Source organism: Micromys minutus (assembly GCF_963924665.1).
Source record: "Micromys minutus genome assembly, chromosome: 28".
NCBI lineage: Eukaryota > Metazoa > Chordata > Mammalia > Rodentia > Muridae > Micromys > Micromys minutus.
Window position 1 is genome coordinate 36435412 of NC_137963.1, and position 61321 is coordinate 36496732.

General features: G+C 50.7%; 2 protein-coding genes across 3 annotated transcripts in view; both read left to right on the plus strand.

Moving 5' to 3' along the window:
* Window positions 1-4418, plus strand: part of GABBR2 (gamma-aminobutyric acid type B receptor subunit 2) — a gene marked incomplete at its 5' end in the record, with an annotated part of 325701 nt that extends 321283 nt beyond the window's left edge. Inside the window, one exon of the mRNA XM_080940105.1 lies at window positions 1932-4418. Within this exon, the coding sequence (XP_080796231.1) occupies window positions 1932-2097 (166 nt within the window). The 3' untranslated portion in view covers window positions 2098-4418. The remainder of the gene's footprint in view (window positions 1-1931) is intronic.
* Window positions 4419-17408: 12990 nt separating this feature from the next.
* Window positions 17409-60556, plus strand: TBC1D2 (TBC1 domain family member 2). Of its 2 annotated transcripts, XM_080939937.1 has the most exons (13): window positions 17409-17796; window positions 21209-21341; window positions 28797-28944; window positions 32459-32592; window positions 33851-34047; window positions 43571-43957; window positions 48168-48278; window positions 49232-49416; window positions 49995-50471; window positions 55913-56033; window positions 57838-58023; window positions 58475-58596; window positions 59137-60556. In XM_080939937.1, the coding sequence occupies exons 1-13, from the start codon at window positions 17434-17436 to the stop codon at window positions 59342-59344; spliced, it is 2772 nt and encodes a 923-aa protein (XP_080796063.1). In that variant the 5' UTR covers window positions 17409-17433; the 3' UTR covers window positions 59345-60556. The 2 variants fall into 2 exon arrangements, with proteins under 2 accessions (XP_080796063.1, XP_080796064.1); XM_080939938.1 differs by lacking the exons at window positions 17409-17796; window positions 21209-21341; window positions 28797-28944; ... (1 more) ...; window positions 33851-34047; window positions 43571-43957 and adding an exon at window positions 46637-46756.
* The last annotated feature ends 765 nt before the right edge of the window (window positions 60557-61321 follow it).

Here is a 61321-nt window from a genome sequence, read left to right on the forward strand (position 1 = left end):
GGTGCTTGGAGGTAAATGAAATGGAGAAGGGGCTGTTAATTTAAGTAAGATGAGTCAGAGAAGAAATCGAAGACCTGTGCGTCTCAGCTCTGCCCCTAACAGCGACTTCAGCTCCTTCCAGATCATTGCCAGCTTGGAGTAGATGCATAAACTCTGACCTGGCTTCCGGGAAGTGACAGGCAAACATAACCAGCAGAGTCATCCAGTCCACAGAATGCTATCAACCCAGCAAATGCCAACCCTGGCCAGAAATTAGGAAATATAAATTAGTAATAGAAAACGGACTTATTTATAATGTGGCCAAAATGAAGAGAGAGAAAAAGAGCTTGCTTCCTCTCCAGTGTGTTGCCTGGGGAGTTTTGGAAAACCCGAAGGCAAAAGCCAGAAGACATGCATGCAGCTTTAGCTGTGAGTTTGGCCATCAGGAAGGAAGGTGACTTGGTCCCAGGTTCCCTCCACGGTCTCTGTTCTTTGCAAGGAGAGCCAATGGTGGTTCTCTTCCTGTGGATTTCGAATGCCCCCTTTCCCTACCAGGCTGCGTCTCAGCACGGAATCACGACCACAAAATGCCCGGCACTCCCTTTTGTGAGCATTGCTGTATCTGGGAAGTCTTTCTGAGCCACGGGTCCTTTCAGGGCAGGAGTACTGCGTAAGCACCCACACACCTCAGAAACCATCAAGCTCTGAGTAAACTCTGGGGCGCATGCTGTTGGGATTGAGTGCATTCACCACAGAGCCTCGTGACTCCCCAGAAGCAAGGTCCCAGCCTCCCTGGCTCCCCTTAGCTGGTGTTTCCCTGAACAGGCGGCAGAGGGGCTGTGCCTTTCTCTTTCTTGGCTGGGGTAACAATGCTTTGCTCTGTTTCCTGTATTTCTTTTCTTTGTGAGAGTCTCCATTTAATTTGGTCTGGTTTGCCCCTGAGAACTGCAAGGCAAAATCTAGCAAAAATGTCACTGAGAGCAAGAAGCCACCCCCGACATTCCCTATAAACAGCCTTACTAAATATTCAATGACTTACTGTCATTACGGTTTACTGTCATGTGGCCTGGAGAAGAGAGCCAGGGGACAGCTACATTTCCTTTACTACCCCTCCGCCATGGGTACCTCCTCACAATGCCAGCTTAGGCCTGTCCCTGCTCAGCTTCCTCTGGCCTCTTTCCAAGAGCTCTGGGGACTCTGAGGAGGAAGGGGCTCACTCCCCGAGAAAGTACCACAAAGCGGATGATACTTACACTTGGTCATGAGCTCCAGAGGAAGAAGATTCCAGATGGGAAACACAATCACAAAGATATGGAAGAACACCCCAAGTGGGTTGTCAGGGAAATGAGCCACCAGAGGGCAGGATTTGGGGTGAAGAGACGTGATTCATCCAGAACGTTTGGAGAGATCTTAATAAGGGCTCTGAAGGGCACAGCCACATCAGGGCGTGTCCTTTTCCTTTTTCCCCCTCTGGTTAACTCGGTTGGGATGACAAGGTTAATCACCAAAGAACCTGAAAGGCGGAGGGGGGGGGGGTCGTGCTGGGAAGGATTGGCTGCTGGGTTCAGCAGTGGCAGAGGTCCGGGAGGAGGGAACAGGCGTAGTGGGGGGACTGAAAGCCACATCACATCGAAGCATTGGTTAGGTCCTCCTAATTTTGCCATGAAAGTTACAGTCGTCAGTGAGCCCCGGTGTGGGGGAATAGGGAGATAGCAAGACACAAATTTATTCCTGCTACTCTTCCTGGCTATATCCAATAGTAGGTGCCCGTGAGCCTCTTACAAATGCCTGCCTCATGTCTGAAGGCTTAAACAGTTCAACCAACAGATCTTGGATTTAAGAAGACACAGACTCCCACTGCCCTCAGAATTTTTTTTTTTTAGCCAAAATAGGAGCAAGAAGCTCTCAGGGGAGCAGTCAGCCCTCACTAACTCTTGCTGTCTTCCCTACAGCATCCAGCGCCGGCTGTCCCTCCAGCTCCCCATCCTCCACCACGCCTACCTCCCATCCATTGGAGGCGTGGATGCCAGCTGCGTCAGCCCCTGTGTGAGCCCCACAGCCAGCCCTCGCCACAGACATGTACCACCCTCCTTCCGAGTCATGGTCTCGGGCCTGTAGGGGTGGGAGGCCTGGGCCGGGGCCTCCCCGGGACAGCACCATGCTGGGCCAAGGCACCTGCCACCGGCACTGGCTGTGCCATGCTGCCTCTCCAGACTGCAGGAATGGCGCTCATGCAGAGAGGGACTCGGCACCGACCTCGAGCCTTATCCGTGAAGGTCTTACTCTCATTGAAGGAGAGGATTGACAATGACTTCTCCTTGGCGTCTGCAAACAAAGAGGAGTTGGGATGTCCGATAGTTGCAAAAAAACAAAAAAAAACAAAAAAAAAAAAAACAAATCAAACTTTAGACAAAGGAGAGAGGGCTCAGACTTCAGCTATCCTCGCCAAGGGGCCAGAGCAAGGGCTCTGCAGAAATGGTCCTCTGCACTCCGCACACACTCATCGGTGGTGCCCGCCCCCACACACCAGCCCTTCTCCACTCTGGGGGAGAAGGTGAGCAGGGCCACCAGGTCCCCAGCGGCTGGCCCAGCCCACTTCAGCCTCCCTGGAACAGGGAGTCAGCAGGAAGGGCAGACAGGCACAGCCCTGGGGCCGGGGACCAGAGCAGGCAGCTGTGCGTGCTCTCAGGGGACATCCATCCAAAGAGAGATGTTTGTCACTCTCTGATAAACGCCACACATTAACACAATAACACCCGTTCCGGGAACTGTGGGGATTTAGGGCACTGCACTGCGGACATGCTCTGCAGGATGCAACCGGCAGTCTGTCATGCACCCGCCGCGTCGGCCATGTCCTTGTGTTCAAATTTAGGGTTCCCGGTAATAAGGGAACCATCTGAGCTAATCTTGGAATGTCTGCTCCCAGAAACCACGATAATGAAAGATTGTGCACTTTAACCTCTCCCATGGGGGCCCAAGGGTTGCTGGGACCCCCCCCCAACACACTGACTTTGTTTTTTGACCAAAGTGAATCAGGGGTATTCTGCTAAAAGTCATCTCTGTGTTCCTGAGCCAGAGCTGCTGGCCCAGGGCTCCCTGGCTTCCAGAAGGTAGCCCTCCAGTTCCCCTCCAGCCCCAAACTGTGAGTACCCGCCTTAGGGTGTCATTGAGGTGGTCAGTCAGCAAGCTGGTTCTCATCCATCACGACATACTTCCCTTGTGATTGCACCCCAAAGAGCACCGGCCTGGGAGTCAGACCTGGATTTGAGTCCTCAGTCCCCCTCGGACTCTCCGTGACCACGGGCAAGTCACCAGTGTCTCTCTGAGCCACAGTTTCCCCTCTGTAACAGACTGGGGTTGAAACAACACCCATCCTGCCTACCTCGCAGGGTCACTCTGAAGGTGGACAGTTGATCTCATTCATCCAGGAAAGCTTTGCACTGTGAAGCAGCTGTGAGGTACTAGTATTGACCTTGACTCTCAGCGCTCCCACAAGCTGGGGGTTCGGTGCGGCCCAGAGAAACTTCCTCTACCTAGGAACCGAACAGCCCAGTCAGAGGCAGGCTCAGGACTCTTCTGACATTCCTTCATAGGTTCGTTCCTTGCTAAAGGCCTGAATGGCACTGTCCAGGGGCGTCTGCACAGAAGAGTGGTTTGCTCACTCCCCTAAGAAATCCTAAAGGCAGCTTCAACAGGCAGGCAATAATCTCCTCCCAGACCCCTGCAGTCAGGACACCCTGCTGTCAACCACCAGGCTGTGACAGAAAGGGCCCACGGGAATCACCACCGCCAACATTTCAAAACACCCTAGTTCACGTAGCATAGCTCTCCCTTCCCCTCCCCCAAAGAGAGGTTACGGAGGTTCTGTAGCTTTTAAGGGGGGAAAAATGTCAACACATCACAGGTCAAGTTGATGTCCTTCTCTGTTTAGGCACCGGAACTCCATGTTGTCACTCACCGTGTGTGAACCAGTATTTCCTTCCTTTTTCGACTTCACCAAAACCAAATTTCGTTTAAAAGACCGCATTAATTTTTTTTCAAAGGGAAAGAGATAATTAACTGTACATAATGTATACAGACAAAAAAAAAAAAAAAAAACCTGTAGAAATATTACTCCAGCATAGCAGGAAAAAAAAAAAAAAAAAACAAAAGTACTGGATTGTCGGAGGTGAGCGTGCGTCTGTAATCCCTTGTGACTCCAAACTGTGCTCCGTCTTCTAGGTTAACCCACAAGATACATCTCTGTCTACTGATCCTGTAGGTTCACCCTTTTTTTTTTAATTTCTCTGCAATTAACAAGCCCCACAAAGTGATTCTGGCTATCTACTGGTTCTGTTCTTTTATATGCAGCAAACACATGGTCCATTTCCTAGAGGCTTCCGCCCAAGGGCATCTTCCAGTGACGCTAGTGCACACACACACACACACACACACACACACACACACACACACACACGACTGCTTTTAATTAGACCGGAACTGGCAGGATCAGATGTAAATGAGGAGTTTCTCTCGTCCCACTGCATGGTATCGATTTTTAATAAATTGTTGAAAATTTGTTTTTATGAATAAAAGGGAAGAATATCCTGTTGTTGTTGTTGTTGTTGTTTTTATGCTTTTACAGGAGCTGCCTAGGAACAGGTGCGCTGAGTCCTGACCTGGGAGAGCCCAGCTCCAGGCCCTCAAAGAAGTACCCATAGGTCGCTTGCTCCTAGTCAGGGTCTACCCCAGGCAGCGGTGTGCCCTGGCAGAGCACTGGGTGGACCAATGCGACAGTGACAGCACAGAATAGGCACATGGGCCAGTCTTGTTTGGAGACGCACTCTCCAAACAAGACTGGCTTTCTGGACTTGCAGCCGCACAGTTCTTCATAAATGCCCGACACTTAGCCACACTTGTCTTGAATGTCTTACTAACTTAAGTCATAGGCTTCACGTTTTAATTTCCTACTGATGGGATTCTCAGCTAGTCCTGGGCTTAGCCATGAAGGTAACACATTAGCCAGAAAAAGAGACGAAGAATCAGGTGTGGGGAGGGAACTGGCCACCCGGCCATAGCATGCACCTGCTGGGGCAGCTAGGCTGCCTCTGGTTTGCTGGTTGTCAGGTGGCCTTAGATTCCTATCTGAGTGTGGGTTTCTATCTCAAGATCACTAGTAGGCCCAGATTTCTACTTCCTTACTCCCTTGGCTGTGTGACTTTGACGCACTTGTTCAACATCTCTGAGTTTCTGATCTCGGGTCTGTAACTCTGATGTTCAAAGAGATCTGCATGTGATACTATGTTAGAAACACTGTGTCGATTCTCAGGAATGAATGGTAGAAAAAGAGTCTTCCCTGGAAATGCAGCCACCACCAAATCTCCCAACCACAGAAGGCATTGCCAATGCCTATCCCTGGTTGCCGACTTAAGGTTCCTGGGAAGAAAGACCCTCAGTTAAAGGATTGGCTCCATCAGTCTGGCCGTGGTCTGCCTGTGGGGGGCATTTTCTTTATTGCCAACTAATGTAGAAAGACCTAGCCCACTGTGGGCGACACCACCCCTAGGCAGGGAGGATTGGACATCATAAAAGGGCAGCTGGATAAAAGCCTGAGAGAAAGCCAGCAAGTTGTCACTGCTAACATCTACTATGTTGTTGCTAATATAAGCATACTAGTCTGTTTTGAATTACTAAAGTAACATAGCTATGGACACTTTATCAAAGAAGTTTGGGTCTGAAGAGATGGCTCAGTAGGTAAGAACATTTGCTGCACAAGCATGAGGACCCAAGTTCAAATCTCTGGCACCCACAGGAAAACTGACTACCTCTTTGAACACCTATAACCTCAGGGCTGTGGACAGTGGAGACAGGAGGATTGCTGGGGCTTAGCCTAGCTCTATGTTGGTGAAAAGACCCTGTCTCAAGAGGGATAAGTTGGAGAGTGACAGAGAGGGTGTGCTCTATACTCCTCTGGCCTCCACAGGCACAAGCGTGTGCATGCACACACACTGTGCATGTGTATGTGGTTTGTTTACACCACATACACATGCACAGATACAATCAAGAAAGGGAAAGAAAAGAAAAAATTAAAAGTCTGTAGCATGGGGGCTGGAGAGATGGCTCAGTGTTAAGAGCACTGACTGCTCTACCAAAGGTTCTGAGTTCAAATCCAGCAACCACATGGTGGCTCACAACCATCTGTAATGAAGTCTGGTGCCCTCTTCTGGTGTGTCTAAAGACAGCTGCAGTGTCCTCTTATATAATTAATAAATAAATCTAAAAAGGGAAGTCCATAGCATGGGAGACCACGGATCCTGGGAGGAAGGGGGAATCTACTATTTTTATTCTGCTAGATGACACATCGTCAAACTGCCTTCTAAACGTCTGTGTTTACAGCCACGGATCAGTGCTGCCCCAGCCTTGGCCAGAGAAGCTTCTCTCTGCAATGCTCAGCAGTTAATGTGGAGACACATAACTGGCCCAAAGTGCTAAGTGTTCAGCACCAAATGCCCCTCTCACACGTGAAAGCACACGCACACACACATGCACACACACCATCACATCTTCCAGATATGTGTGGCTACCTGTTTGAGATCAAATCAACAAGGTCAACCTGTGTTCCAACAGCAGCGATGATTGAACTCAGGAAGTTATTAACCAAGAAGAGGAGGCCGTAGAACGGGGCAAGGGATGGGCTGGGAGTTCCTGGTTTGAGGGCAAAAGGGTGTGGGGTGTCTATGATCAAGGCTCAGTGCCCGGGCACGGTGATACACTTTTAATCACAACACACAGGAGGCTCAGACAGGTCCATCTCTGTGAGTTCCAAGTCATACATGTATATATTACGTGTATGAAATGGTCAAAGGCAGAATAAAAGATGTTCTATTTAAAAGAAGAAGGTGAGAAGAAAAGAGAGGCCTTTAGCTCACAGTTTCACAGAGGGCCAAGTCTAAGACCTGGTCTGCTTCTAAGAAGGGTTTTCTTGTCACACACAGTAGAGAAAGGGGAGAAGGGGATAAGCACACAGGTAACCTCCCTTTCCTACCAACTCATTGCCCTGAGAATTCACTCCTCCAGACCAGCAGAAATCCCTTCCAAGGGTGATGCCCCCATAGCTTGCCCACCTTCCACATCCCCATCTGTTAAAGGTCACACTCAGCCTGCTGCCCTGGGAAGTGACCTTCTAGAGCAAGAGCCCATGGATAGAAAGCTATTACAACGACCATCAGAAGACCTGTAGTGCCCCAGAGACACGATTCTCAAAGAGCCCAAGTGCAAGAATAAAAACGTCAGTGAGCCAGGCCAGGCTCACTGTGGTGACCTGGAATCGAACTCCACACTCAGAGCTTCAGGAGTCAGGTTCCGAGCTGCCAGCCAAAGGCTCAGCTGGGGCTTAGGAGCTGTTCAGCTGGCTACCTTTGCTCTCTCTCTGCCGTGGCTGCCCGAGTGCTCCCCATACCTGCATAACCAGATAGTTGTGGAAATTAGAGATTTTGTGCATGAAAGAGACATTCGATTCGCCTCTGCTAGAACTCAGACGGGAAAACCTGGAGCCGCGTCCTCAGACTTGAAAAACACGCAGACAGCTTTTCTTTTCCTATGCATGGTTGTTCTGTCTGCATGTATGTCTGCATCATGTGTGTGAGGTGCCTGTGGGCACCAAAAGAAGTCACTGGGTACCCTGGAACTAGAGCTTACACACGGACACCTTTTAAAACATGCCACTGGCTTGAATCTTTTTGTGTTTGTTTGAGACAGGTCTCATATAACCTTGAATTCAGGATGTAGCCAAGGGTGACCTTGAACTCATCTTTCTGAATTTACTTCTCAAGCAGTAAGTTAGAGGCATGTACTATCAGGCAAAGTTTATGGGGTGCTGGGACTCAGGCTTCATGTGTGCTAAATAAGCCCTCTGCTTGCTGACTTAGACCGCTTTTATAAAGTTACCTACGTGTGTTCAAGACAGATACAAACTCATGCTGGGAGCCTTCATGAGGAAGCCAGGCCAGTGTGTAGATGGAGCACAAACAAAATGACAAATTCAGTCTAAAACACACACACACACCACACACATACACACACACCACACACATCACACACACACACACACCACACACACACCACACACACCACACACACCACACACACACCACACACACACACACACACACCACACACACACACCACACACACACACCACACACACACACACACCACACACACACCACACACACACACCACACACACCACATACACACACACACACCACACACCACACACACACCACACACACACACACCACACACCACACACACACCACACACACACACACACACATACCACACACACACACACACACACACACACCACACACACCACACACACATACCACACACAGCACACACACATCACACACTATACACACACACACACACCACACACTACTACACACACACACCCCGGCGCATGCACGCACACACTAACAAAGCATTAACCGCCTTAATGTGGAGGGCTAGATGAGGTGTCGTGGGGAGTAATAGCAGCCCATGGATCCGGTGAGCCCAGCTGGGCTAAGGGATCATTCCAAGTTCTCCAGCCTGGAGTGACACCCCCATTATCACATTGCTTTTCTTTACTTGATCTGAAGTGAACCCCTCTGACACAGAACCCCACAGGAAGTCCACCTCGGCTGTCATTCCCACACACTCAGCAGTCTTGGCTGGGCAACGTACAATAGCAGCTGTGATTGTAGCTGCCAGTGAGCCCACAAGGCTAAGACTAACAACCCACCATTACCTGCTACAAGATGAAAGCTCTCAGCTCAAGTGAAGTCCCAGACTCACCCAGTGTCCTCTCTTTGCAACTTTAACTTGTGTCCAAAGACAAACAAAAAAAACCATCCAGCTCCCAATATCCCATTGTGTTCATTTATTTTAGGTTGTCCTGAAATAACAACTTACCTGTCTTAGTGTTACAATAGAGTTGACCTGGGGCATACCCTAAGGAAGGATCCAGGCCCCAGACTGAGAACTGCCCAGACCTCCGTAACAAACCCTTCCTATCTTCTGCACGCTGTGTCTCTGCCGAATTCTTCCCCTGGGTAGATTGGGAAGAGGCGACTTTTCTAGCACAGGTGAGCTGCCCGCTAATACCCACATCCAGGCGCTCACTTCCAGTGGGTGCTCTGTCTGCACTGTCTCCTCACACCGCCTGCTGAACGGAGAGACAGTCTTCTTGTGAGCAGAGACTTTGGCTGGTCTGTGGTTCTCAGTCTTCACCTGAAAGCAACCGTGTGGAGCTGTGTGCTAGCAAGCCTGCCCTCTCTCTCTGCACACTATCATCCAAGCTGCTGTATAGCTTTGTGGCATGTGTGAACCACACAGAAGGCTGTCAGCATGTGGCCCTGGAGACAGGCTCCCAGAAGACAGAACCCAAGAGGTGACTCTTGGGATGTGAGCTGAGGGTCAGGAAGCTACAATTTAGCTCTAGCTCCAGGTTGGGGACAGGGACTATTTCACATCATAGCACAGTGTTCTTTGTCTTATCTGTTGACTTCTAAGACAGTTCAAAGCTCTCTAGTCTGTTAGCCTGGGATACAAACAGGAGAGCTGGTCAAATGTAGATTTGAGGCTTCCTTCTACCTCAGAAGCAAGGGTTTCCCAGCTTCTCTCGACCTTTCTGAATTTCTTGCCAAGCAGATCAAGAACACAGAGCACACAAGTCTAGAGTTTTCACTGTTTTGTGAAATGAAATAAAGCCTGAAAATTAATGAAATTTTAAAAAAAATCCCACGTTTTCTCACTCTTTAAAATACAAAATAAGAGACTGGCTATGGAATGTAGCTCCGTGACACAACACTGCCCAGGCACGTGTAAGTGGGCCCAATCCCCACTACCAGAGAGACATCACACGTGTGTGCACATACACACAGCAAATAAATAGATAAATGACTGCTAAGAAAAGCCCTGTGTGTGTGTGTATATATATAACACAAAATAATATTGAGTTTTCTGCAGAATCTATTTCACATTCAGATTTCAACCCGGAATATAAAAATGGAAGTGTGCTCATGTGCAGTATCAGGTAGCCTCTTTCAAGATTCTGTGGCTAAATGCTGTGTTTGACACGTGGGACAGACTCTCCATTATGTTCAGTGAAGGTTGGGTCGATGCAGCTGCCATCTGTTCCACGGTCCTGCCAGGCAGCGCAGGGAGCCAGCCCATCCTGTCCTCTAGGGTCCCACCGTGTCACGAGCACACAAGCAGAGATAATGATGATTCTCTGTCCCCCATTTCTAATGGTTATTGATTACCTCCTTCAGTATTTACAGAACACCTGCCAGCAACATCTATTTGCAGAGACTTATGCTTATAAATAAAGTCAATTCTCTAAGAGAGAGACAGAGAGAAAATCAGAAAGAGTAGCCAGTGAGATGTTTAGTGGGTTAGAGCATTTGCTGGTAAACCTGGTGACCTAGCTCAATCCCTGTGACCCACGTGGTAGAAAGAGGGCTTGGTGCCCTCTCTGATCCCATGCTTCCCCTCCCCTTACACACACTACACACACACACACACACATACACACACACACACAAATACACACACACATACACACACACACACTACACACACACACACACACACAAATACACACACACAAATACACACACACACACTACACACACACACACATACACACACACACACACACACAGACAGACAAATACACCACACACCATACTTCCCCACACTACATGATAAAAAAATTGAAACAAAAAAATGGCATTACTGGGGCTGGAGAGATAGCTCAGCTCTAGTTGCTCTTCCAGAGGATCTGGGTTTAATTTCCAGCACCCACATGGCAGCTCACAACTGTTAACTCCAGCCCCATGGGGTCCAACACCCTTATACACTCATACATGCAGGTAAAACATCAAGGCACATAAAATAAAAAGAAATCATTTTAAAAGATATTACTAAAACTAGATGTATTAGAAAGCAGGTTTTTAACATTCCCAACGGTTTTTAACATTTCCAATACTGCTGTATAATCACATTCAAGTAAGTTACTCCTATTACATGATAGAAAAAAGAGAAAAGAAAGACATAAAAGATAACTTCAAATAATCTGATTTTTTCTCGGTTCTTTTCAGGCAGATCTCTCTATGTGGTGAAATGTACAGTAATCATTTCAGACAGAGCATTACATTGTGATTCACATCTTTTTTAGTTATTTTAGCTTAATTATTTTTGCTTAATAAACTTGAGCCGTGGTCAAGGCCATGAAAATTTCCAAAGTGTTGCCAAGGCAGCTGTGACTTCTGTAGGAGAGGAGTACAGAGCTGAGATCTGCCTAAATCAACCCAAAATGGAGTCAAAGTAAGATGGCATCACCTTAGTCATTTCAGTGGCCCTGGTTGTCCCGGAACTCTTTTAAGTAGACGAGCTAACCTTGAAGAAAGAGCTCTGCCTGCCTATGTTTCTTGAGCTCTGAGATTAAAGGCGTGTGCCTCTAAGCCAGACTTAAATTCTTTATTAAAATAGATGTAATCTAATTCTAAACAGGAGCATATGGTTTAGATAGAAAGTTTCTCTGGCTTTCACTAAATAAACGAGGTGGAAATATACTGCATGTTTTTCAGAAATCAAACCAATGGCATGTCTGTTTGGGATACTGGCATGGATAAAGGTTATACAGGGATGCTCTTAGGTACTTACAAAAGAGTTTCAGGAAAGCGTTGCAGAGGGCAGTACCCACAACAGCCACAAGGGGTCGCTTTCTGACAAGTTCCTATTTACAGTTACCGCAACAGTGGAAAGAAACTTGGAGGATTCAGGCTGATAACTTTTTTACATAATAAGCAGAGAAAAATGTATGCATTAGAATAAATGACAACCAATACCTCTAGATCAGGGGCTCTCACTTTTGCTCCTAAACAGCAGAAAGTTACTCCATTTTCTCCCTTCCCTGGAGCAGACAGATTAGTACTGTCCCATGGGCTGTCTGCAGCAGATGTCAGGATCCTTGTTTTTAGGATTGGAGAACATAGGCTGAGGAAAAACGCATCACTGCCAAACTAAATTCTGGAGTCCCAGCTTCCTAGTCCCCAACATGCCAGCCAGGCAGCTGGAGCTTCTTCAGCCAGCCCTTCTCCTCCTGGTGTCAAGTTTATAGGTACAGTTGTCTGGGAACAGGGCTTTACTATTTAAAGCTTGAGCACCTCTCTCTCCCTCCTTCTCTCTTCCTTCTTTCTTCCCTCTCTCCCTCCCTCCCTCCCCTCTGATATTTATTCCTCCTGTCCTGCTCTAGAAACCAAGGATTCCAAGAAAGGGCCCGGCAGAGAGTCCTGGCTTACAAACAGCTGTACCAGTGAGATGCAGTCTGGATATTCTGCTCCTCTTGATGTATCCACACAGACTGTGACAGGAAGAACTAAAGATGTACAACAGCCTGGTTCTGTAGGTCAGAGCCCTGGTGTGGGTCTTTGGAGGTTCCGGGTTCTAGGGCAGTCTCCCTTCTGGTTCAGGCGGTGATGGCAAAATTCCATTCCAGGCAGCTGTAGGACTAAGGATTCAATTTTCCAGCTGGACCAAATGCTCCTAGAAGCACCTTTCCTGTCCGCGCACATGAACAGCTCAGCTGCACAACACTGGGTGTGTCTCCTCCAGCCTTCTCCGCTTCTGCTGCTGACTCTATCCAGCCTCTCCAATTTGAAAATTAATTCGTAATACTGTAAACTAAGTTGTGTGATGTGACTCACATTTATGCTTATTCAAGAAAGTTCCTGGGTGGGCTAAGCCAGTTTGAGCAGCTTCTGAGGTGCAATCTTTGTTGGCTGAGGTGTGTGTGTCTGGGGAAAGGGGTTGTAGGTGCCACGGTCGAAACAGACTCCCTCCCTGTTCTGCAGTCTGGGGGTCCCAGACTGAAGTGTCATCAGGGTTGTTTTCGTCTCAGACCTTCTCTTTGCCTGGCTGATTTCTCTGGTGTCCTCAGATAGTCTGCCCTGTGTGTGTGCCTCCTAATCCCATTTCCTAAGGCCCTCCCTATTAGATTAGATTCTTTTATGTAGCTTAATTCTTAAAGCCCATCTTCAATTATAATCATAGTTCGAGGCACTATGGGGCAGGCCTTCTCATGAGTTTAAAGAGAGGAAATAATTCAACCTCAAGCAGGCCGGGAAGTGAGAAGCCCGAGTGACTCTTACCAGTATTCCTGTGTCCTTAAACCTGTACCACAGGCTGCTTGGTGACAGATATAAACTCAGATGTAGATTCTGATTTTTTTTTTTTTTTTTTTTGAGATAGACTCCACTCCAGTCTGGCTTCATAACTGAGGAAGCCTTGAACTTCCCTCTTCCGACATCTCTCAGTTGCTGGGATGAGATGAATTTACTCCTCCTGTGGCTGGTTTATGTAATTATGGGGGTGAGTGCAAGGGCCAGGACTTTGAACCCAGAGTCCTGCACATTCGAGGTAGCCACTCCACCAACTGCAGCATGTCCACACACCTAAATTTCTTTTCTTAAGAGTGGCTAAAGACCCAGTCACAAAGGAACAGACATAATATGCAGTCACTGATAGTGGGATGCTAACCCCAGAGGCTCGCACTGCCCCAGAAACAACTCACAGACTGTATGAAGTCCAAGAAATAAAACAAAACAAAACAAAACAAAAAAATCTTTATACAACAAGAAAACTTTGACTATTTCCATGTTACATTTTGTTTTACATGTACTTTATGTTCATTATAACTATTAAGTTTTCAATGCATACTATCAAACCTTTAAAAATATCAAGTACTGACTAAAAAATATATTCATACAGTTTTATGTAAAAATTATTTCAAAATCTGAAAAAAAGTACTGACAAAAATGTATTGTATAATTTTATGCAAAAAATGCTTAAAATCTGTACATTTATCTTTGTTTTGTAAAATAAAGTTGTTTAAAAAAAAGAGTGGCTAAAGAGACTGGCTCATCAGTTAAGTGAGGAGACCCCAAATTCAGTTCCCAGCACCCACATGGGTAGCTCCCAGCTGCTTGCAACCCCAGCTCCGAGGAATCCAGTGCCTCTGACCTCTGGGTGCCTCTACAGCTCAAGAGCACGTTTGCACAGACACATGCATATGAATAAAAAATAAACCTTTTTGGAAAAATTCATTTTCTAAGAAAACTTCTCAATTAATCAATTTTGATGTGACCTCTGCCCCCCGATTGTTTGTGGGTTTTATTTCATGGTGCTGGAGATTGGACCCAGGCCCTTGTGGGTTGGGGGTGTGCATGCACATTTACCCGACATACTCTACAACTGAGCTACCTCCTTAAACCCTTGACTGATTATATAGTCCAAAATCAATCACAGCCCAGGAAAAGTGTTACCCCTCTGGCTTATTGAAGCTGTCACTACAAAAGCCTGGTATGAAGTGTCTCCAACAGCCCTAAGTCTGTGCCTTCTAGAGCCAGGGTGATCTGTGACAATCTTTTCTTCAATCCTTCTGTTCTTCCTTTGTTTTCCCTTGTTTCCTCCTGCATGTTTGGGGGTGCACATACACCTGAAGGGCCTGGAGTTGATCCCCACTCCTTGTCTTCTACAGCCCTTCTCCACTTCATTACAGCAGGTCTTACTGGACTCAGAACACGCAGGTTCTGGATGTCTATCTGGACAGCTTTCACCAGGGTCCCCATCTCAAGTGCTGGAATGGTGGGCAGACACATCTACCCAGCCTTTACTGTTAAATGGGACCTAGGAATCCAAATTCCAGCCTCCGAATTTTCAGGACAAGTGCTTTATCCACTAAACTCTCTCTCTCCATGCTCCCTTCCCTTTTTCTTGACAGGAGAAAATAAGCAGAAATGTAACAACTCGCACATAGCACAGGCTACCCTTGAACTTGCTATGGAGTGTGGCTGGCCTTAAACTCCTCTTCCGCCTGCCCCTACCTCCCAAGTGCCATCAACTGCATAGCTGTCTCAAGGCGTCCAGGGAGTGTTCCAGATGGCTGGCTCAGGCATGAAGACAGTCTTTATGTCTACAGAGATGGGCAGCAAAGAGGCCGATAGCTTCTAACTAGGAAGCCAAGTCCCACGCCTTGGTGTGTTTATTTACAGGAATATGAACATCAGAAGAGTACTTACAAATATAAACTTAGCATATCATAAACATTAACAGGGTAGTGAACCTTGAAACCAGCTCAACACACCCCAAGACACAAATCTCAGCACAAGGAGATGTATTTATCCCAGAGAGACAAATGGCAGTGAATGAGAGGCAAAGACTGGAGACAGAGGATGAGGGAGAAGGGAAGGAAACAAAGGAGGGGGGATGGGCTAGGGAGAGGGGTTAGGGGATTTGTCCTGGAGGACAAAGGACTACCCCTGGATAGAGATGAGATGGATGTTACACATAGGAAAATGGCAGTTAATATAGGCATAAGGGGAAAACCCCGTGTTAGGATGAGGTTTCAACTTTAATTGGGCAATGCTAATTAGGTGAGCAAAAGGGGGTTTTTGATTTCTGGACTTCATTGGTCACTTAAGATCTATCCTTTGTAACCCTGGCAACCGCTGTTCTGAACTTGGTCTCTATGCGTTAACTATTTTAATTTATATGTGCCCTCTGAGCTTGACTTCTTTCACTTAGAATAATGTTCAAGTTCATCCAAGTTATTCCAAAACAAAAATAAAACAACAAAACAACAGGATTTTCTGACTTTTAAAGATGTAATATGCAAATCAGAAACTACAATCTAGAGAAATTAAACAGCTTCCCAAAGCTCACATTTGTCACTGTGCTAAAATTCTGGTGAGCAGAGTCTATGAGCTCTAGTGACTTGTCTGAAAGTGATGATTTTTGGTAAGAACAGTGTTTTGTTGACTCCTCTCCTTCATCCAACTATTTATAAGGGTCACGCCTACCTTTTAAAATAATTTGGTGAGGAGATGTGGATATGAGTGCATGGGTGGACGGCTCATGTGTGTCAGGCAGAGGACGTGTAGGAGTCAGTTCTTCCCATTTGCCTCGTGAGATTCAGGGACTGAACTCCAGTCAGACTTGTGCAGTGAGCGATTTATCCACTGAGCACCCTGCCAACACAGCACTATGTCCTCTTGTAGTTATACAGGGACTGATTTTATTTCAAAAGCTTGAAGGAAATTGTGATTAACTTTTTTAATTTAAAAATTACGTGTGGTGTGTGTGTGTGCTCGAACAAAGGTCAGATGACAACATTTGAGAGTCTGTTCTCTCCTTCTGCCATGTGGGACCCAGAGACAGAACTCAGGCTGGGCATCAAGCACCATCTTATCAGCCCAAGATTAACTTAGTTGTCCCATTTTCACACATTATGTTACTGTGGTCAAAGTGTTAGCACAGGCTCTATAAGAAAAACTACCCATCCTTACATAAGAAAACCCTAGCAGTGAAAGTCGCTCAACAATAGGGAATCTTTAAAATATACAGATACTCAAAGAGGTCGATACTTCCGTTGCATTAAAAACCCCTTGCCTGTGAACGGACCTCTAAAGGGAGTTGAGGTGACAGGCTAAAGCAACAGGCAAGAAAGATGAAACTCCAGAAGAGAGGTGAACCGGAATAAGGCGTACTGCTCTGGTGGCAAAATACGCCTTGGGGAGCATTAGTAAACTGGGGCAGAAAGCTGGGGAACTGTTTGGATCCTAAGCCCTTTCATCAGTATTGAGCCAGGAGTGGAGGATGAAGTCACCATTGCAAATGCCTAAGTCAGTGTTTAAATAAATTGACTTAACTGTTTAAAAAGACAAACCAAACTCTGCGACGTCCTAGCTGCGCTGTCCTGCAGCAGGACGTCCGAGGCAAGGCGACTGGAGCGGTAAGGTGACTGCGAGCAGAGGAAGGGGAGAAGGAGGGGGTGGCTGACCTAAGAGGGAGGTGACTGGGGAAACTTCCAGAGTTTTTTTAGGTTCAAAAGCGGCGCGCCGCAGCGCCGGAAACGGAGCTCCTGCCTCGTGTGCACTCAGCCAATGGCTGCGCGATGCGCCGTCCAGCGGTCACTCGCGCGGCATCCGTACGGTGGCGGCTGTAGTGATCGCCATCCTCCAACGCTTCCACGCCAAGCCCACGGCCACGTAGGGTCTTCCCGCATCCCTCCCCACGGTTAAAGCACCTCAGAAGAAAAAATCTTGTCTTTAAACTGAAGCGCCCGCGCGCACCACAGCCGAACGAAGCAACATGGCCGACAGCGCGGATGAAAAGCCGGAAGTGGGTTTGGTGGGCGGTGTCTGGGGGCGGTCCTCGCGTGATGGGGGCGGGGCCTGCCCCTCCAAGCTGGGTTTGCAGTCAAGTATCCCAGGCGCTCACTCCGCAGCCCGCTCCGGGCTCCCCGCCTTCTCCTGGGGGCTGGGCCGGACCGGCTCCGCCCAGTTAGGTGTCGTCGGTTCCCAGGTGCGGGCCGGACCTCCGGCATTCCGGTGCCCCAGGCCTGTGCAGCGGGCTGACGGCGATGGAGGACGCCCCCGAGCGCACTCCTTCCTCCGAGTCCACACAGCCTCCGGGCCTGGCCAGGGAGCCCGAGGTGGCCTCTCCGGGGGACTCGGAGGGCTGCGCCCGGCCTCTAGACACGGTCCCCAAGAAACTCTGTGGGTATTTAAGTAAGTTTGGCGGCAAAGGACCCATCAAGGGCTGGAAATGCCGCTGGTTCTTCTACGACGAGAGGAAGTGTCACCTGTATTATTCGCGCACGGCGCAGGATGCTAACCCCTTGGACAGCATCGATCTCTCCGGCGCGGTCTTTGACTGTAAGGCGGACGCTGAGGAGGAGGGCACTTTTGAAATCAAGACTCCCAGCCGAGTTATTACCCTCAAGGTAAGTGGAACTCCCCACCTCCCAATCCCCTTTATAGCTCGTGCTGCGTTTTCAGGGCTAATGCATGGTCGCTGTAAATTGACCCGGACAGTTATCACCATCGACTGCCCAGAGCCTGGAGCTGTCCCACATAGCTTTCACACCATTTCCTTATTACCGCCCCCCAAAGGCAAGGGTGAGGGAATTCCTTTTATGCATCAATAAACTGAATCATAAACAACAGGGAACAGCTCAGCCCGGTAGATGTGGTTCACTTTTTTGGAATCTTCCAGTGCTGTATCAAAACTTTGGTGGTGCCCAACTACCCAGTTTCCTCAACTTACTTCCTCGGTCCTGAAGGAGTCAAGATACTGGTGGTTGCATTCTTTGAGGCCAGGACCTGATTCATGTCTTGGTGTTTTGGCCAACGGGAGTGAATGCAGACATGGGCAGGGGTTAGGAAGGAAAATATGTGAGTAAGTCTGATCGGCCTGGATTGTTCATCCAGGCATGTCTGAACTGGTGGGGTCGTAGGAAATGCCGTTTGAATAAACACACATGCACACTCAGTGATAGGAGCCCAGGTCAGAACCTATTTACCATGTTAAGGGGAAGTGACCTGACACCTCGTTGGGAAGACAGATGTGGGCTCAGGTCTCTAGGCTCTGGAGTGCAGGGATGAAGGTCTTCCTTTCCACTGTCTGGCCTCTGTCTCCGAATGTCCTCAGCCTGCAGCTGTCCAGATACTAGAACACCGTGGGTATAGCTCTCCTTTCCTGGTAGAGTATGTCTGGTTGGCTAGGCTGGAAGGTGTTGGGAGTTCCATTAAAATAATGAAAATCCAATTTTTAGGCCAGAAAGAACACTTTGGAGGTCACATGAGCTTAGGTCCTATATTCCTTCCAAAAGTGCTGTTGGACGGGGTCCCTCACACACGATTTTTTTTTATTATTCCATACATACTCCTGGCTCTGTGCTAGGCTCTGGGTGTGGAACAAGTTGGACTTGCTTGGCTCTATACCTTATTCTCAAAACAGCTCCAGGTGTGATGGGAAAACTGGCAGGCGTGGTTAAGTGTGAAGAGTTGGGGAAACACAGTGTAACCCCATGTCACAGGCAAGCCACAGGAGTCTGGCACACATAGGGGCCCAAAGGATGGAGGTGAAGAGGGAAATATTGATGAGTGAGGCCGCAGAGCTTGGACTTTGTCTCTAGGCTGTAGAAGTTGTCTAAGAGCCTTAAGCTAAGAGAGTACAACCAGATTAGAATGTTCTGAGAGCTCAGCCTGCCTGTTGGGCAGAGAAAAAAATTGGGGTAAGAGGAGGCTGGTAACCAGAGAGCCCAGGGGGGAATGATGGCTGAGCAGGAGCTGTGGCCCTGGAGAAGAAGCAGATGACAGGGGTGTTAGGCCAGTAGGTGCAGGATACAGTCCTTGGCTGACAGAAGGGACTGCACAGTGAAGAAACACCCAGATTCGTGCTATCTGACGTAAACCCTGGCCCGGTGTGAACCGAGATCATGAGCCCTGACCTGTCACAGGGTCTCCAGCATTAGCAGCGCCGTAGTCAGCATGGTTACCTGGTGTGAACATGTCAAATGAGTTCAGGAATGAAATGAGGTGCTTGTGTTTGTCTGGGGACTATCGGGTTATGGCGAAGCCTGAGAGAGCTTTTGGAGGAACAGGGTGTGGAAAGGGAAGATGGAGAGATATCATTCTGTTACCTGAGTAACTGGCTTACGGACTCTCTTAGAAATGCCTGTGCTCTAGTTGAATTTCTGTTTCCTTGAGAAACATCATGACCAAAAGGAAATTGGGGAAGGCAAGGATTTATCTGGCTTCCTTACACAGCACAGGCCGTCCCCGAAGGACAGGAACTCAAGTAGGAAGCAGGAGGCAGAGACCAGAGTGGAACACTGCTTACTGGCCTGCTTCCTCTGGTTTGCTCAGCTTCCTTTCTACGTAGCCTAGAGTCCTGTGGTTCTCAGTCTGTTGGTTGCAACCTTTTTGGCGGTTGCATATCAGATATTTACATCATGATTCATATGAATAGCAAAATTACAGTTATAAAGTGGCAACAAAAATAATCTCATGGTTGGGGGTCACCACAACATGAGTCACAGCATTAGGAAGGTTGAAAAACCACAGACCTAGACATACCTGCCTAGGGATGGCACCGCCAACAGTGGGCTGGGCTCTCCTACATGAGTTTGTAACTAAGAAAATGCCTCGCAGACATGGCTACCGGGCAGTCTGCTCTAGACTGTGCCTTGATTGAGTCACCTTTCCCCAGGTGAGTCTTAGTTCATTTCTGTTGACAGCTGAAGCTCACTGTGACAACCTCTCTCTCTCAATCTAGGTCACACGTCATCCTTGGTCCTCTTGAAAGAATGAGCTTGTCCTGGTTGCTCTGTAGACTTTTTTCATACCCCAGCGAGCCACCCATCAGCTAAGCCCAGCAAGGCTTGTGCCTTTAAAATTATGTTTGAAATAAAGTTCTGGTCTACACTGAGAGACCTAGTTTCTGGGGCCTGGGTCACGCGTATCTATATGTGGAAACAGGCTGGTCACTCCTGCTTCTTCCTACAAGGTCCAGCAAGCTAATGGATGTAAAAACAGCTGCTCAGTCCATCAATCGGGAAACAATTGAGTGACGTCAACTGCTAGCTTGTTTGGAGTGGTCCAGGGTACTACCATGTTATCACAGTGTGTACGTTGCTTTCTTGCCTAATTCATAGTCGTGGGCTGGTGTATTTCTGCAACAGAAGAGATTACCTCCATCCCACAGAAAGGCATCGAAGACTTGAGGTGCCATTTAAGGAGAGCTGTGGTCACTGGGCCCTTCCAGGTCACAAGTCAAAGCTCTCTCCTCCCTTGTGGCACCACACTTTCTCTGTCCAGGGAATACATTTGTGTACCTGCCATGTGTCAGGCACTGGACTGAGCACTTTTTTTCCAGGCACTGTAGCTGTCTTCAGACACACCAGAAGAGGGCATCAGATCCCATTACAGATGGTTATAAACCACCATGTGGTTGCTGGGATTTGAACTCAGGACCTCTGGAAGAGCAGCCAATGCTCTTAACCACTGAGCCATCCACCCAGCCCAAGCACTTTATCTCTTTTGCTTTGTCTTCATAATCACTGTCTAAAAATGGTAGTATTCTCCCCACAAAGCAATTGAGGGAAGAGAGGCACAGAGACATTGAGAGCTCCTAAGCAGGAAACCAGAGCCTGATTCTTTTTAGTGCCGTTACAGAAGTGACTATAGACACACACACACACACACACACACACACACACACACACACACACACAGTGGCGATGCCTTTTTTCTGGCAGGACAGAGTTCCTAAACCTTTTGTGACCTCTGAAGGCCAGGCCTGGTGCCACACTAAGGCCTGGGACCTCACTAACTAATGCTTGTGTTTCTCAGGCTGCCACCAAGCAAGTGATGGTCTACTGGCTACAGCAGCTGCAGATGAGGCGCTGGGAGTTCCACAACAGCCGGCCTGCACTTCCTGCTGCCGCCCTGCCTGAGAATGCGCCCGCCCTGCACCTCAGCCTAGGTACCAATGGGCTGCTCTCCAGGCCTTTCCCCTGTTGCTGGGAACATGGGAGGGGCCCTCTGCCAAGAAGCAGAACCAAGAATGACCAGGATGTAGGATGGGTTAGGACAGGAACATGGGCTGGCTGTTCAAGTCTCACCCATGGATGATTTCAGGTAAGTTGCCAAGACTGTCTGAGATTCAGTTTCCTTCCCTTACAAATGAGCAAATGAGGTGTGTGTGTGTGTGTGTGTGTGTGTGTGTGTGTGTGTGTGTGTATGTGTGTGTATGTGTGTGTGTGTGTGTGTGTGTGTGCTCGTGTGTGTGTTTACTGGGGGTTGAAGTCAGAACCTCATGAATTTTATCGAAGCTCTCTGCCATTAAGTGCCATCCCTTACCCTTGGGTTTTGGGACAGGCAAAATCTTGTGTAGCTCAGACTGGCCTCAAAACTCTCAGTGTTACCTCAGCCTCCCTGGCACTGGGGTAATAATGACTGTGTGCCGTCAGGATTTGCTGTGAGTGAAGGCTTTTTAAATCCCACATTGTAGAATACCCCGAAGCCTGGGGAAATCACACTTTCTCCCATCACTGTGCCGTGGCTGAACCACCCCACAGCTGCTACCACCAGGTCATCCGTCAGATTCCAGTACAGAGCCAGTGTCTAAGACGAAACCACTTCAGTTGACAGGCCAGTCAGCCAGGGCAGGGCTGTGGCCGTATGTCTCCTGGACCACAGTGAGACTTCTGGGTGCTTCTGACACTGAGTGTACCTGTCTGTGAGAGTTCCCCTGCCCTTGGTCGGTGCCCAGTTCTCACAACAGCAGGCCACACCCTACCCTTCCTCAGCCCCTACCAGCTGGTCCAATCAGGCACTGCCCTTGGCCTCTTAGATTTTAGGTCCCCTCACTGTTATTCCCTAGGTTGACTCTCTCGACTAGAAAACCCCAGCACCCTCATCTCCAGTGGCCTCTCCGCTATCTGAACCTGTCCCCTGTAGTCTGAGTGGGCTTTCTAAAATGATGACCCACCCAGAGGGGCAGGTTCTTGCCCATTACTTGGGGCTTGCCCCCCTGACCCTTGTCTCATTTCTGCCCGTCCCTCAGAACCCACTTTGTGCTCACGATTTAGGAGGAGGGTCTCGTGTCCCGTTTTGCCTGGTAAATTCCTGCCTGTTCTGTATGGCTAGGCCTGGGCCCGCTCATCTTGTCCTCTCTCCTTGGATGCAATCCAGGATTTTGTCCCCTAGACTCAGTGTTGGTCCTTGACACGCATTCAGATACTTCAGAGAGACCTGTCCCATGGCACTCTGATTACCATGTCCTTGTCAGTCTCCAGCCACTAGCCCTTAAGGGTAGGGACCATGCATTTCTTTGTCACCTGGTCCGTAGTGTCCAGCCTAGCACAGTGGTTATTTGCAGAGTGAATGTAAGGGTGAATATATTGAACTTTATGACTAAGAAAAGGACTGTAAAGTGTAACGTTGGGCCCACTAGTTCATGGTACTTGCACTAATAATGTGTGCCCGCTGTTGCTAGGCTGTAATTCATCATAGAACCTACAAGCACATGTATGCTAGTATTATCATAGCATGTATGTTAGCACTGCACACACACACACATCCCTGCTGTAGTACACAGTATTATCAGATGAACACAGTTATGCTATTATGAGCTGTGCATGCTAGTGCTGGAGCTAGTGTCGTAGTGTGTACATGCTATTGCTACCAACAACACACACATGCTGTGACAGCTGTGGCAGTACACCCACACACGCTGTCACCACTATAACAACTGCCCCTTTCCTTGTCATTAATTAATAATGAATAGTCATTAGCTTCCTTGGGCAGCCTTTTGTTTTGGTTTGGTTTGGTTTTTTTTTTTTTTTTTTTTGTGGTTTTGGTTTTGGTTTTTGGATTTTTTGTTTTACTTTGTTTTGTTTTTTGCTATGAGACAGAGTGTCATGTAGCCCAGGCTGGCCCTGAAGTCACTCTGTAGCTGAGGCTGTTCTGGAACTCCTGAGCCTCCTGCTTCCTCCTCTGCCCAGGTTGTGGGATCACAGGCACACACCACCACATCTAGCCTCAGGCAGGTTTTGAAGGGTTTCTTTGCCCCTGTCCTTCTACTGTGGTGCACACCAACTCCCTCCACCAGTTGGCCAGGCAGCCTTGTCTGTGAGGAAAACTAAAGCCTGAGCTGACGGAGATGGAGAGGGGTCTTCCTTCCTGTGTGCTGAGCGGGAAGAAGTAGGATGTAAAGGCAGGGTGTGCCAGACCTGGGCCCGTTCCTAGTTCTGTAGCTTTGCTTCAGTACACATGACTAGGCCTGTCTGAGGTTAGCATTGCTTTGTCCATGGGGCAGGCATGTGGTGTCCCAGGGAGAGCACTGGCTGAGATTCTGGAACTGGAAGCAGATGTGTGGGTTTCCCTTCTGTCAGCCTTTCTACCCTATAGCAAGCCTACCCTGCTGGACCCAGGGCGGGTTGGGGGGGCTTCCTGTATCACTCACACATCCCACACACAAGGAAAGGCCTTTATGGAACCCATTGTTTGTTTGCTTCCTTATTTTGTAGCCCAGGATGGCTCTGGTGTCACTCTGTAGCCCAGGCTGGCTTTAAACTTACGGTGATCACATATGCTACTATGCCTGACTCCCCCCCTCCTCCCCTGAGTCCTGAGCAAGTTGGTGACTCTTACATTAGCTGTTTGGAGCATGCTGCCCTACCTCAGCCCCTCCCCATCCTTCCTGAGGAAGCTGAAGGCTGTGCAACCCTCCTGATCCACTTCTGACTTTGAGTCACAGAGTCTGGGTCTGGGGGGGGGCTGGGAGGGGGAAGGGGGGGAGTCCCGTCACACCCTTGAGCAATCTGAGGGCGTGTTCTCTACAGCTTTTAGCTTTCTCCAGCTCTATACTTCACCTACACAGTGGCCTTCAGATCGCCAAGAGCAATCGGACAAAATGACAGATTTCTATAATTACACATTGCCAAAGGAAGTCGCAGCACACGGGAGACATTCATAAATGTCTGGGAGACATTCATAAATGTCTGCCGTCAACAATTCCCATCCCATTTACCAGTTTTGCTCTAGCGAGGGCATGTACCATCTTGTTTTAACTTAACCCTTTGTCATTGCCCCCCCCCCATGTTATTCTCCTTTTTATAGCAGAGAGAACAAAAGGGAAAGAACTTCCTGCACTAAAATTCAAGCTGCAGCCTACGAGTTCACACCTCAGAACTGAGGGGTCCTTCAGGGTTGTACCAGGGAAGCAGCAAACTCCTAGCCCAGTCCCTCTTCTCTGTGTGGACTGGGACTTCCTTGTAGTGGCAACCCCAAGCCCTCAGGGAGGAGAACTCTCTTGAGAGCTGTTGGGCGTGCCTATCACGACCCCTCACTGGGGCCTTTCTCCTGGCCTTATACCAGCAAATTCGTCTCCAGTGGGAAGTGCCGGTCTCAGTATGGTAAGGCCACCATGTGTGCCTGTCCCTCTTACTCTTCAGTAGCTGGTGGCTTTCTAGGCACACCACCCACTTCTCCGGAGCATAGTGCTGCCTCAAGGAGCGGAGTGGAAAAGTCAAAACGACTGAATTACAGCTGAGCTCATGCCACCTGCTGGCTTTGGCGTTCACCACAGAGCTCTCCTCTCTGAGCTGCTCTTATTAGAGATACCCAAGGCCGGGAAGTGTAGCCTCAGCGGTGATCTCAGGCCAGAGAGAGGGTGTGAGAGGCCTTGCATCTGAGAAAGACTAGTGTTATTTGTTCTGAATGAGGGGGAGGGAAGGTGGTTAAAGTATTGATGAATAAGAAAATTTTATATCGAATCTGCTCAAAATTTGGAAGATTGGAGTCCACATTGTGGAGCCTTATCCTTTTCTGTTTCCATGTCCTCTGACCTTGAAGAACACGGGGTGGAGAGCAGCCATCTTGATTTTTCATTTGCTTGTATTGGAAACAAGGCCTAGCCTCAGATCTTCCAACCAAAGGCACGTCTAGCACTCCAGGTTTCTGCTGAACAACAAAGCACACACACACACACACACACACACACACACACACACACACACACACGAACTCCCTCTCATACACACACTTCCCTCACACACACACTTACACAGAGATCCATGCAAATACACACACATTCTCCTCACACATACACACACACACACACACACACACACACATGCACTGTGACCCATTTTTTTAGCCATACCCCACACATGGCTTTCCCATCCAGTTACCCTGGTCCTTGTCCACAGATTGAGCTCTGGTGCTCAAACCACCGCTCCTCACACGAAGTCAGGAGTGGGCTCAGGCTCAGAGCACGCCTCTCACGCCCCTCACAGCCGCACTCCTCCTCCCTCAGGGACTCTCTTCTGGCTTGAGTTCTGGCTGCAGCTCTGAAGCCTCAGCTTCCTGCTGCTTTGCTTTCCTCTCACTTTCTCTAGCCCTCCCTGAAAGCCCCAGGTCGTGTTTGGGGAGGGGGTGGTGGAAAGGAGGCCTCAAAAGAATGGCTTTGAGGGCTGTTGCCAAGTCAACTGACCAGCTTGTGCAGTACAGAGCCTGCTAGGAATTAGCAGTGTGTGACCTACTATTATGTAAGTGATTAATTACAGACAGGTTTGCTCGGATGTGTGGAACAGCCTCCACCGGAACACTGCCACCTCCTGAGATCACCACCACGGTGACGGGTGCTTTTATATGCACACCTTCTTTGCAGAAGTGTTGCACAGATAAAGCCTTATTTTTCTCCCACTTTCTGTAACAATCCCTATTAACTTCCAGACATGCCACAACCTTTCTTTTACACTTTGAATGGTGTGTTTTAGCCTAGAAGCTTATCTTAACATTAAACACTTTGAAGTCACTTGCTCTGGAAGAATTCTTGTCAGGATACTGGGGGAGGAAGTAAAGAAGAAAAGGCAGCCATGGTTTCATCGTATAGACGCGGCCAGTGTTAATGCAGTGTTATGATGCGTAGTTTCATCGTATAGCCTCTGCCTCCTTTCTCGTTAGCGTACTTTGGATCATATACCAGTGCAAAACAGCTGTACCTTGCTTTTCAGTATTTAGGATTGTGATCTTAATATTTCTCTATGGTTTAAGATTTCTTTGTAACTTCCTATTTTAAATGAATATAAATTTGTTTCCTAGTTGTGAAGGTAGACCTAAAATTTTTACAGTAGCAAATTCGGTGAGAAACAACAACAAATTGAGAATGGCCTGCTCACCCATAATGCAGCCCTCATAACGCTTAAGTATCCAAGCATTTATTAAGTTAGGTAAAGGCTCCCTCTGCCTTGCCACATGGAATTATAAGGGCATGCTGTTTGTCTACAAAGTTAGCTGAGACAGGCCGGCAAATCCGAAACGAGAAGATATTCAAAAGCAAAGGTAGTTAAAGGCCATGCAGATTCCAGAACAGTGAGTCACCGAGCTCACTCGGTCCTTATCTTAAAAACCCAGCTTTAACCGGAAAGAAACTTCTAGTCTGATACATATTTTGCCCAAGAATATTAAACCTCTTACCCACTTACTGCCTTTATTAGAAATGTCCTTTTTGGCAGAAGGTTGCTTGGTTGATTGGCTTTTTGGTTTTTCAAAACAGGGTTTCTCTGTGTAGCCATGGGTGTCCTGGGGCTCTCTCTATAGACCAGGCTGGCCTTGAACTCAAAGACGCCAAGTTCTTGCCTGCCTCCTACGATTAAGGGCATGCACCACCTCTGACTGGCATAAGCAGTTTAGAGGTGTTTAAGAGACTCACGTGGTGAAATGCATGCCCTTTACCCACACTGTGCCATGGAATCCCAGTAAGGTGTGTGTGGTGAGCCCAGGCAGGATCCAGCCTTGATCTTCCCACTTAGCATTGCTACATACAAGAGAGACACTGAAGATTAGAGAGACTGAGACAGGATAGCAAACAGTTCAATGAGCTTGTAAAGTAACTGTCTTGGTGTCACTTGGTTGGGTGTCACTAAGACCCTGTGACCCTAGTAATTTTTCTTGGGTTGTAGTTTTGAACTGCCCTGTGACAAATGGCTGATATTTAGATGCAAAATGATGGCTGACTAGAAGTCTTTGGTGCTAACTGACCTTAAACCTTGTTCCTACGTGCACTGTGGTTGTTTGTAGCCACCGTAGTGATGGTGGTTCCAGACACTCTTAAGATCAAGTTGTTTGTTTTAATTGAGATTTGGAACCTTGGATTATGGCGTTCGTACATCTCGGCAACATCCCTAACCCACAATGAGTCCTGTGATTGAGACCAACTGTAACTCTATTTTTTTGTTTGTTTGTTTCTCAAAACAGAGTTTCTCTGTGTAGCCTTAGCTGTACTGAAACTCTCTTTGTAGACCAGGCTGGCCTTGAACTTTAAGAAATCCACCTGCCTCTGCCTCCTGAGTACTGGGATCACAGTTGAGTGTCCCAACCATGCCCAACATGTAGCTTCCTTTTTTCAATCTAGCATTTTCCACTTAATACCATTTTCTATGTCTGTTCTTTTATGTTCTCTGGAAGAAAGGGTTTCACTATGTATGCCAGGCTAGCCTGGCACTCACAGAAATTCTCCTGCTTCAGCCTCCCGAGATGAATCACTTTGCCCACTTCTCTAGTGTTCTTCATCAACATTTTTTTCCATAGCTGAGTGACAGTTGTGCAGAAGTATCAGGATTTACCCAGCCTCCTCCTGGGTTGTAAAATCTTCATTTCCAGCCAAACTTGGTGGTGTGCACCTGTACTCCTAGGTACTTGAGCATTGGAATGTGGATTATAAGATCAAGGCCAGTGTGTGTAATTTAGTGAGACTCTACTAAAAACAGTCTAGAGAGCTGGCTCCGTAGAGGAAGGGTTGCCATTCAAGCCTGAGAAACAACATTCAGATCCGCAGAACTCATGTGAAAGTCAAGTGGGTGTGGTACCTTGCTCCCTATATTCTTCTGGAGTCAGAGACAGGAGATGCAGAGCAAGCTGGTGAATAGACTAATCAGCAAGCGCCGGGCTCCGTGAGATACCCTGTGTCAGAATAAAGCAGAACGGTAGAGAAAAATATCTGACATCAACCACACACAAGCACATATGTGTCCATACACATGTGAACATATTATATGTTCCCTCCAGTACATACACGCACATGCTAAAAATAAAACAGCGTCAACAACAGAAAAACTGGAAGAAGTTATTTTCACTTTAAGGCACTACACGTGACCCTAGGATAGACACCTTGGCACATCCAGCTTTTGGTACATCTCAGACTCCTTTTTTAAATGGCTTATCAGATACAGAGTGGCCTGCATGTTTGTGAAGAGTCTCCAGGAAGATGTCAACAGCAAAACAAGTCATTTTACAGCCATCCTGCTGCTGTTAACCTGCATCAAGTTTGCTGTAGCAACCCCAGAGATGAACCCATAGCCCAGGACTAAGTCATTCCTGCCAAAGCACCCTAATTCATGCCAGTGTTGACTGTCTGCCTTTGACTCCCTAGAGCAAGAGGAGGCGGAGCTGGAGGAGTTCCTGTGCCCTGTGAAAACGCCCACTGGACTTGTGGGTGCAGCAGCTGCCTTGCAGCCTGCCCCTTCCATGCCCTCCACCCTTCAGAACATTTCCCTGAAGCATCTGGGAACCGAGATACAGTAAGTGCCGATGGGGATAGGAGTGGGTGGCCAGACCCTCCCCCCGCACCCCTTTTCTGTGAGCATCTTCTGGTGTGCTCCTGTGGAGAGGTGGGACAGAGTGGGCCATGAGCATGTTTTTAATCAGTCACGTTGTTATTTAAAACATCCCAGCACTCAGCAGACTGAGGCAGGAGTATCATGAGTTCTAGGCCAGCCTGAGTTACTTAGTGGGATCTTACTTCAAGGTGACCTGAGTTCCTGGAGTGTGCATAAAGATGGAAGGAAAAAACCAACTCCATAGAGCTGTTCACACTTATCCACCCTACCCCACTCTACCCTGACACACCCCACTTCACCCCACCCTACCCAGACACACCCCACCCCAACACACCCACACCGTGCCACACTGAATAATAAACAAAAGTTTAAAAGGAAATAAAAATTACCCATAGCTTTACCACTCGCCTTGCTGAGCAGGTGTGTGTGTGTGTGTGTGTGTGTGTGTGTGTGTGTGTGTATAATATGTATATATATTTTTTATATTCATGTACACTAAGATCACACCAAATGATTTCATATCAAACGATTTACTTCTAACATGTGTACTTCATCTTGTCGGTCAGGTCAGCTACTTTGTGGTGGAGAGTGTTCAGACAAAATCTTACTCTGTGGTTGAGAAAAGAATATTGTGAGTTCAAGATCAGCCTGGGCTACTTAGTGAGTTTCTGTCAACAAACAAACAGGTTCCAGGGACTGCTTTGAACAACTATAATGCCAAGAGATTTTAAAACTTAGATGAAATGGACAAATTCGTAAAAGACACAAATTGCTGGGACTCGCTAAAAAAAACAAAAAAACAAAAAACCTCGAGATTTGAGTATTCTCAGTAACTAGTTTACAAAGAGCCTGACGGGTGGCTGACCTCCCTGGACAGTTCTGCAGGTGTCTGAAGAAGAGCTGCTGCTCCCCCTCAGAGGCAGAGGAGGGGCACTGCTGAGGTGCTAATGGATCTGTGCACCCACACTTCTTTTCTCCCTCCCGAGTCTTACAGCCATTGTCTCAGGCTCAGTCCCTGACTCCCTTCCCTTTCTGGGACCTGAAATAGAGTCTGTAAAACTACGTTGGTTTCTGCACAGTGTGAGCATTTGTGGAATGAAGGTTTCCCAGAGTGACTTGTCTATCATATTGATCAAAGGATGGGTCTCACTCAGGGATAGCACAACCCAGTCAGGTTCTATTAACTTTCCTGTCCCCTTGTCTGGCCACCCCACACCCCACCCCTACCCCCACCCCACTGCCGCTTAGTAAATGCCTTCCAGCTGCAGTGTCACCCGAAATGGTAACTGGTCATAGTGAAAAGTAGATGTTGTGATTAGTTCGCAGAAAATATGAACTGTCACTAGATGGGGTGGTTCTTAATTTCTCTCTCTCTTGGAAAAGAGTCAACATCTCAAATTTATTTTGTTTTTCCCTATCCTTTCTGTAAGGCAGAAAATGTTGATGGCTACCCTGTGCTAGTAAGCAGAGTGAGATTGGGTCTGGAGTGTAGGCTGGGGCTGGGGCAGAGCCCTTGCCTCTCAGACGCACTGGAGCTCTGCATTTGATCTCTGGTGCTACTGAGCAGAGAGGTCAGAAGTCCGGAGTCCTCCTTTGTCACAGGGTGAATCTGTAAACATGAGATTGATCCCAGGAATGGGACTTGTCTCAGAATGAGAAAAAATCACAGAAAGAACTAGAGAGACGCTCAGTGGTTAGTGATGTTAGGTCCCATCTGCAACTGGGGCACAGGGGAAGCAGAGGCAGGAAGCGCTCCGGGGCTCACTGGCCAGCCAGTCGAGCTGAGCAACAAGTTCTGGGTTCCGAGAGAGACCCTGTCTCCAAAAAAAAAAAAAAACAAAAGTAGATGGTGAATGAAGAGGACAGCCCGTGTTCACCAGAGCCCTACACGCAGGACTGGGGGCTGGAGCTGAAGTTAGTCGTTTTCTGCATGGCAGGTGATCTTAAGATCACTGAAGGATCGAAAACAGGAACATTCAATCAGACACTGGATTCCTCCACATCTTGGGGAAAGGTCAAAGACTGCTGGCTAAGTTTCCCTGCCTTCTGAACCCCTCTTACAAAACCCCACTGGGAAACACGCCTGCCCGAGGCTGGCTCTCAGAAACCATCAACGGCTCTGCCCGCCCTGTACAGTTATACCTCCTGGTAGCGTATTTGTTGTGGTGGTGCGTGGCCTGATCCTCTTTACACAGCCTGCAGTTTCAAATAGTTCACACAGGGAGCTCTTTTCCTTTCCCTTGCTACTAATTCTGAACTGATGTTTTTATCCTATGCACGGGAGCATAACCAGCTCTTCATCCGGTGGACCATGAATTTGTCGTAGTCTGTATTCTCGGGACAGCCTTTGGTGCTACGTGGTTTCTTTCTATAAACCACACAAAGGTTAAGTCTGGACTCCGGACTGGGGCCTCAGCTTCAACAAGCCATTGTCTGAAGCTGCCTGGCCACTGTAGCCATGAGTCAGTGGAACCTGCAAGGCAGGGTGAGTCTGGGTCTAGGAAGAGAGCAAAGGCAGAAAGTTGCCAGGAAGTGTTTACAACTTGCCTCAGCAGAGCTAGGAGCCACTGATGGCCTGTGGGTGTGGTAGTTAGGAGGTCAGAGCGTTTGGGGAAGCCAGGGCAAGTCCGTTCAACAAACATGAAGCAATCTCTTATTACAGGCACTGTTCTAAGTCTACCAGTGAACCGGATGGCAGGCATGGGGCACATACTTCAGCAGCAGGGTTGGGGTTACGAGAACCAAGCTTATGTGAGTGGTCATTGCCGGAGCCGTGGTTACCTGTACCAGACCTGTATAAGATCTATCCAGTCAGTAATTCCAACAAGGGGCTCGTGAGGCTCCACCACTAGTTGGCGCTCTACTGGCAACTCGTGGCTACTGGGGAAGGGAGAGCCATTGTTTTTCAGGATTGTGACCAATGGTAGGTTGTCCTTGCTCAAGCAGGCAACAGTAATTAGACTTAGTGGTAAGGGCATTTGTTGTCGGTGTCAGGGACAATATGGTCATGATACATTGTAGGGGTCTGGGGAAAGAAATGGTTCAGTGGTTAAGAGCACTTATTCTTGTAGAGGACCCCCACCCATTCAATTCCTGGGGTCCGCATGACGTCTCACAACCATCCGTAATTCCATTTGTAAGGGACCACCACAGACAGCAGAAGTACACAGGGTTCACAGACACACATGCAGGCAAAACACTCGTAAAATAAAATAAATCTAAGAAGAAATGAAGATACGCTGCCGTATGTTTGTGTGAAATTCACCAAGAGTAAAGGGGCAGGGAAGCCTAGTGTAGAAGGGGCTACGGAAGAAGGGTCAGGGATTTGAGACATGGCTGGGGAGGTGGGACTTTATCATATAGGATGCTGAGGAGACCATGGGATGATGGGACGCCTGTCGCTGACGCCAGAGCTCTGCAGGCAGCAAGAAGGCAGAGACGCTGCTGGCCACACGCTCCTCCTCTCTCCTTTCAGGAACACCGTGCACAACATCCGTGGCAACAAGCAGGCCCAAGGAACAGCCCATGGGCCCCCCGTGGAAGAGTCATCACAGAGTGTGGAGCCCCAAAGTGGGGAACAGCCCTTGATCTCTGATCCCAGCATTCCAGGTGAGCTTTGTCCAAGTCTGAGACCAAACCCTGTCTCCTCCCTGCCTGCCAGGGTGTGTGTGTGTGTGTGTGTGTGTGTGTGTGTGTGTAGCAGAACACACTATAGTTTTTATAGTTAGGTGGGAGCCGAGGAGTCCAAGGTCCACGTGCTGCAGAGTAGAATTCTAGAGAAGGTCTCTTCCAGGCTTGAAAACAGCCAGTGCTGTGTCCTCTCAGGTGGCCGAGAGAGCGCTCATCTTCCTCTGCTGCTGAGGGCTTGAATCCTATCATGGGGCTGTACCTTCATCTGAATTACCTAAGGCCTGCCTCCGAAGGCCAGCACTCTGGGGGACTAGAGCTTCAGCCTGGGGCTATGGGAACACAAACATTCAGTCCTTCCGAGATGTAACTAACACACACACACACACACACACACACACACACCTATTCACTCCAGAAAGGGCACCCATGAAAAACCAAAATAATGATTACACCAAATTCCAACTTGACTGAACCAGTGAATTTTATTGGGGTTACTAACAGGAGCAGGTGGGGGTACTTAAAAGGGTCAGGGGTGACTCAAAAAAGCAACTGGATCATCAAAAAATGCCCAGCATCGGCGCAGAGTCCTGAAAGCTGCACGGAAGCCCTGTCTGGAGCTCTGCGCGTCTCAGGCCGCTCGGCAGTCTGTCTGTCTTCTCCCCGCAGTCGGGTTGGCCGGCCTCCTCCCCCAGCAGAGGTTGACTCAGGTTTATACTGCTAGGGGAGGGGCCCTCCAGAATCTTCCAAGTTTCTGTTCTCTAGATGAGTTAGCTTTGTTTACCTGCCGAGCCTCACAAGGCTCCCTCCCTCCTCAGGCTCCAGAGGTGAAGACCAGGGATTCAGTTGGTTTCCCCGAAGAGACAGAGTCTCATGTATCCCAGGCCTCTAACTTGCTATATAGCCGAGAATGGCCTTGAACTTACAGTCTTCTACTCCTGCCTCCTGTGCTGGGATACAGGCGTGCACCTCTGGGTTTAGAATGTTTAGTAAAATACATGTTCATAACAAAATTTACCATTTTATTACTTTTCATTACACCATTCACACTATTATGTGACAGTCACTGCCATCTGTCCCCAGAATGTCATTCCCCACCCCCAGAGTCCTTAGTAATGACTCATAAATAAGCTAAGTACATTTCCCCCTTTGCAGTTGCAGAAAGATGTTGTTGCCTGAAGATATGGGTGAAGCACCTGTCGGCCTGCCCATCCTGACATCTGTGTTTCTCTCCAAGCAGAAAAAGAGCCAGAGGATCCTCCCAAGTCCGCACCCAGGTCCTGTGTACCCCTGGGTCCCATGCAGAAACCCAAGCGGCAAAGCAACACCTTCCCGTTCTTTTCCGACGGGCTAGCTCGGAGCCGCACAGCCCAGGAGAAGGTAGTGGCCTTGGAACAACAGGTGCTGATGCTCACCAAAGAGCTCAAATCACAGAAGGTGAGCCCCAGCCCATTCCCAGGAGCCCCATTGTGCCGCATGGCCTTTGGTCCTTGCCGATGTATTGCTCTGTGCGGTGCATCAACCCAACCCGCACAGCTGGTCTGTGGTCTTCAAAGGACAGCTACAGAGGTCATAAGTGCCTCATTGTCAGTAACTCAGAAGCACACTGTCACAAACTAGGTGATAGGAGGCCACCAAAGGTATGGATGACCTACTTTAATCATTGATTCTTGGGTGCCTCTTAGGCTTGGGTAGTCTAACCCAACATAGAGGAGAGGCAGTATCTCGGGGTGCTGTCTGGATGCAGGGTCTTGGGAGGGGTCCCCAGTGTGCGGGAGAATGTTCATACATTCTGTGTGCACATAACTGGGGGACAGGACAGAGGACACTGGCAAGGAGTGGCAGAAAGCAGTGACAGGGGATTTGGTTTTCACATGAGAAGTTCCCTGTAGCAGTTACAGAGGGAGATGTGTAGCCATTGTAGAAGATAAAGGGCATTAACGTGTTCAGAAGGCTTCACCTCAGAGCGAGGCTGTTATGGGGAAAGGCTGTGTGATGGGGTGAGCGTCCGTGCCGAGGTGAGGCAGAGCTGCAGGACTGGGCAGGAACGTCTCTGGCATAAGGACAGTGAAGGTCTCAATGTGTCAGGAAGCCCAGGGGAGGCACTGGTGGGCTCCTTTCCCCTGTGAGGAAGACCGAAGCTGGTGTTTGCGTTCCAGCTGCCTGAGCCCCTCCTGCTTCCTTCTCTGACCCTCGCTGCACAGGACTCAGGGTGGGGTGCTCAGGGTGGGGTGCTCTGAGAGCTGAGTCTCCATTCCCTTCTATGATTCTTGTGTTTTCTGCCCTGTTTGGGAGGAAGACGGTTGAGGAAAGCACTCTCTCCCTTCCTAACTCCTCCCTTCCCACCAGGCTTACAGTTAGTGAAGTAGATGAGGACTGAAAAGGTGACTCCTGCATCGTTACCTCAGGCCTGTGGTGTGCATGCAGTGCGCTGGTGCTGGGAAGGGTCACAGGCCCAGCCCAAACGGGGCATGCATTGCGTAGCAGAGGCAGCTGCGGGGAAAGTGAACACTCAGATGTGTACTTGACACGTGCGATGTCCTATGTGGGGATATACCAGTGATCTGGGAGCTGAGGTCTTCCTGGAGCCCAGTGATCTGTCTTTTCCTCCTCTCCGTGTCACTAGAAGGTATTCAGCTGAACTGTTGTGGCTTTGGATCCCTGGATTCCTGTAGCTGAAGCCCCTAACCCAAACCTAGAAGAAAATGGAAAAGAAACCTGGTTGTACACACTGCCTATACTGTTGACACATGTCCCTTCTCCCTAGAGTACATGGGTAGCTCACTCCTTACCTAGCCTTTCTTTCTACGGCAGAACAAATGGTGAGAGGTACTCAGGAACCCTTGGAGACCTGTGACCCTCTGGAGGCTCCCTGCCTTCCTTCCATAAACGAAGGCAAAACTCTTAGAAGCCTGTCAGGAGCCATAAAATACCCCCATTCAAACAGAGAAGGGAACTTCCTTTCATGAGGAAGTTGTTTGGGCCTTTTAAACTGGGTTTTTTACTGAGTAACTTTCCAGGAAACCTTCTTGTTGAGAAAGATGGCTGGAAGAAAAGGATTTGTGGTCTAGCCTTTGACTTATAATAGAAGTCTACTTCACCCACTGTCTCGCCTGTGTGTGGCAGGCTAGCAGCGGCTCGCAGGGCAGCCAGGCCTACATCCTAGCTGTGATGTGTTTAACCTCCCAGCCTGCATCCCCACAGTAAATGCAGTTATGAATATTCTTTCTGGAGATGCCCGGGTCTATACCTAGCAACCCACTGTGCCCACAGTTGCACGTGTAGCCATCAGAGCTCTTACTGGGCTGCTCCCAGCACTAAGTGTTGGCTGCTCCTGCCTTCTAGTGAGCAGGCTCCCTCCTTCTGGCCCTGAGGAAGATGGTGAGGTGATCCTGTCAGAGCTTCCAGGAAGTGTGTTCCTGGCCTAGCAGTGGTGTGAGAGCTCAGGTCACCTGACTCAGCCAGCTCTTCCGTGTTAGCCAGTCATCCAGGCGCCGAGGACAGGAGGGAAGATCAGGAGACCAGCCGCTGACACCAAGGTGGCCAGGGGCAGATGGAGCAGAGAAGCCAGGCCTTGGGCACCCAGTGGTACCTGGAGGGTGGTGCCTGGCACTGGAAATATTGGGTAGAGAGAAGTTCATCTCAGACCCTTAGTTTCTGTTCTGGTTTTCTGTTGCCGCGGTAAACATCATGACCAAATTGTGGGGAGAGGGGTTGCTTTATCTTACGCATTACTGTCCTTCATTGAAGAAAATGAGGCAGGAGCTCCAGGCAGACACTTGAAGTAAGAATGACAGAGGAATGGCTGTGACACTGCTTTCGACTTTGTCTTCGCTCATTTGCTCAGCTCCCTTTTGTATCTGAGGCCTGTCTGATCTGGACAGTTCTGCATTGAACATTCCCTGTTTCCCAGGGACTGGGTTTGTCCAGGGATTGGGTCTGTGTCAAGATGACAGCTGATGCTAACTGTGACAGAGCCTTTAGGAGGAAAATGGCTCCTGGCTCTCCCAGGGGCACACCCTTGACATGCTTTCCTAGGTAGGAGAGGGTTCAAGTGTCAGGAGAAAATGGCAACCGTGTAGGTCAGTGGTTCTCAACCTGAAGGTCATGATGCCTTTGGGGGTGACCTAACCCCACCAGAAACACAGATATTTACATTATGATTCATAACAATAGCAAAATTATAGTTATAAAGTAGCAACTAAATAGCTTTATGACTGGGGGTCCCCACATGATGGAAAACTGCAGTAAAGGGTCACCGCATTAGTAGGGTCGAGAATCCCCGATAGTACATGAACACCAGTGGACTCAGTGGCCCTGTGAGAATTTGTGTGGGAAGCACACTGGGTTCAAACCCCTGGCCTCGAAGACTCTGCTGTCCTATGGGGAAGAGAAGACAGAGTATGCTAATGGGCATGCTAACATGGCATGGCCCCAACACCCACAGGGTGTCTGGGCATCAGCTGTAGTTCTTACCGTAGATACCACCCTCCCTCCCAGGAGTCAAACGTGGGCTTAGAGTCCGACCTGTTTATCATTAAAGCTTGCTGTGGTGGCTGCCACCACCACTCAGCCCTTTCACTGAGCCTTGTCACCACGTTAGAGGTGGTGACGTGCCTGAGGTCTGATGCTGCAACCCTGGGGCTCTGTCCACAGCCAGGGTTACCTCTCCTCTCCTCCCCAGTCTCATGGCGTAGCATCGTACACAGCGCCAGGACTGACCTTGATTACATGGTTACACCCTCAGTGCCTCCCTGTATCAATGAGCCCCCTGGGGACTGATACCCACTAAGTCATTTCCATCTTGGCAACCCCATCGCTGGACCTACAGAGGTTGGTTTAAACACCAGGAGACAGCACCAGATGGTGGGTTGGCTAGGTACCTCAGGGCCCTGAGCTGATAGTGATGCCCAGTTTGAAAGCTGTCTGACCTGGCAGATGGCTGACTGTTGGCTGGCGTTGGCCATCTTTCAGGTGCTAGGACCCTGTTAGATTAGCCCGCCTTAGACTGCGGCAGTATGCCTAAGTCGGGCTGCTTTATGAAGAAAAGGTTTGCTATGTTTCAGGGCTCCTCTGGTCACTGGGATGCACACAGCCACACTTGGCTTATGTTAGGCAAGCATCCTACCAACTTGAGTTTTAAGGCTGAAACTCCACACCTGGGAGCTTGCTGGCAGAGTTCTGAGGCAATTCAGGGCATCACAAAAAGTGTGTGTGTGTGTGTGTGTGTGTGTGTGTGTGTGTGTGTGTGTGTGTGTGTTCTGGCTTTTCTCTTTACCAACAGTGATGGGGACTCCATCCTCATGACCTTATCTGATGTTACACACACCTCACAAAGGCCCCAGTGGCCCAGGGACTATTTCCTCCCTCTTAATAGCTTCCAGTGGGAACACAAATCAATGGGGGCAGAGTGAGGCCTATGCTAACTCCCACCACTCTCCTGAACTTCACGTAGTCATGCACATGAGTGCACATAAACCGGCAAAATAAAGGCTGATTTAAAAGGATGACATATTGGCTTTTAAAAAGGAAAATAAGGGGACTGGCAGGATAGCTCAGCAGTTAAGAGCACTGCCTGGTCTTCCAGAGGTCCTGAGTTCAATTCCCAGCACCCACATGGTGGCTCACAACCATCTGTAATGGGATCTGATGCCCTCTTCTGGCCTGCAGGTGTGCGAACAGAGCACTCATATACATTAAATAAATAAAAATAATTTTTTTTAAAAAGGAAAAGTAAACAACTCATAACCAGGTCTGAAAATCTGAGACAGCCCAGGCAAGAATTGAGTTGAGAAACCAGTTCTTCTGCTTCCTAGAACTGGTCCTCAGGCATTGCTTCTGATCCTACGATCAGAAACTGAGAACCACCCCGCCGTCCCACCTCAGGGGCCCAGGATGGAGGGGATTGTGCTGCTTCCTCCTGTGTCCCTGGCATTTCGAATGTGGGTGCCACTAACTTCAAAACCTCGATGTTACGCTGGGGCGGAGCCCATGCCAGTGAGTGCAGGTCTGACATGAAGCACACCCTTGTAATCCCAGCACTCAGGAGACGAGACAGAATGACCAGACGTTCAAGGCCATCCTTAGTCACACAGCAAATTCCTGAGGCTCATGAGAGCCTGTCTCAAAAGCCATGAGTCTCAAGCCTCCCTTAGCATTTCTCTGTGGTCTGTATGTAGAGCGAAGCCAGTTTCCAGGAGGTGGGTATAAGTCTGTCGTGTGGTTAATGTAGTTGGCAGGTCATATGGTGACGGCACTGCCGGGCTATCTGTCTCTTCATTGTCCAGCCTTCACTGAGCCTGTTGTCACTGTGCGCCTGCTTAGGACCAGGTGCTAAGGGTCCTCACAGACACGTCTGCATCCTAGCTTCTTAAAAGGTGAGAGTTTGAACCGGTTGTGTCAATGATACAGTCAATACTAGTTCAAAATAGTAGTTTTACGTTTTTTCAAGTCATCAGAATTTTGCATAAGAAGCATGAAGTAGTTTGTCAGAAAAAAGTAATGTAAGGGTGTCCGTGTTAACAGTTATACTCTGTAGTGCTGGGACTGGAATTAGGCCCAGGCCCACAAGAGGCAAGTACTCCAGTGTTGCCTACACCTGGCTTAAGTGAATAACTTAATTGTAGTTAAAAAACAAAACAGACAAACAAAAAAATATATAACAGGACTGCTGGGTACGTGGATCAGTGGGAGAGCACTTAGCTAACATCTTTACTTTGGTTGGGTTGGGTTGGGTTGGGTTGGGTTGGGTTAGGTTGGGTTGGGTTAGGTTGGGTTGGGTTAGGTTGGTTGGGTTGGGTTAGGTTGGGTTGGGTTAGGTTGGTTGGGTTGGGTTGGGTTGGGTTGGGTTGGGTTGGGTTGAGTCAGGTTGGGTTGGGTTAGGTTGGTTGGGTTGGGTTGGGTTGGGTTGGGTTGGGTTGAGTCAGGTTGGGTTGGGTTAGGTTGGTTGGGTTGGGTTGGGTTAGGTTGGGTTGGGTTAGGTTGGTTGGGTTGGGTTGGGTTAGGTTGGGTTGGGTTAGGTTGGTTGGGTTGGGTTGGGTTGGGTTGGGTTGGGTTGGGTTGGGTTGGGTTGAGTCAGGTTGGGTTGGGTTAGGTTGGTTGGGTTGGGTTGGGTTGGGTTGGGTTGGGTTGAGTCAGGTTGGGTTGGGTTAGGTTGGTTGGGTTGGGTTGGGTTAGGTTGGGTTGGGTTAGGTTGGTTGGGTTGGGTTGGGTTAGGTTGGTTGGGTTGGGTTGGGTTGGGTTGAGTCAGGTTGGTTGGGTTGGGTTGGGTTGGGTTGAGTCAGGTTGGTTGGGTTGGGTTGGGTTGGGTTAGGTTGGGTTGGGTTAGGTTGGTTGGGTTGGGTTGAGTTAGGTTGGGTTGGGTTAGGTTGGGTTGGGTTGGGTTGGTTGGGTTGGGTTGGGTTAGGTTGGGTTGGGTTGGGTTGGTTGGGTTGGGTTGAGTTAGGTTGGGTTGGGTTAGGTTGGGTTGGGTTAGGTTGGTTGGGTTGGGTTGGGTTGGTTGGGTTGGGTTGGGTTGGGTTGGTTGGGTTGGTTGGGTTGGGTGGGTTGGTTGGGTTGGGTGGGTTAGGTGGGTTGGGTGGGTTGGTTGGGTTAGGTTAGGTGGGGTGGGTTGGGTTGGTTGGCTTGGCTGTTTGTGATCTCCCTGTCTCTGTTTCCCAGTGCCATAACTATCAGTTTTGTCACTTCATGGCACCTACCTCCTTTTGAAGCACTCAGCTCTACAACATTGCATCTGTTCATATTATCTAACAGGAAACCGGAGCCATCCACAGCTCCACTCCTGCTCCCAGCCTGGGGCCCATGCTCTCAGCTCTGTGACCTGACTACTCTAGTTCACCTTTGACCTCCAGAATCACAGCCGTGTTTGTGACTAGCTAGTTTTGCTTAGTGTGCCAAACTCAAAGGTTCATTTAGAGCTGAAAAGGTGGCTCAGTAGATAAAGGCACTTGCCACCAAGCCTAATGACCTAAGTTCAGTCCCCTGGTGAAAAGAGAATCAACCCCCATCTATAAACAAGCACACATGGACATACACACATAGACAAGTAATAACTAAACATTTGAAATTTTTCAAATGCTTTCCTTAAAAAAACATTCATCCCTGTGATAAAGTAGATCAAAGGTCATTCTTTTTAAGGTTGAATAATATCCTCTTGTATTTCTACAACATGTGTGGTTTACTTACTCGTTCTATGGTGATACACCTATTGGGTTGTAACTAAGAAGTCTCGCTGTGCACCTGGCCTCAGATCTCTGATCCTTCCAGAAGCTGGCAGTGTAGGTGTGCCCTACCACACCTGGATCAGGGCTATCTGGACCAATACTGCTATGTTTGGGGCTGTTTCCACTTTTAAAGCAATGGAAAGAATTGACCACAGAACCCGTGTGTTAGGAGATGAGAAGCCAGGGCTCTGGAACTCGGACTTGGGAGCCCTCCCCTCTAGCCCACTGACTCTTTAGTCTTAGCTTTTCCCTGGGCTTCAGTCTCAATGTGACAGCCCAGTGGCTGGGCACAAGCTCCATAGGGTTTTTCTGGCCTCCAGGTTTCCAGTATCTCCAAACTTCCTTTAAGGCTGCTCCTCTCCCTAGGTTCCTTCCTCCCAAACATGTCTTCTGGTGTGGGGATGGGATAGGGCGTGGTGGTGGTTGGGGTTCCTGGCTGGATCCCTGATTGAAGTTACTGGGAGCCAAGTGAAGAAAGATCTCTCTGGTTGTAACGAGTTGGCTTCCAGACACCCCACCCTACCCCGACGCAGAGGGAGATACTTTCGGGCTTCTGGTCCAGAGCAAGATCCAGCGATGGTGTCTGTACCTGTTTCACCCAGCAGTGTGACCCAGGGCCATCTCCATGTCTCAGCCAGACCCTGAAGCCTCAGGAATGTTAATCTCTCCCAAGAGCCCCAGGAAGCTGTTACTCCACTGTGGAACATTCCAGACATAGTGGTCTGGTGAGCCATCGTGTCCCCACCCCACCTACTGGCCACACCCAGGAGCTACTGAGGCTCCAGACCTGCCGGTTCTGCTCCCTAGGCCTGTGCTCAGGCCATCTTTGGGCTTTCTTTGGGAGCCTCGCCTGGAAAGGCTGCCTCACCTCCCCCTGGCTGTGACCATCTCAGGCCCTCTTCATTCCTCAAAACTGTATGAATTGTTACCAAGTGTGTGAGCTTTTCATCACCTCCACCCCAGGCACAAGCCCCTGTGCCCACCACACCCACTCACCTCCCTCTCACAGCCAACCGCTGGTCCGTCTTTATTCCCAGTCTACAGGCCTCAGAAGTGGGAACTGTGAGCATCCTTTTCTGGGCTACAGCACCTGGCATGATGGTGTGGGATTAACTCTTGAACTTGAAAGCCTGAGGCAGGAGGATCATGAGTTTGAGGCCAGCCTGAGCTAAAATAAAATCCTGCCTCAAGAACAGTCAGAACTAAGGATTTATCAGGAGATCTGAGCGGCTTACCAACCGCTCTGGGATGGCCTCTAGCAGGTCTCCCAGATGGAATCATGCTTAATTAATTCTATCCAGCCAATCTGCTTACTGGAATGTTGCAGCGTGGACAAAGGTGTCGCTAAGAATGTGTGATCCAGGTGCACTAACAGGGTCAGAACAGTGACCTGTGGGGCCTCTGCACCAGGCTGCTGCGCTGCCTGGCTCCTGAAGCTCTGATCCTGGCCCCAGATCCAATTATTCCCTCTTTTGGGCATGGCAGGGAGCCCTGGGAAGTTAGAGACCTCAGGCACCCTGAAGCTCTGCTGGCCTGAGGTCAGAGGAGGAAAGGCAAGTGTGGCTTCCAGACCACCTAGCACTTGCTTCCTGGACTGTCCTTGCCGGCGGTGTTTCTCCTTGCTGGGCTGAGGGCTAGACACAAAGGCATTAAATTGCTTGGTCAGTGGCCTAGACTTCTCCTCCAGTCCCATCCCAGCTTGCTGGGACGTGGCTGTGTGGATGCTGTACTCCTACTTTCCCAGTTGCAGTAACAAAACCTGACGAAGGCAACTTAAAGCAAGAAGGGTTAGCTGGAGGCAGTTCCAGTCCATGGCTGCAGGGAAGTCCTGGCAGGAGGAACTTGAGGCAGCTCATCACCGGGCATTCTGCACTCAGAGCTCAGGCAAATGCGTGCCCAGCTCTCTTACTCCTTCTCCTTTGAATCCAGTCCACAACCCTAGCCCACAGAATGGTCTCCCACCTTAGTTAACCTCTAACCTAGAAGCTGGTTCACAGCACACCAGGATGTTTGTTCCCATGGTGATTATAAATCCCATCAAGATGAACCATCACAGATACCATCTTGAGGATTCTGAACCTTGAACTACCCTGGCAAGAAGGGATGCCACAGTCCTTAGCAATATCTGGCTCACATACCACACTTCTGCACCCCGATTTGATTACTAAGCTCAGACATCTGGGTTCAGATGCTTTGGCACTGAACTCTCGCCCTGGGCTTCAGTTTGTTCTCCAAAGTAGACGTGTGTACGTCGGAGTGTGGGCTCAGCTCCTATAAAGGAGAAGCCTCAGAATGATGCAGACGATAGAATCTATTTTCCCTTGCACTGTGGAATCCAGATAGCAGTAAGCAAGTCTGAGCTGGCCAAGGTGGGCAGCTCTGTGATCCTAGCATGAAGGTCAGCTTCGGGGACTGGGTAACTCTCATCTTCCTTCTGGTCAGTCCCCAGCCAGAAGCAAAGGGAATAGGACCCAGGGAGCATGTGTCTAGCAGTCTCGGGCCACCCAGATGCTGCCCACATCTCAGCTCATCCATATTAAGACAGAATTTGCTGGGGTGTGAGGGGGTTTTGTTATTTGTTTTGCCACATAGCTTGTGCTTAGCTTCCCCTCGTGTTGGACCAGGAAGTCAGAATGAAGTGTTGGGATAAGATACCCAGGGGAGCTGCTGGGCATCTCAGAGTTCTGAGATAGTATGTGCGCCTTCCTGGCACTTGTGACTGTCCCCTTCCCACCCAGGAGCTGGTGATAATCCTACACAAGGCCCTGGAGGCTGCCCAGCAAGAGAAGCGAGTATCCAGTGCGTACCTGGCAGCGACCGAGGACAAAGATCGGCTGGAGCTGGTCCGGCACAAGGTGCGGCAGATCGCGGAGCTGAACCAGAGGGTGGAGGCTCTTGAGCGGGATCGGGATCGCCTGGTGCACGAGGCTGGCCTGCGGGAGCAGCACGTGCAGACGCTTCAGCAGCACGTGCAGCTGCTCATGGATAAGAACCAGGCTAAGCAGCAGGTCATCTGCAAGCTCTCCCAGAAGCTCACGGAAGACCTTGTACAGCCCCCTGGCCAACCTGCAGACTCTACAAATGGTGACTTCCTGAGCCAGCAGGAGCGGGTGGAGCACCTGAAGGTAGGCCCCCCTCTCTACGCAGCATGCTTTACTGGCCTTTGCGAGGGTACCGTGAGTGGTTTTCCAGTCGGGGCAGAAGTTGCCCCTCATTCTGGAACATTCAAACCAGAACGAGGTAGCAAGAGGGAAATTTGTCTTCCGTCCCCTTTCTCTGTGAAGACCCAGTGCAGTGTGACCTTTTATGCCGTGCCGGGCCTCTGAAAAAAGCTAGGAGTTTAGAGCCAAAAGAGCCCACGCATAGCCCAGTCTGGGGCCTGTTTGCACAGCCTCCTTCAAGGCCCTTCTGTTACCCAGGCTGCCCTCAGCTCAGCCTCACATGTAGAACAAGTGACCTGTGCTGCCTGTGGCTGGCCCAAGGTAAACACCACTGAGGGCTCCCCACATGCCAGGACTGTCTCCAGTGTTTACTGTACCGGCCCTGCGAGGCAGTGGCTGGCAGATGGGGACTGCCCACTCTCCGGTGTCAAGTGCAGGAATGAAGATGCTTGCCCTGCAGCTGGTGCAGAGGTGGGAGCAGGGCCGGGCTGGAGCTCAGGTCTGTGACTGGTCTACCTGCTCTGCACAGAGGCTCTCCCTGCCTCTCTGCTCCCTTTCTCCATCCTCAGCTCTCTCCTCAGTCCACCCCAACTCACAGGGACCAGCATCATTTGAGGTGTGGTGCAGGGTCGACAGGAACTGCACAAGCAGCATGCCCAAGGCTAAGGATAGGTGCTCTTTTCTCAAAGATTTACTATTTATATATAGTACATATACTGTGTATACATAGTATATATGTTATTATATATATACACTTTGTATATATATATATATATATATATTTATAAATATACATGTGTATGTATGTATAAACATATACATATACCGTAGCTGTCTTCAGACACACCAGAAGAGAGCTTCAGATCTCATTACAGATGGTTGTGAGCCACCATGTGGTTGCTGGGATTTGAACTCAGGACCTCTGGAAGAGCAGCCAGTGCTCTAACCACTGAACCATCCCTCCAGCCCCAGGATAGGGACTCTTGACCCTCACTCACTGTCTCTAAGGACAATACACAGAACCAAAGCCAGTCTGGTCCCAAACACTGCCTCTCATGGCCTCCCATGTTTTGTAACTAGAAACAAAGAACTGCTGGGTGGTGGAAGGGGGGGGGAGAGAGAGAAAAAAAGAGAGGGGGGGAGGTAGGCTTCTGGGAGAAGCACGGGGGTGTCAGGCATGGCTACTACCCACCCCATGAGGTAAGCTAGGCCCAGAGCTGAGTCCTGCACTCTGTGCCTTGACAGCTGATTGGCTTTGGACAAGTTCTCTCTCCCCTGTGGGAAATGGCTAACTCTTCAGAGGCTGAAGAATTTTTCGGGTGAAGGAAGGGGACTTGAGACCTGTACCCCAAACTAGCAGGGGCTGTATGGCTGTTAGCCTGGAGTCAAAGGCTATTTAGGGATACAGCAGAAGTGCAGGCAGCTGAGGCCTGCCCAAAGGACCCTCCCACGCATGCGACAGTGGGAATGATTCTTGCTGCCCTTTACACCACACCTCCTCTCCTTGCCTCCTTCCTCCTCGGGTGCCATTGCTTTAGAATCAATAGATCAGCACAGTACTAAGACATAGACCACCCGGATGGCTCTGGAGGGCCACGGGCCACTTGTTATCCTGCCTCCCCTGGGAGCCAGAGGGTGCCCCCCATTCACATCCGTGGGAAGATCATTTATCACTGAGGTCCTCTGCAAGGAGACTCACTGTCCCTGAGCCCAGGACAGGGGCCTGACAGCCATGCAGACTAAGGGGTTTTTAGTTTGTAGCTCTCGGAAAGCGCATTAAATGACCTTCATCGGGTGCCCACAGAGCGTGCTCGCACTTCGCTTGCCTGAGACCGGACACCCAGTCTTAGAAAAAGGGCTTCTTAGGCTGTCATTTCAAGAGTAGTGTCCTTGACCTCCTAAATGTCAGAGCTAGGGTAGGGGAGACCAGTGCTGCCAAACTAGGCTCCTAATCCTTGTATGTAGGAGGGAAGTGGAGACAGGAGGATTAGGAATTCAGGGCCATCCTCAGCATTGTTTGAGGCCAGCCTGGACTATAGAAAGTCATCTGGGACAGTGAGGGATCGAGTTGGGAAGACTGGAAAGTCTAGCTAAGCTGGGGCACTGCCGCCAGGTTCGGCTGAGCCTGGGGGGGAGGGATTCAGATCATACAGCAGCAGGCATCATGGTCCATGCAGGTCCCAACACAAGCATTTCCTGTGGCAATCTGTGGTGGCAGGCTCTCCTCTCCTGGGCTCCTCCTGCATGTTGTCCTCTCGCTTTGCTCTGACTCTCTCTGAGGTCTCTCTTTTTCCTCCCTACAGTTCTGAGCGAAGGAGAGCAGTCAAGGTAGGGTACCAAGCTGACTGGAGGCTGCCCAGCCGCCAGTCCCACCCGCTGTGCTCCAAGGGTGCTCACACCCACCTCCCTGCCTGGGTACCTCTTGCCTTCTCTTTGACCTGGAAATGGCCACCCTGTGCGACAAGTCCATATTCTCAAAGTCTGCGGGGATGGGAACGTGGGGCAGGATTGGGTGTACTCTCGGTAGTCGGTGCTGTTTGCTGAGTGCCTGCGTCGGGCTCAGCATTCCCAGGTTTGGATCTTTGCTTCTCCACAGCAGCTGCATCACGGAGGGGTTCACTGTTAGATCTCTGTTTCCTCATCTGCAAAATGGGAGCAATGCTACCTTAACACTTTGCCCGCTGATAGCACACCGTGCGACTGCAGGACTGACAGACACTCTAAGCCCTCACCTAGGTGCTTGGGGCTTCTCCCAGGTGCCGGGTAAGAATCCCCACGATGAGTTACAGCAAGCAGACGGAGGGGACAGAGGGGCTATGGCTTTCATAGACGGTGACCAACAGCCTGAGACTTTTCCCCAGCAGGAAAGGAAAGGCTTGGGTTCTCAGGGGATATGAGGGAACAGTATGCTTGCATGGTTTCTGGAATGTTCTCAGTAGAAGACAGAGTGTGAGCTACAGCTGAAGCTCTGTGTGGAACCTTCCTGTGGCTCACCAGCTCCTGTTCAGACAGCAGCTGTCACCCGTGTGCTGGACTGTAAGGGGAGATCTCAAAGCGCATGGCTATTTATAGTTCTATAAATATAGTTATATGGCTATTTATCAGCATAGTTTCATGCTTTAAAGAGGGGGAGGGGGACTGGAGAGATGGCTCGGCGGTGAAGAGCAAGGTCCTGGGTCTGATTCCCAGCAACCACATGGTGGCTCACAACCATCTATACTGGGATCTGATGCCCTCTTCTGGCCTGCAGGTGTACATGCAGAAAGAGTGCTCATGTATAAAATAATTAAATCTTTACACACACACACACACACACACACACACACACACACACACATTTCCCAGTAGGGTTAAGAAAAAGCTAACCGTTGGAACTCAGCGTGGAGGTACACACCCGCATATCCCAGCTATTCCAGCAGCTGAAGCAGGAGGAGGATGAGTTAGGGACCAGCCTAGGATTCATAATGGGATCACAAGAAATGCAGGGGAGCCATGTGTGGTGGTTTATGCATATTGCCAAGACCTGCACAGCCTTGGGATTGACCCAACAAGGACAACCCAGGAAGGAAGGAATGATAGACTCGTACAGAAAAGCTGGGCTGGCAGTAGGCAGAGCCCGTCCTCAGATGGCACACAGGCTGGGCTTGAGTTGTCTGGTCAAACGTATGCAAAGCCCTGAGCATCGCACACTCGTGTGTACAGAGTGATACTTACAGAGAAGCAATCCACACCGGGCAGGTGGAGAGGCTATGCCTTTTCCTAGAGTGTGGGAGGGGGAGGGAAGCGGAGGACTTCAAGGTCATCTGCAGCTACTTAGTGATCTGGAAGCCAGCCTGGGCTACCTAAGACTCTGTCTCAACAAAACAGAAGAGTCGGAGCTTGAGTGTTTTGCTGGGCCCTGTTGCTCCTTTGATGTTACCTGCTGGCCCCGCTCTCTCCCAGCCTCTGAAGGGGACAGTCATATCTGCCATTTCACACGCGAGAAAGGTCCAGAGATGGCAGCCATCTTGAACTCCAGGTCTGGGGCTCTCCCTACCACATCCTGCTGGAGAAGTCTTTTAGACTCCCTCTCTGTGTTCCTTGGGAAGGATTCTTTGGCAGTGTCTTTAAGGGTGACTTCACCAGAGCAGGATGTTTGCTGTACGGCTGCTGACCCATCTTGCTTTTTTTCCAGGATGACATGGAAGCATATCGGACCCAGAACCGTTTTCTCAACTCTGAGATCCACCAGGTCACCAAGATCTGGAGGAAGGTGGCAGAAAAGGAGAAAGCTCTGCTGACCAAGGTACGAGGGGTCGATGGCCACATCCGTGTTCCTCCACTCCCTGTCCCTTGTCTCCCCACCTCTGCTTCCCTAATCTCTCACGCCTGTCACTCCTGTGGCAGCTTTGCAGAAGGTAGACATGGCGTACGGTGCCGTTTGGAGTCTCTTCCCAAAATCCCTGCAGTATTGGAGACAAGACCCCGGAAGTTCTCAGTGAAAGGAAGGAAGGGGTGGGACCAGGAGGGGAGGAAGGCCAAAGGCTCCCCAGAAGGTTGGATTGAAGTGTCCGTAGTCACGTGCAGGTGGTGCCTGGGCATCTTCAGTTCCGAGGCTAAGATGAGAACTGAGCTGTCCCAGCAGTCATGCCGAAATTCCACAGTCTCCGTCTCACTGAGACAACCAAGGCCCAGAAAGTACAGCTGACTCACCCAAAGGCGCCTGGCTTGTTCACTGAAGGAAGTGGAGATAGGGTGAGAGTGTAGGGGCACAGTCTAGGCTGAGAAAGCGGGTGCCCAGAAGCCGAAGGAAGGAGAGTCCACAGTGAGGGTTTCCGGCGGAGAAAACCCTGCCGCTATTCGGGTTGAACCAGGGCTTTACATGGGGGCGCACTGATCCTTGCCAGGATCCCGAGGAGGCCCCATGTTACCCCTGTTCTACAAATGTGGAGCCTGAGGTTCAGGGTGAGCTAGCATATTCGCTGACTTATCACAGGCCCCAGTGCCTCCAGTGTCTGATCCAGGATGAGACTCCAAGCTGCGCATGCGTTGTGCTACATCCGCCCCTCGCTTCCCCTCGCCTCCTGTTGAATCCAGCTCCCTCCTTGGTCCTGGGTCTCTTTCATTTCCCTCCTTTCTCTGTCTGCAGGTCCAGGAGAGGGGTGGGCAGGGAAAGCAGAATTGGGAGGGCCCAAAGCTGTTCGTGGCTTTGGTAGCCTACGCAGCCCGGAAGCCTGACCAGATGCTCCTTTCTTGCAGTGCGCCTACCTCCAAGCCAAGAACTGCCAGGTAGAAAGCAAGTACCTGGCCGGGCTTCGGAGGCTGCAGGAGGCAGCAGGAGCTGAGGCTGGTGACTTCCCTGAGCTGCTGCAGCAGCTGATCCAGGAGGCCCTGCAGTGGGAAGCAGGAGAGGCTTCCGAGGGCGTGGGGCTGAGCCCTGTCAGGTGAGCCCAGCGGGCATCCAGGGAGGGGCTGCGGGCGGGGTGAAATCAGGAGCCGCTGGCCACATACGCCATCGCGACACAGCTGTGGACTCCCCAAACTCAGGCACATGATATGAGGTGCACACAGCGGAGGGGGAAGGCCTGTTGGAGGCTCACCGACCACATAGCCACGGTGCCCACAATTACTCAAGCTGGTTCCTCCGGCCAAACCCTGGCTGAGCACAGCAGAAACAGGAAGTCCTGTCTGTAGTGCTCCAGGGTCACTGGCAGGGTTCTGCCCGTTTTGCTTGTGTCCCTAAGCAGGTCGCTTTGCCTTTCTGCACTGTCTTCAGCCCCCATGTAACACTGGTGAGGTGCCCCACCTCCCAGGCTTCCTGGGGATGACTAAGGTGACACACCTGCACCAGTGAATGCATCTCTCCTGGGCTGCATATAAGCGCTTCTGTCTCCCTCATCTTCAGGAGCTCCTCCCACTGTACAGATAAGCAAACTGAGGCCAGGCCCTGGCTTGATCTCAGTGCACCCAGGGTGGAGCCCACCCAGGGATGGCTGTGCTAACACGGCCCTTCTGCCAGCAGCGAGTATGATGATTATGGCTTCCTGACGGTGCCAGACTACGAGGTGGAAGACCTGAAACTGCTAGCCAAGATCCAGGCCTTGGAGGTGCGCTCCCACCACCTGCTGGCCCTCGAGGCAGTGGAGAGGCCACTACGGGACCGCTGGGCTACCCTGACGGAGCTCGTGCCCTCTGCTGAGCTCAAGCAGCTGCTACGGGCAGGTGTGCCCCGAGAGCACCGCCCACGTGTCTGGAGGTGGCTGGTCCACCGCCGCGTCCAGCACCTGCACTCTCCAGGCTGCTACCAGGAGCTCCTGGCCCGGGGCCGGGCGTGCGAGCACCCTGCTGCTCGTCAGATCGAGCTGGACCTCAACAGGACCTTCCCCACCAACAAGCACTTCACCTGCCCTACCTCCATCTTCCCTGACAAGCTCCGCCGGGTGCTCCTGGCCTTCTCCTGGCAGAACCCCACCATTGGCTACTGCCAAGGCCTGAACAGGTGAGCCCCACAGAGGTGAGAACCCGGCCTTCCTGCCCTTCTCCCCTGACAGACAGACAGAGGTCGTGTTCATGGCTGAGACAGGCTGGGGTTCAGGTCCTTGGCCTGTGTGCTCTGATGTCATTTAGGGAGGTTGTACACGGAGCAGTCTTGAGTGGTTCTCTGTAGCCAGCGTGGCTGACACGTGTGCTCAGAGGAAACCCACCCGGAAAGCCCAGACGAACAGGAGTTTGTAAGTTGCATTCTTCTCATGTGTACCGTCCTTCCCTTGGGCCTGCCCTTCCCCCTCTGCAGCCATACAGCTCTGGTCTCTCCCCGTCACATCTTCGCACTTCACATGTCTCAGTAAGGCAGCCTGTTCCACTTGTCTTCAGACGTGGAGGTTCCATCATGGCTGCCTAAGCAGAGACCCCAGCCCTGAGTCTCCTCACTTTTGAAAGATCAGAAGATTGTATTGTCTTCCTGACAAAATGGGCCTAGAACCGGATCACTTGGCCCTTTCTCTTCTTGTCACCTCCCAGTTCAAAATGCCCGCATCTCTTAATAGCCGGCATCCTCTTAGATCTGCGGTTGGGCTTAACACACTCTGGTCTCAGCACCATCTTTGTAGTTTGAGCCTCTGTGAGGAAAATGGGCTCAAGTCTGCCCACCACATCCACTCTGTTTCCTGTCATAACAACACTTTCCCTGGGCAGACAGAGAGCCCTTGCCCTTCTTGGACTATTGTCACCTTGTGGGCTTGGTGCTCCCACATTTCTTGTAGAGTGGCCGGAGGGTCTTAGGAACGTTCACCATGTTTGCAGGAGCGCTATCAGCTCAGAAGCAAGTTTCCTGGCTTTAGCCCTCCCTTAACCATGTTTGCAGGAGCGCTATCAGCTCAGAAGCAAGTTTCCTGGCTTTAGCCCTCCCTTAACCCCTCATGCCCAGGCCTGAAATTCCAGAGGCAGTGTGATTGTTACAGCCTGGGTTACTTCCTGTTTAACTCCAGTCAACCACAGAGGGAGAGCAATCACGTAGAGGTGACTGTCCCCTCCAACACTGGGGGACTCTCATGAGCACCCTGGCTATTGCCACAGAAGTCACAGTCTCAGATATTTCCAAAAGCAAGTTTGACTCCACGTATCCTCCAGCTAAATCTACATAGGCTGTCTGCTCTCCCTTCAGAACAGGGCATGCGTGACATTTATGTAGTGTAGAATCAGCGCTCAGAATATCCTCACTCATATTTCAATGGGCCCCAAGGTTTTGGTTTTGGTTTTTTTTGTATTCCCATTTCCAGTCTAAATGTTAGTGAAATTGAGTGTGTGTATGTAATTTCTGGGATTTGTGAGCTAGACTCCCAGCGGTCACGTAGCTCGGTCCAGATCCCCTCCCCCCCCCCCCCCCCCCCCGCTCGCTCACAAGAATGTACTGCTGTACTGCCTGGGACAGGTTACATCTGTAGACGGCCAACCCGCTCATTACTAGCCCAGCAAGACTGTGCAGTCCTTTCTAAAGGCACTAAATTCCAGAAGGGGCATGTGCGAATCCCCAGGAATAGCTGTGAAGGGGCTGGCAATATGGCCTGGGAGGTAAAGGCTGCCACACTTAATAATCTGTGCTTGAACCCTGGATGGAGAACACGTGGCAAGGGGAGAGAATCATCTCCCACAATTGCCCTCTGGTCTCCACACACTCGGCACGTGTGTGCATACATATTCATACATAGATGTAATTTTAAAAAAAATTTAAGAGGGCCTAGAGAGAGATGTCTTAGTGTTCCTATTGTGATAAAACACCATGACCAAAAGCGACCTGGGGAGGAAAGGGTTAATTTCATTTTACAGCTTGTAGTCCATCATCCAGGAAGTCAGGGCAGGAACTCAAGGTGAGAACTGATGCAGGGGCCATAGCGAGAAAGGGGCCATAGAGGGGCAGGGGCCATAGAGTGACAGGGGCCATAGAGTGACAGGGGCCATAGCGGGGAAGGGGCCATAGAGGGGCAGGGGCCATAGAGGGACAGGGGCCATAGAGTGACAGGGGCCATAGCGGGGCAGGGGCATAGCGGGGTGCTGCTGCTCACTGGCTTGCTTCCATGGCTTGCTCTGCCTACCTTCTTACAGCACCCAGGACCCCCTGCCTGGGAGTGGCCCCACACCCACAGTAGACTAGGCCCTCCCACAGCAAATGTTAGTTAAGAAAATGCCTTCATAGGTTTGCCAACAGGCCAGTCTAGTAGGTATGTTCTCATTTGAAATTCCTTTTTCCCAAATGACTGTAGCCGTGTCCCCCAGTTGATAAAACACTAGCCGGCATGGTTTGGCAGCAGTTGGGAGCGCTTGCTGCTCCTCCAGAGAACTAGGGTTTGGTTCCCAGAAGCCACGTGGTGACCTGAAACCACCCATAACTCCAGCTCTAGGCCATCTGACACCCACTTCTGGCCTTCGTGGACACATGCATATAAACGTGGTGCACATAAATCTATGTAAGAACACATACAGATACACATAAAAATAATGAGTTCTCTTTTTACTTAAAAAAAAAATAGAACAAGCAAAGCAGTAAATGCTAATGAATTCTTGCCCAAAAATAAAGAGTAGGAGGCATAAAGATGGGTCTGGTGACAGAGACATATAATCTTAGCTACTCAGGAACCTGAAGTAGGAGAGTCCCAAGTTCAAGGCCTTTCTGTCCGGACTATAGTTGAGTTCAAGGACAGTTTGCATAATTTAGTGACTACTTTGTCTCAAAAAAGGAGAAGAAAAAGAAACCTGAGGACGTGTCTCGATGTTAGGATGCTTGTCCAACGTGTGTAAAGCCCTGGGTTTAATCTCCAGAACTCCCCAAAAAGATGGGAGCAGAAGCTGTGAGGGGCCAGCAACTCCGGGGTAGGTGAATGGAGAGTTATCAGCTCTGTTCCTGCAGGAGGTGGCAAACACTGTTCAGAATTTCACTATGCATGACAGCCCAGCAGCCTCTGTCCCTGGATTGCCCGTGTCCAGTCCTTCCTACAACCCTCCCTGTAAGTGGGAGTTGGGCCAGAGGGGATGCTAGGCCACCCCAAAGCTTTCCTGATCCAATGTGTCCTTTATGGAGGCCAGGGGAGCCTTTGCCTCACGGGGGCGGGACTCTGAACTCCAGAGGTTGGCCAGTGGCTAAGCGACAGAGAAAGCTGTCATGGTAGGAGGGCCTCAAAGTCAGCCTCAGGAGCAGAATGCCCTGGTGTAGAGGGATGGGACACCAACAAGGCCACAGGAGGACACATGAAGCAAAAAGGGGCAGGTGTCTTTCAGTGTATCTCTCGAGGCTGCCTTTGCTTAAGTTGATATGCAAGCACACATAATTGGTATCCACACAAATATTTATACTATTTCCTTAAATAGAAAGCTATGTATACCAAAGCCTGCCTGGATCTCTAGAGAGGTAATGTTTTTGCAGCTGCGAGCCCCTTACGGCTGTCTGTGTCACCATCTAGTGGTCAACCTCAGAACTGCATGCACTGTGTCAGAATAAGAGTTCGCCTAAGGCAACAAAATGAAGCTTGTTCCTGAGGTAACAGGCGATGTGGAGATGTGTGTTGCCAGCTCAGGGGAGGCATTTGAAGCCCACTTCCCTGTGAAAATAATTTTAGTGCACTAAATGTAGTTCTTTCCCTTATGCGCAGCCTTTTCAGGCCTGTTCAGGTGGTGCCCTTGAGCTCACCCCACCCAGTAGTGGTGAGCCCCGGTAGGAACCAGCCTCCAGTAACTGGCCATCCGCATGTGGAAGTCTAAAACAATGCAGACTGGAGTTCCTGATCTGGAGTTGCTGGAGGACAAACTGGGCTTCGTGGGAAAGGTGGGCTGGGATAGGCAACAGCAAGCTGGACTTGGGTATCCCGGATTGGGTCCCCTCTGCCAAGATGGCCTTGAGTGACGGCCACTTTTGCCTTCTGAGTTCCAGTGTTCCCATCTGTGCATTAAGGCCTTGACCAGGGGTAGCCCATAAGAAGACACTGCTAGACACCCGTTTGAAGGAATTTCTGGCGTAGTGTCCAGGTTCGATAGCAGAAAGTTCCACAGTCAATTACGTGTGTTTCCCTGGTCACTGGCAGAGTGGTAGTTGACACACAGGACATTTTCTGTTTTTGACCCCAGTGACCTCTACAGGTCCCCTCCCCCTGCTCTAAGAGCCTCCTATGTCCCAGGAGGCCTGCGGCTGTTTTTCTTTTTGCACTCAGCTCAGAGTCAGGGGAGTTCGTGTAAACAGGTATAGGAGAGCCTGAGCAGGAGGAGGGGCGTGTCCTTCCCCATCGGCGGAGAAAGGAGAAAGGGCGCTCCCTGTTTTGTGAGAAGCAGTCCTGTTCTAAAAGTCATGAACCTCAAAAGAAAGTGGGGGTCATAAATCCAATCCATGAAGGACCCCGAGATGCATAAACAACAAGCTCTGAAAGGGCTTTGGCGTGCAGGCTGGGGTGGTGCACACCTGTAATCCCAGCACCCGCAGACTGAGGCCAGAGGATTGCAAGTTCTAGGCCAGCCTGGCTATATAGTGAGACTGTCTCAAAATAGTAATAATAATAATAGTAATAATAATAATAATCAAAGCTGTAAGTCCACAGAGAGCCCATGACTTTCAGTGCAGCCCCCTTCTTCCCATAGATGCTCTGAAGAAGGGCTGCCCCCACACCTCATGTGTAACCAACAGAAGAGGCTTCGTGACTCCCAGGACCCCCTGGGCTTGTTGCTGCAGAATGTCGTGAGGCTTTGCTGAAGCACTGTGAGCCTCCAAGAGCGGCTGGGATGGGCTGTGTTCCTCCGATGCGAGACCCCATGTCTACCAGGAAGATATGCTGAGGAGTGTGCTGTGGGGCTGGCCTGGATGTGTCCCCTCAGGGAAGGTGGGAGAAGCAGAGCGCTTCTCTGGGGGAGAGACCCTTCAGCTCAAGACTTGCCTGTCTGCCCCTGGTCGCTGTAGGACCTCCTAACTGGGTTCAGGGGCATAGGAGGAAAGGCTGTGTGTTCCAGTGAGTGGGGCACAAGGTCTGCTCTCGTTTGGGACCACACAGCTCTGACAGGTGGGCGGTGTCCCTGGGAGGCTTTCAGAGCTTGCCACCATAAAGGTAGCCAGTACTTACCAAGCACTGGGTGGGCAGCGAATGTGCTGACTGCCAACAGGACTGACCGTTGGTCCTCACCCAGCCCTATGCTTATGAGGAGACAGGGGCTGAGACAGGTTAAGTATTTACCCAAGGCCAGCATTGTTCTTACCATAGTTTCCACCCAGGCAACCCAACCTCAGAGCCTCTGCTCTGAATCGGTCTTCCTAGCTCCGAAAGTCAACCTGAGCACCCTCCTGCAGTATCTCCTCCGGGTGCCATGACTACCAGCCTGGTCCAGGACCAGGGCTAGGACTCGGACCCAGGATGTGGTTCTGCCATGCAAATTGCAACTGTGGGTCACTCCAGGCTCCTCCCTCTGCAGGTTGGCGGCCATCGCCCTGTTGGTCCTAGAGGATGAGGAGAGTGCCTTCTGGTGCCTGGTGGCCATTGTGGAGACCATACTGCCCGCCGAGTACTACAGCAAGACACTGACTGCATCTCAGGTCAGATCCTGGGTCTCCGACTTTCCGACACAGTGGCCTTTGAACTCTGACGGCTAGAGGTTCCCTTGTGCTGAGGGCCTGTAAGATTGTGAGGTCCTGCCCACCTACTTAGTCCAGCGGTGAGGTCAAACCACTGGGAAGAGTTGCTTCCTGGGGAGGGGATACGGAAATCAACGTCCCTTGCCAAGAACTGAGACCACAGGATGCTGGGCTGGGGATGAGGACCACCATCCCTGCACATGCTTCTGGTTATGTACGCCACATCCCCGGGAAGTGTTGCCGCCCTGGATCGGGCAGAACACCCCAGGCAGCTCACTCTACAATAGGAATAAGGTCACTTTGTGGACTTAAAAATTATAAGTCATGTCCCCTTGCTGAGACAGCCCTCCTGCCTTGCAGCCTCCTTCCTTCTCCCAGCTTCCCTCCTCAGCTCTCTCCCTCCTGCTGTCTTGTCTGACACCCACCACTCCTCCTGGGCTGCCCTTTGGGATGGCATATATCAGGTGCAGGGACTCAGAAGGCCAGGAAAGGGGCTAAGTATGGTCCCTGATACCACAGGGTCAGGCTCCTCCCAGCTGGAGTCAGGCTCCTCCCAGCTTGGGTCAGGCTCCTCCCAGCTCGGGTCAGGCTCCTCCCAGCTCGGATCAGGCTCCTCCCAGCTGGGGTCAGGCTCCTCCCAGCTCGGTCAGGCTCCTCCCAGCTCCCTGCTCTGTCATCCTCATGTTTGTCACCACCCTCTGTGGCCATGGTGTATGCCAGAAGCAGACAGGTGGCCACTGGAGTTTTGGTCTGCAGTTTCTCTTTCTGCTTTCTTTTGGTCAGAACCATGTCTTAGGCCTGCCCCCCTGCTGTAAGGCAGGCTGGGAAATACCATGTTCACTGTTCACATTTCAGAGACTTAACCTCTCTGAAAGGGAGATGCATTGAGCACCAGCATCGAGCTTGCTTTTGGTTTTGCTTTGATCGTGGAGAATTGACCACATTCAGAGAAGACAGGCAGCCTGGGACCTCACCTAGTGTCCCTGGTTACCAGCAGAGGGAAGAGCCTGCCCCTGCCTTGACTGCTGTGGGTCATAGGCGGTCCTTTAGTTCCATTTCATCACAGATCTGGTGGCTCACATGGGGCTCTGGGCTGACCATGGCCTGTGATGCTACCATGTCTCTAAGGGAGAGAGGGAAGGAATCCCTGAGTATTCACCACGGCAACACTGAAGACAGACCTGCACAGGGAGGACTGTCATGGTTCTAGGCAAAGAGGAGCTGGAGGGGACACAGATCAGGGCACTGCCAAGGAGGAGAGAGCGCTGTTCCCGGGAGTAATCAGCCATGTCCACTGAAATAAATAAGGCAGAGCCACCAGGAGAGGTCACTAGCAGCTGTGGCCCGCAGCTTCCTGATGGGGTAGGACACAGTTCCTCCCCACCAGTATCTGTCCCAGGCCTCACCCAAAGTGTCGCCAAGCATCTTAAGAGTCAGGCCAATGTGGGTCTAGAGAAGCAACTTAGAAAAGGCGCTCCTGGCTTTTGTTCCTGAAAACATGAGACAAATTAGCTGCCAGGGGCACTGGCTGGATGAAGGGGCCAAAGACTTACCCATGAAGACACCCACGGCAACGCCTGTTGCTCTGCCCAGGTGTCGGGAGCCATGGTGATGTTGCTACACCACACACACACACACACACACACACACACACACACACACCACACACCACACACATCCCCAGTACAAACCAGGCCTGCCCAGGAGCTCTGACAGTCTGGAGAGCAGGCAGAGGCAGCAGTGATGGGTCTCTTCTGCCTTCCAGGTGGACCAGCGGGTGCTCCAGGACCTCCTCTCGGAGAAGCTGCCCCGGCTGACGGCACACCTGGAGCAGCGCCGCGTCGACCTCTCTCTCATCACTTTCAACTGGTTCCTCGTGGTCTTTGCCGACTCCCTCATCAGTGACCTCCTCCTGCGAGTCTGGGATGCCTTCCTGTACGAAGGGACTAAGGTCAGTATGCCCGAGCCCAGCGGCCGAGCTGGGCCCCACAGGATGGAATGACGGCCACGTGCCAGAGCCATTTGTGATCTCTGAGAGCTCAGCTCCTTAAACTGTAAGGTGCTCTGTGCAGTGTGAGAGGAAGCAGTGGCCCTGCCTCTGAAGCCTGGGCCTGGTCCAACTCCTGCCTGTGACCTTACCAGGTGACCCACCAGCAAAGATGCTCCTGGGACTAAACCCCTTGACTCTCGCAGGGCAGCGCCTTTCCATGACTTGTTGTAGAGACATCAGGCATTCAGAGGCCATACATAAAGCAATGTCTCAAGCTGTGCTCCCTTTAGGGCCTCCGGTCACCTGTCCCTCTGGCTGCCCCACACTTTGTACCTCTGGGCTTCCCGAGTCCTCCACCTTTCCGGAGTCTGACTTTCTCCCCGAGCAGCACCTGAACCCCACTGTGCCCTAGGTGGTGTTCCGATACGCTCTGGCCATCTTCAAGTACAATGAGGAAGCGATCCTTCAACTCCAGGACAGCCTGGAGATCTACCAATACCTGCGTTTCTTCACCAAGACCATCTGCGACAGCCGGTGAGCTGCCCACCCCTCTGCTGACCCCCTGACTCGCTTCCCCCTCAGTATCCTTGTATGGCAGGCAAGCTCCACAGCCCACCCTCAGCCACACAGTACCCGGGGTGTGGGACACCCAACCCCACCACACACAGTACCCGGGGTGTGGGACACCCAACCCCACCACACACAGTACCCGGGGTGTGGGACACCCAACCCCACCACACACAGTACCCGGGGTGTGGGACACCCAACCCCACCACACACAGTACCCGGGGTGTGGGACACCCAACCCCACCACACACAGTACCCGGGGTGTGGGACACCCAACCCCACCACACACAGTACCCAGGGTGTGGGACACCCAACCCCACCACTGGCCTTGCCCCTAGTTTCTCCTACTAGGAGCCTCCTGGCCCCATCCTCCACCATCTTGAGCCTGGTCCCTATCCTCTGGAAGGTGAGGTCCAGAAGGCAGCGTCCCTGTGCTGGGGTGGAAGGATGTCAGGACAGGCCCCAGACTGGCAACCATTGCTCTGGCTGACTGTCCTTTCCTCTCAGGAAGCTCATGAGCATCGCCTTCAGTGATATGAACCCCTTTCCCATGAAGCAACTGCGGCAGCTGCGGGCAGCCCACCGAGAGCGACTAGAGACGGAGCTGCAGGAGCTGGAGCTGCTGAAGGCCCAGTACTTGGAGAGACGGGCATCCAGGGGCAGAGCAGCGCCCGAGGGCTGCGTCAGCGAGGACGAAGGAGAAGGCGACAGCTGACCCTCCACTCTGTCCCCCAGAGCCTTTCTTACCTTCGCTGGCAGGAAGATAGAATTCAAGCATGAGCGGAGGTCTGCGTGACCCTGGACATGCCTTTGCCCCTCTAAGCATTGGCCTCCCAGGCTTGCCGGCCTGTATTACATCTCCACAGAGCACTTTAACACGTAGGAAGGAGGCAGGAGTACACACCGGGTCCCCTGAACAGTCTCTGAGGCACCGCTGTTTCCGTCCGGTTTGGATTTCATCTTCTGACCAGGTCTCCTGGAACTCGGGCTGACCTCAGACTCTATGCAGTTGAGCTTGGCCCTGACCACTGGATCCTCCCATCAGAGCCATGTAGACGTAAATCAACGTCCCTGTGGCTGATGGCTCTCCACCTTTAGGACAGAAGCAGTCTCACTACCAGTGCTCCTTGGACACGAGGTGTCAGGAATGTCCCCACTGGTCCGCTCTGGCTCAAGGCCTTGCTCACCATTCTTGCGGCACCCCAAGTTTACCTGTCTTTCCAGGCAGTAGCCCCTCTGAGTTGCCACCTGGATCTGTGTTGAGGCCACCGTGCTCACAGGGACTATTTCTACAGCCTCGTGCCTAAAACTTGCCTTCTGTTTACAGCTGGGGACATCCCAGGGAAAGCCCTGCCTGCCACCCTGACGAACTTGATGTGGTCTGGACGGTGAGCCCTGAGCAGGCATCCACTCTGGCGTGCCTCTGTCATGTGGGGCCAACAGGGTAGGCTTGGGAGGGCGAGCAGGGCAGCAGTTCACCTGGCTTACCAGAGAGGGGTGGTAAGCAGCCTTGTCTGAAAGGGGTATGGCCAGGTGGTACCGGCTCTCCCAAAACACACCACCAAAAAGCCCAAAGCAGGTCAAACTGTGGGCACAGGCTGCTGGATAAACAGTATCCTCTCTACCACTTCCTCCACCAAGCTACAGTCCCCGCCTCTCCTTTTCCTCACCTCTCCCTAGAGGGGAACTCTGCCCAAGCACTGTGCTCCAAGAGCAGCTTTCTTACCAGCCACACCTCGTTCCAGCAGTGCTGGGCCTTGTGCTCGGCTGCTTTTGGAGCCATGCGTTTGCTAACCCTGGGAGGTAAGCGTTCTGAGCCCAGACCGAGCAGGCAGACTGTTCAGGCTCCAGGAACAGGACACAGAAGTTAATGGACTCCCGAGTCACAGAGGGGAGGGCGGGTCTGGCTGTGACTGCCTGTGGGCACACCCATACTGTCCACTCTAAGGAGAGATAAGGGGGAGTCAGGTGTGGGGTACACACTTCCGATCCCAGCAGTTCCAGCACTGGACTACACAGCCAAACAGTGTCTCAAAAACCAAATAAAGAAGAGAAAAACGCTGAGCGTCTGAGCTGCCTGAACAAAAACGAACGGGGTGTGGGTGAGCCTGAGACTGTCTGCTGCTGCTGGGGCTGAGCGTGCCCCTCCCTCAGGGCCTGGGGCCTACCCCTAGTGTCAGGTTCCCTGCTCGTCCCACAGCTGCTGCCCCTTCCCCAGGGGCCACTGCTTGCTTTTGAGGCTGGAAGATCTGATCCCACAGCCCCACCTTCCTTCCTACCCAGAACAGAGATGGAGCTCCACGCTCAACCCCTCCCATCCCTGGACCAGCAGGCCTTAGCACAGAGGACAAAGGGCCTAGGGTCCCAAAAGGCTCAATCCATGTGAGAGGGTCACACTTCCAGACTACTTTGTTCAAGCTTATATCCCCCAAACAGATGCTTGCCCTAGGGGCTATCTTCTCCCAGTACACCACACACGCACAAGCACACACACGCGCACACACAGCCACATTCTACAGACAAGTAGAAGGTCAATCCGTGGTGTCCCCCACCCCAACACCCTGTGGTGTCTGACCAGGCCCTGGTAGGTTGTGTCCCCTTGTGTATAACTTAGGGGTTGTCAGGCTCTGCCTTCTACACCTGAGGCAGGATTAGGAGAAGGCAAGAGCAAACAGGGAAGGCCCTCCTCAGA

What these genes read in the sequence shown, in the direction of transcription:
- TBC1D2 (XM_080939937.1), top strand. Translation starts at nt 17,434, where the DNA reads ATGGAGGACGCCCCCGAGCGCACTCCTTCCTCCGAGTCCACACAGCCT. An exon ending in AGACACTGACTGCATCTCAG is followed by an intron (nt 56,034 to 57,837) that starts GTCAGATCCTGG and finishes TCTGCCTTCCAG; the next exon opens with GTGGACCAGCGGGTGCTCCA. An exon ending in TCCTGTACGAAGGGACTAAG is followed by an intron (nt 58,024 to 58,474) that starts GTCAGTATGCCC and finishes ACTGTGCCCTAG; the next exon opens with GTGGTGTTCCGATACGCTCT.